At 36.8% G+C, this 72,089-nt stretch overlaps 4 protein-coding genes and 3 long non-coding RNA genes across 11 annotated transcripts; 1 reads left to right on the top strand and 6 right to left on the bottom strand.

Moving 5' to 3' along the window:
• Positions 1–16,248: 16,248 nt before the first annotated feature.
• On the bottom strand, positions 16,249–18,019 carry LOC108211361 (UDP-glycosyltransferase 73C11-like). Its single transcript, XM_017382939.2, has one exon. The coding sequence runs from the start codon at positions 17,877–17,879 to the stop codon at positions 16,404–16,406; it is 1,476 nt and encodes a 491-aa protein (XP_017238428.1). The 5' UTR covers positions 17,880–18,019; the 3' UTR covers positions 16,249–16,403.
• A 729-nt stretch (positions 18,020–18,748) lies between these two features.
• LOC108211433 (casein kinase 1-like protein 1) lies at positions 18,749–24,736 on the bottom strand. Of its 2 annotated transcripts, none has more exons than XM_017383036.2 (14): positions 24,435–24,736; positions 24,303–24,343; positions 22,152–22,221; positions 21,903–22,051; positions 21,700–21,795; positions 21,534–21,604; positions 20,533–20,594; positions 20,355–20,418; positions 20,196–20,280; positions 19,979–20,105; positions 19,780–19,862; positions 19,641–19,704; positions 19,272–19,408; positions 18,749–19,120 (listed from the first exon to the last, which is right to left on the bottom strand). In XM_017383036.2, exons 1-14 carry the CDS (start codon positions 24,508–24,510, stop codon positions 18,845–18,847), a joined length of 1,401 nt encoding a protein of 466 aa, XP_017238525.1. In that variant the 5' UTR covers positions 24,511–24,736; the 3' UTR covers positions 18,749–18,844. The 2 variants fall into 2 exon arrangements, with proteins under 2 accessions (XP_017238525.1, XP_017238524.1); XM_017383035.2 differs by having other exon boundaries at positions 19,611–19,704; positions 24,435–24,654.
• Positions 24,737–30,161: 5,425 nt separating this feature from the next.
• Positions 30,162–47,393, bottom strand: LOC108211150 (THO complex subunit 6). Of its 3 annotated transcripts, none has more exons than XM_064088765.1 (13): positions 47,062–47,393; positions 46,888–46,989; positions 46,581–46,654; positions 45,422–45,467; positions 43,164–43,228; positions 37,436–37,496; positions 36,614–36,683; positions 36,284–36,364; positions 35,544–35,583; positions 35,277–35,389; positions 32,787–32,897; positions 32,387–32,503; positions 30,162–30,622 (listed from the first exon to the last, which is right to left on the bottom strand). In XM_064088765.1, the coding sequence occupies exons 1-13, from the start codon at positions 47,292–47,294 to the stop codon at positions 30,533–30,535; spliced, it is 1,203 nt and encodes a 400-aa protein (XP_063944835.1). In that variant the 5' UTR covers positions 47,295–47,393; the 3' UTR covers positions 30,162–30,532. The 3 variants fall into 3 exon arrangements, with proteins under 3 accessions (XP_063944835.1, XP_017238164.1, XP_063944836.1); XM_064088766.1 differs by having other exon boundaries at positions 30,340–30,622; positions 47,065–47,393; XM_017382675.2 differs by lacking the exon at positions 43,164–43,228 and having other exon boundaries at positions 36,630–36,683.
• A 1,358-nt stretch (positions 47,394–48,751) lies between these two features.
• On the bottom strand, positions 48,752–53,390 carry LOC108210878 (single myb histone 4). The gene is made up of 6 exons (XM_017382331.2): positions 53,177–53,390; positions 52,803–53,092; positions 52,607–52,691; positions 51,974–52,057; positions 49,237–49,510; positions 48,752–49,118 (listed from the first exon to the last, which is right to left on the bottom strand). Exons 1-6 carry the CDS (start codon positions 53,324–53,326, stop codon positions 49,087–49,089), a joined length of 915 nt encoding a protein of 304 aa, XP_017237820.1. The 5' UTR covers positions 53,327–53,390; the 3' UTR covers positions 48,752–49,086.
• A 2,009-nt stretch (positions 53,391–55,399) lies between these two features.
• On the top strand, positions 55,400–57,960 carry LOC135151152 (uncharacterized). 2 transcript variants are annotated; one of them, XR_010289692.1, is made up of 5 exons: positions 55,400–55,497; positions 55,590–55,758; positions 56,608–56,750; positions 57,377–57,465; positions 57,821–57,960. It is a non-coding gene; the product is annotated as an uncharacterized LOC135151152 (long non-coding RNA). The 2 variants fall into 2 exon arrangements; XR_010289691.1 differs by having other exon boundaries at positions 57,377–57,946.
• Positions 57,961–59,371: 1,411 nt separating this feature from the next.
• Positions 59,372–63,684, bottom strand: LOC135151151 (uncharacterized). The gene is made up of 2 exons (XR_010289690.1): positions 62,626–63,684; positions 59,372–60,835 (listed from the first exon to the last, which is right to left on the bottom strand). It is a non-coding gene; the product is annotated as an uncharacterized LOC135151151 (long non-coding RNA).
• Positions 63,685–65,779: 2,095 nt separating this feature from the next.
• Positions 65,780–69,212, bottom strand: LOC135151150 (uncharacterized). Its single transcript, XR_010289689.1, has 2 exons — positions 69,034–69,212; positions 65,780–67,243 (listed from the first exon to the last, which is right to left on the bottom strand). It is a non-coding gene; the product is annotated as an uncharacterized LOC135151150 (long non-coding RNA).
• Between the last annotated feature and the right edge of the window lie 2,877 nt (positions 69,213–72,089).

The following is a 72,089-nucleotide window of genomic DNA, read 5'->3' as shown; positions in this document are numbered from 1 at the left end:
ACGAATCTGCTCTCCTTTATTGGAATTCGAAACGTCTAGACCGTTGCAACCCTTCAAGAAATAAAAATCAAAAATAAAAAAGGGACAGCTGTCCTCCGTACACCTTCACCTATAAATACCCCTTCCCATTCTTACTTCATCTTTTTCATCTCTTTTCGGCATCTCTCTCTCACCACCGGCGACCGAAGTTTCCCGAGCACAGTACAGCACTTTCCGGCCTCCATTTGCAGAGCTTATCCGCTCATTCCCTTCACCATCTTCAAAGGTACATTCTTCGTCCACTTTTATCAAGTTTCGTTTGGTAAATCAGTAGATCTGAACATGTGTCCCTTTAACTACCCCTATGTTCATCATTTCTTCAAGTCATATATACGTATATATATGTGTATATATTGCTGTTTGATCCTCATTTTTAAACCACTACACCATAGATGCACTTACGCAACCCCAAAATTGTGTGTTGCACTGAAAAAATGTTGTAAGAGTTCATAAAGTGTTGCAACTAAAATGTTGCCATACATATGGGCCCACCAGTGGGGCCCACCAGTGGGCCCATGGCCCACCAGTGGGCCCATGGCCCACCAGTAGGCCCACAGCCCACGGCCCACCAGCGGGGCCCACATGTGGGGCCCACCAGTGGGCCCCACATGTGGCCCCACTGGTGGGCCCATATTTCACAGATTTCCAAACACTATAGCAACACTATTGAATGTTGCCATAGGTGTAACAAACTGATGCCCTTTGTGAATATTGCAACTGCAATCCTAGTGTTGCAAAAGTGTTGCTACATCTCACTACGGCAGCGGTGCTGAAGGCAACTCCGGGAAAGTGTTGCGGTTTCTGTTTTCAGGGTTACAGCAACATTTTTTTGGCTTTTTGCAACCTTTTTTTTGCGTTGCGTAAGTGCATCTATGGTGTAGTGAACGTAACTGAACTGGAATATGTTTGCGCATTTTGTATTTTACTATCCATTCGCGTTAGGACGCGCCTTCCCCGTGTGGCGCGCCTCTACACACGCCACACGTTCCCGTTTAAGCTGCTTAGATATCATCCACACATCACCCCTTTCTTAACAGGGCGCGCCCCTTCTTAATGAAAGGGCGCGCCTTGCAATACTTCTCTTCCCCTTATTTCTTCACTTTAATAACCCCTACCGTTTCTCACACACCCATCCTATTTCACATGCGTACACTCTCTGGTATCCCTAGGGCGCGCCCTCATAGCTACTTTTTTTTTCCTTTCAGCTGGCAGGCGAGGGCGCGTCCCCACCTTTCCATCCATTCAGAAATTTCTTAAAAGGGCGAGGCATCTCCCTTTCTCCTCCAGAGGTGTTTTCTCCATCACCGCCGCGTCCTTCCTATACTCTTTCTGAAGACGAGAAGGAAAGAATCCTTCACAACTTGGCACGAGACATGGAATCCTCACACTCTTCAACCCCTCATACACCAATTCCACCTCCAGTTGAGGAAGCCATCAGCACTCCCATCATGACCGGCCGCCCCATGGACTATGATTCAGAATTCGAAAACTGGCTAGAGGATTCCGGGGGCGCGTCTGCCCCTATCCGTAAGGGTAAGGGTAAGATGTATCAGATTATTTCCTCCTCCTCAGAACATAACACCTCCTCTCCATCCAGCAACAGGGATGACTCTGATTACGAAATTTCAGACAAGGGAGAGGAGGGCGCGTCCTCTCCTCAAGCTAGTGAGGACGATGTAGACGAGGAAACCTCCCAGGGCGCGTCTCAAAATAGAACACGCAGGATCCCTCCATCTCCTCCACCTTCTCCCGAACCATACTCACACCCAAAGGTGGAAGAATGGGAAGAGGATGTAGATTGGACCGAATATGAGGACATGGAACTCTCCTCCAAGATGGTTGAGGAAATAAAAAAGAACAAGGGGAAGTTGAGCTGCGTAGACCAATCCTCTACCCTCTCTTGGGAGGAGTTAGAATGGACAATGGATTACTACGAACAACAGGGAACAGCTGTGGTGCCCCTCGAAGAAATGAGGGCACATCGCTTTGACATAGGGAACTATAGGATTCCCCGCCTGGTCTTGACTCCCAGGCATGTAAGCCTTGGAGTGGGCGCGCCCCTCCACAATTATTGGGAACAAATCTGCGAATGGTTCGATATCGCTCCCATCCAATTATCGCCCAACTCATACAAACTGGCAGCAGGACTATTCATCCTGTACAAGGAGGAAGGGTACGGCGCGCCTTCTATGGAAGAATTGAGCTATTTCTTCCGTCTAACAAGGAGCTCTTTGGGTTATTTTTTTCTCGTAGTCAGAAAGCAGCATAACAACAAGGGGTTCAGCGAAGGGCGCGCCTCTCATGTTAAAAAATGGAAGGAGCCCTTCTTCTACGTGTATGACGTGAAGAGAGTTAGGACTCAATTCAATATTTCACCAGGTTAGGATACCACCATTGGGGAGGCGCGTCTTCCCCTTTTCTAAGTTGTTTAATTCACTTGTCCATTTATTCATAAGTTGCTGACAAATAACCCTTTTCATAGTGGAGCGAGGTATGTCGTCCCTTGATGGTGAGGCATATGAGAGGGCGCAGCATATCCTAAATCTCCCCCACGAGAGGAAAAACATGTCCCTTCTCGTCACTACCTCTTCTTTACAAGAAGCAGGTTTCCTTTCTCCCAATATTGGGTCCAAGGTCGAATTCAAAGTCTTCAGGGATGGCCGCCCCCTAGTTGACAGAAAACACAGATATTCGAATAAACGGCCCAGGGAGCAAAGCCCTGACCATCTATCTGATGAAGGTATCAATAGGCGCGCCCTTCCCATTTATTCGGAGGGCGCGTCCTGTTCTTATACATATGCATGATTATACATGTTTTCTTTTTGAAGCGCATCTTACCTTTTCTGCATATGAAATTTACCATGCTTGTCTTTCGGTTTATTGTAGATTACTGACGCATTATTCTTCATTATTGTGATGCAGATATGGCCAACATTCCCACTTTCCTTCAGAGGACCAAGTTTGTCGCTGGGGAGGGCGCGTCTTCCCAACCCGTGGGAACAAAGCGCGGCGCGTCTGTCCTTGACGCCTCAAAACAAGGGGACAAGTCCGCTCCTGCTTCAGAAAAACTGAAGAAGCTTCGGGCCAGCAAAAAACATCTCTCGCAATCCACCGATCTCTCCTCCCGTGCTCTGGGTCAGATAGGCGCGTCCATCGCCTCTGATGAAGAGCTAAAGGCATGGCGCGCCAAGTCTGAGTTAGAAAAGGATGAATGGATTTTTAAAGCGAGCTGCGAGATGCTTGTTCATAACATGGACCGGGAGAATGCCAAGACCGCCCAGGGGACGCGCCTTGCTACTCTTGAGAAGGAAATCTCCAGTCTTAAGAAGGACGCCAAAAAGAACGAGAAAGCCCTCCAATCAGCTGAGAATGCCAAGAAAACAGCCGAGGAGGAGCTAGTGAAAGAGAAGGCGCGCCTCGAGAAGGAGATTTCGGAACTCAAAAAAGAGAACTCCACCCTTGCAGCGGCGAACAAAGACTTGGCTGAGGAAAGAGAGGCAGCGGAGGGCGCGTCCTTCTTCGAAGGTGTGTGCAGTTACGTCGCTACCTTCCTCTCTGGAGAGCCTGACTATGACTGGCTGCCTAAGTTTGGGAGGACTGCGGCTAACTTTATGGCCGAGTTCCCCTCTAAGCATCCTGCACTCTTAGCAGCCAAAAAAGCTGAATTGGCTGCTACCCTCGCCAAGGAGGCCGAAGAGGATAGGGCGCGCCAGGAGGGCGAGAACCAAGCCAAACACGCAGAGGACGCGTCCCGTGATTAGTTGGACTTTGTTTATTCTGTCGAAAAGCTCTAAACTTTTTTTTATTGACGGTTTAATTTTACACATTTTGAGGTGCGGGTCCTCTGTAAAACCCTGCAAATTGTACAATAATTACCATCTTGTTGGCCGGCGCGCCTAACGATTTGATTTATGCACCTATCTTTTTATCATTGTCTTTCACACTTCTCTTTTACTTGTTGCAAGCAATAGCTTGTTATTGTCGTATTTTGGAAGGCGCGCCTTCCCTCAATCACTACTCTTGGGATGGCGCGTTCTCCTCCGTTAGGGGATTGTCTATATGTGTCAAGTTTTTATTCATCTTTCTGTATCTCAGATAAGTAACACAATCTTTAGATCAAGATGGATGAAAGATCCCCCACAACATGAGCGGAGGGCGCCTCCTCTCGCCGGGGACATTAGATAAAAAATTCCCAACATGAGTGGAGGGCGCGTCCTCGCACCAGGGATATCTCTTAATTAGACTTAGGGAGGGTCGCCCTACTCCCCGAGTTATTCTTTCTGACGGGAATAGTGTCTAGTCGAGTTCTCGTGTTATCAGTGAGGTATAAGTACCCTTTAATCGATGGGGACAGGCGCGTCCTTCCTCGTCTCGTCTCTCTTTACTGTATTTTCATGTTTATAAGTCACTATCCTTAATAAATAAATGATGTGATGGCCTTGTTTGTGAGGGGAGGGCGCGCCCAAGGCGCGGCTGCCATCTCTTGCCTAAGCGTTAAGAAACATTTTGCTTATATTTGTCTATAGACACATACTGCACGCATTGCACACGTTTCTTTGTGGGAAAGGAGTGGCTCTTGGCCTTTATTAAGGAAAACTGAAATACATCCCGGCCTCTGGCCCATAGTAAATCTGATAACTAAATCGAACTATATCGTGGCCTTCGGCCCATAGTAAATCTGATAACTAATGCGCTCGAGTACGAAACCGCACCCGTCCCAAGGAGCTGTCAACTCCGAGGGGACATAAAAAGACTAGCAAGGACCTTAGTCTAAAGAAGGGCGTATATATACTACTCCCCTAGACTAGGTATGATGATTATTCATTGCTAGTCTACGTAGCCTGTGGCTACTGATAATACTTCTTTAGATGCTCCGCGTTCCAAGGTCGCGGAACGGGCTTTCCATCTAGGTCTTCTAATCTGTAAGTGCCCTTCCATAATATGACCTTGACTCTGTAAGGGCCTTCCCAGTTGGCTCCAAAGACTCCATGTTGGGGATTTTTGTTGTTCAGTACAACCTTTCTAAGGACAAGGTCCCCAACTTGGAAGGGGTGAGCCTTTACCTTGTTGTTATAGTACTTAGCCGCCCTGCGTTGATACGCGGCCAGGCGTAGTTGTGATGTAGCTCTGATTTCTTCAATCATATCCAAATATAATCTCTGACTTGCATCATTACCCAGTTGGTCGAAGTAGTCTCTCCTGAACGATCCTGCTCCAATCTCGATTGGGACCATGGCCTCGCACCCATAAGACAGGACGAAGGGCGACTCCCCGGTTGTTGTCCTAGGGGTTGTGTTGTAAGACCATAGGACCATGGGGAGTTCTTCCGGCCAATTCCCTTTGCTATCTTCCAATTTTGTCTTCAGAGTATGCTTGATGATTTTGTTGACCGCCTCTGTCTGCCCGTTGCTTTGGGGGTGGTATACTGCCGCGAAGTCTTTTTTGATGCCAAGGTTGTCACATAGGCCTCTTAACTCCTTGCTGTCGAACTGCTTTCCGTTATCCGAGATCAGCTTGTAGGGGACTCCAAACCTGCAAACAATAGAGTTAAAAACAAAATCTGTTATTTTCTTGGCTGTGATGGTGGCTAGGGGTGCGGCCTCTGCCCATTTGGTGAAGTAGTCTACGGCCACCACTGCGTATTTCACTCCTCCCTTGGCCTTAGGGAGTTCTCCGATCAGGTCTATCCCCCACATAGCAAAAGGCCAAGGACTTGTCATAGTGGTGAGGGACGTGGCTGGGCTGTTGCTGAAGTTGGCGAATCGTTGGCATTTGTCACATGCTCTGGCGAAATTGAAAGCATCACTCCTCAGGGTTGGCCAGTAGTACCCTTGCCTCAAAATCTTCATGGCCAATGAGTTACCTCCCGAATGGTTCCCACATATGCCTTCGTGGACCTCCCTCATCACATAGGTGCACTCCTTCCCGTCTATGCATTTGAGGAGGGGTTGATTGAAACCTCTTTTATACAACTTCCCATCGTATTCCACATATCTGGCAGCCTTGTATTTTAACTTTCGGGCTTCAGCTTTATCTTCGGGCAGCGTACCCTCCTTGATGTATTTCCAGATTGGGGTCATCCATGTTAAATTTTCACTCTTGTCTTGTATTTCTATTACCTCAAGCTCGGGGATGCTAGGTAGCTCCTGTATTTCTAGGCGGATAACCCCCAATAGGGCCGGATCTTTCTGAGATGCTAACTTCGCGAGAGCGTCGGCATCCCCGTTAAATTCTCTGGGTACTCTGCTTAGCTGCACCTCTTCGAACTGATCTAGTAATCCCTGAACACACCTGAGATATATCGCCGTCTTAGGCCCCTTTGCTTGGTATCCTCCTTTGATGTGTTCGACCACCAGCATGGAGTCGACCTTTATAACAAGCTTCCTTACCTTCATTTCCAGAGCCAGCTTCAGCCCTCCGATTAGGGCTTCATACTCTGCATCATTGTTAGAGAGCTGGAAGGTAAAGTGAGTTGCGTTCAAGAGTCTATGTCCTTCCGGGCTTATGAGTACTATCCCCGCTCCTGCCCCTTCATTATTTACCGCTCCATCTGTATGCAATATCCACCAGAGTTCGGGTATACTTTCCTTGGGGTACGCCTGTTGCGGGGGTAGGTCGGGATCATATTTGATCAGGAGACCGGACTCCTCTCCATCTTCCGGGAACTCCAAGATGAAATCTGCTAGGGCCTGTCCTTTGATGGCGGTCCTCGGTTTGTAGTCTAGGTCAAATTGCCCCAACTCGACTGCCCACTTCATCATTCTGCCGGTTACCTCTGGTTTATGCATAATTTGTCGGAGGGGGTACGCCGTCCTAACTTCCACCTTATGGGCCTGGAAGTATGGTCGCAGTTTCCTAGTTGCATGTACCAAGGCATATACCAGCTTTTCCATACTCGTGTAGCGAGTCTCGGCATCTAGCAACCTCTTGCTTACGTAGTAGATTGGGGACTGCCCCTCCTCATCTTCCTTCACCAATACAGCACTTATGGAGTAGTCTGAAACGGCTAAGTAGAGGACAAGCGTCTCTCCTTCCTGAGGTTTGGCCAAGAGGGGTGGTTCGCCCAAGTGCTTCTTGATTTTTACGAAGGCATCCTCACATTCCTCTGTCCACTCGAAATCTTTAGACGCGCCCTTTATGGCCTTAAAAAATTCCTTGCACTTTTCCGACGACTTTGATACGAACCTGTTCAAGGCGGCTATCCTTCCTGTCAGACTTTGCACTTGCTTGACGTTGGCTGGAGACTTCATGTCTAATAATGCCTTGATCTTTGCTGGGTTGGCCTCTATGCCTCGGTGGTTAACCATAAAACCAAGGAATTTCCCTGACTCCACCCCGAACACACATTTCTGCGGGTTGAGCTTCATCCTGTATTTCCTCAAGATCCCGAACATCTCTGACAAGTGGGCAACATGGTCAGTATCCTTCTTGGATTTAACCAGCATGTCGTCCACGTATACTTCCATTGTCTTTCCAATCTGATCCTTAAACATCATGTTCACCAATCGCTGATAAGTTGCTCCTGCGTTAATAAGCCCAAATGGCATACCAATGTAGCAATATAGACCCCTGTCCGTGATGAAGGAGGTGTGCTCCTGGTCGGGCTTATACATGGGAATCTGGTTGTATCCTGAGTAGGCATCCATAAAGCTGAGGAGGGCGTGTCCTGCCGTTGAATCTACTAGTTGGTCAATGCGAGGGAGCGGGAAACTGTCTTTAGGACACGCCTTGTTGAGATCTGTGAAATCTATGCACGTGCGCCACTTCCCGTTGGGTTTCTTAACAAGTACGGGGTTTGCCAGCCATTTCGGGTAGAACGATTCCTTTACCAATCCTGCTTTCAAGAGGCGATCGACTTCCTCCTGCAGGGCCTCGGCTCTTTCTCCGCTGATGGGTCTTCTCTTTTGTCTAGCACCTTTTTTAGAGGGGTCGACATTCAGGTGATGGCACATAACTGCCGGGTCTATCCCCACCATATCTTCGTGGCTCCAAGCAAATACGTCAAGGCTATTTGTAAGGAATTCTATCAGCTTGCCCCTTATCTCTGGACCTAGTTTGGATCCTATCTTCAGGATCTTGCCATCACTCCCCGGTGTAACTTGTACGTCGACCGTATCCTCAGCTGGCCCTGTGTTCTGCACTTGCATGGGTAATCTCGGGTCTAAGTCGAAGTCGAATTGGTGCGGGGTTTCCCTTGGTTCCGAAGGCGCGTCCGTAGAAACTTTTTTGGGAGGAGAGGGCTCCTCTAATTCCATGATGACCTCCCGTGGATCCATCCTTCTGACTTTTTTTAGAGGTGCCTCTTCCACTTCGATAACCAGTTCTTCACATTCTTCAGGCGCCGAGTCCTCGACAAGAGTGGGCTCGCCCATGTGAGGGACGCGTCCTCCGGGTAGTGGGATGTTGGGCGTGTCTTCACTGTCGCTCTCTGGATATTGAACGAGGTAGAGAGCATGGACTGAGTGGAGTTCTTCATGGGGCGGCACTCCCCTTTTGTCTCGAAAATTCTTAAGTGACCGGCCATAGCAATCGCGAGATTCATATTGGGATCCCTTCACACAACCAACTCCTCCAGGAGTGGGGAACTTCAAAGTAAGATGATAAATGGAGGTGATTATCCTCATGTCTTTCAAGAGGGGACGTCCCATAAGTGCATTATGTGCCGAGGGATGGTCGATGATCATAAACTCGGCAATCTGAGTGGCTGCTCGTGGAGCCTCTCCTAGGGTGACTGGCAAGCGTATGGTTCCTTTGGCTTTAATGGCCTCCCCTCCGAAACCATATATGTAGAGATTCTCCACAGTCATGTCCTTGTCTGGTAATCCCATTTTCTTGTAAGTGTCGTAGTAAAGGATGTTGACCGAACTCCCATTGTCGACAAATACTCGGTGAATGTTTAAGGCGGCGATACGCATGGCGACTACTAAAGCATCGTTATGGGGATCGTGTACCCACTTCGCATCTTCCTCGGTGAAAATGATGTCCATTGTTTCTCCTTTGAACACTCTCGGGGCCCTAGCTGATAGGTGGTTCACATTGGTCAGGGGGTAGTCTCTTGCTTCTTTGGCATATCTCTCCATTGCCTTTCGACTGCCTCCCCCTATGTAAGGTCCCCCAAATATGCTCCTGATGCTGCCTTCTCTTACAAACTGGGTATCGTTCTGCTTTTCATCAGCTCTGTCATTCTGCGAAGCACCAAGGCCGCGTCTTTCCGGAGGGTGGTCTGTCCTGTACTTTTTTACCCATTCCGTTAGGTATCCTTCTTTGAGTAAATATTCGATTTCCTCTTTCAGATGCCGACACTCGGAGGTGCTATGTCCTGCTGATTCGTGGAAGTCGCAATACTTCTTTTTGTCTCTGGCTATATGTTGGGGAATAGGTTGAGGTTTCTGGAACGGCACCTTATCCTTGGTCATCGCATAGACGTGTTCAGCTGAGGCTGTTAGCGGGGTATACGCTCCTGACTGCCTCGGAGGACTCCAAGTTCTTTTGCTTGAAGTCATATTTACCCTACCCGGAGAGCGGGCGCGTCCTCTTGGTTCTGGACTGGGAGTGCGATCTTTTCTTTTGTATTTAGATTTGGCGATCTCCTTTTGATTCTCGGCCAACGACTGTTCTACCTTTTTGAAGGATTCGGCTGCGGAATATAGCTCGGACAGAGAGGCCGGGTCTTTCCCTTGGAGGTGCTTCCAGAAGTCGGTACCAACCTTGAGTCCAGCGATAAGGAAGTTCTTCAGGGTTTCGTCTGAGGCTCCCTTCACTCCCATGGATTCCTGGTTAAACCTCTTGAAATATGCGGTCAAAGTTTCACTGTCGCGCTGCTTGACATTGGCAAGCGTAGTGACGGGTGGAGCGTATTTGGTTGCGGCTTGGAATTGCGTCATGAACATCTGCTGCATACCCTCCCAAGAGGAGATGACTCCCCCTCCCAACTTTTGAAACCATTGTTGAGCACTGTCCCTCAGGGTTGCTGCTAGGAACCTACATCTGACCAGGTCGGGGATCTGATATAAATCCATTTCAATGTTAAATCTGATCAAGAATTCGCGAGGGTCGGCGTTCCCGTGATAGCGGAGATCTGCATTCAAGTTTCTGAAACCGGTTGGTAGCTGGGCGTCGCGGACTGCTGCGGTAAATGGTGACGAGATCTGTGGTGCCGTTGTGGCAGCACTGGCTTGCAGAAGGGCTAGTAACTTCTTCAGGTCTTCGGGGTTGATCGTTCCGACTCCTGGGATGGTCTGGGTGTTTACCGGAGGGGTAGCAGTTGCTAGGTTTGTGTTGGCCACCGTGGTCTGAAGCACGTTGTTGGCTAGAGTCTGGGTAGCGGTTGGTTGGACGATTTTGGTGAGCGTTTGTGTTGGGGGAGTAGGTGTGGTGGACACAGGAATAGTTTGCTGCAGAGTGGGAATGGGTGGAGTTGACGTGGCTTGTTGATTAGCGGTAGTCATGATTGGGGGTGACGTGGTCTGCTGATTGACAGTAGTTATGATTGGAGGTGACGTGGTTTGTTGATTCGCAGTAGGCGGTCCTTGGGGAGGCGCGTCTCCTTGATTGCCAAGGGGGCGCGTCCTTCCCGTGGTTCTTGGGTGCGGAGTGTGTTGGCTCGAGTCACTTTGCGAAGGTAGGTATTCTATCAAGGGTCCCCCTCGACGCCTTCCCTTTGAGTTCGGTATGAGGCCTCCTCCTCTTCCTCGCACTCCTCGGTAGGTCCTGCCCGTTCCTGTTTCACGTCTTGCCTCAGGGGGCGCGTCGTTCCCTTGAGGACGTAGGGGCGCGCCGTTTCCCTGGGAGGGTCTCCTCTGCTCCTGCTCTGCCATTCGCACAATTATAGCCAGGCTGTCCGGGGTGATTCCTAATCTTTCAGCCAGGGGTCGGGCGTCTGCGTTTTGGTTGACCGTCTCTTGTTCCGTCCCTCCTGTTTGTGCGGGAGGCGTGGTCTCGTCCAGGGGCGCGCCGTTTACGTCATAGACTCCCTGGCTTATTATGGCTCCTGGTGGGAGGTTAGCGTTGGGAGGCGCATCTCCGTATTCCAACATTCGGGGGGTTGGTCGTCTGAAGCGTCTACGTCCTCTCCTACCATGGCTTTTGGAATGACGCGAGTGTCTGGGGACGAGTTCTTCGAGTACAGACTCCATGGTATCCAACCTTGCATCGTACCTCGCTTGACTTTGTTCCATCCGGTGGAGGGCACTAAGGAGCTCCGTGTTACTGACTACAACCGGGGGTGGGTTGTTCGGCAAAGTGCGGGGGTCCTGAATGTGCACCGGTGAGTATGGTTCTACTGGTTCATCTTCAACATAATAATCTCCTTCATACGGGTCATCATCGTGATTGGCCATCTCTTCCTCTTCGAGATTTCACCTAGTCCCCTCCTTCTAGCGCCAATTTGTTGATAGAGGAATTTGGTGAATCAACAAACGTGAGGTTCGTTGCCGGAATAAGGTGTTTCACGGTGATTATATGACGGAAATCCGCCGTGGGCGGTAGATTTTGGTGTTTGAGGGTGGCTGAGATCAAGGGAATATATTTCTGCTCTCGTTCTCACAACTCTCGATATATCCCCCTGATGTGCCTACGTACCCCGTTATATAGGGGATCAAGCCATACGTAGTTCTATGGAACCAGGAGTCCTAGTTTGATCAGGACTAGGCCTCTTGGCGATAAGGTCGGAGATAGGCCGAAGGCCCATCTTGGAGAGTCCTACTCCTGTTAGAATTAGTCTTGAGTATGACCACCTCAGACTCCTAATCCAAATAGATCACGGATTCAACGATATCTCCACTACGAGAGATAGCATCTACCACGACTCTTATGGAGAAGTTATCTGGGCAAGCCATGCCCAACCCCTCGAGGTGCAGGGACATGTCCTCACCTCCCGGTGAGGTCTTCATCTTCAAACAAGGTAGACAAGGAGCCAACTTACACGATCGTCTCAATCCCCCAATGAGGGCTAACTCACCAGAATACAGGATTCAGACATACGATCGGCCTTCACATTACCCCGGAGGGCCTTCAAGAACCATGATCACCTCAAGCCCCCACACGAGGGTTAACTCGGCAGATAGCAGGATTGAGGATTGTAGATCATGCCCGGATGAGCCCGGGAACTATCAGATGAGCCTGATAACTACCAAATGAGCTTGGTAACTGGTCTTCATATCCCTCGGAAGGGTTGTCACGGAGACTCACTCATCCTCCCTCTCTCATACTTATTTCATAATTATGTCATTCTTTAAGTCAAAGGGCGCGCCCTTCACGGGTGGACGCGTCCTTCCCCTTCCTTGTCTTCATATTCTTCTTACTGGACAAGAGACCGCACCTCCCGGACCATGTCCGGGGAGGGCGCGTCCTCCCCTTCACATAGTGTACAAAAAACGCCCATAACAATACCCTACACAAATTCTCAGCCCAAATTCAGAAGCCTCATATTCGCATTTGCAGGATGCGAGAAAGCGCATACGCATATGCCCTATGCGTCTTCTTTTAATTATGCAATCCAGAATTAAGATATTCGCATATGGATAATGCGAGTGTCGACATACGCATATGTCTAATGCGTTTTCAGTTAATGTTATTAATCAAATTTGACCACAGTAGTGCCAGTAATTACGTCACCATCTATGCGTAAACCAAGTAGAACAGCAACATCCTGCAAGGTAATGGTGGACTCTCCAAATGGTAAATGAAATGTGTGTGTTTCAGGTCTCCAACGTTCCACCAGTGCAGTAATTAAGCTCCAGTAAATATTTACACAGGAAAGCTTAGAAACCCCATCAAATCTTAAGTCCTCTAGAATAGGAATCATGCTCTCATGTAAAGGAGGAAATATAGCTTGTGTAGGATTACGCCGTCTAGATCTATGAGCATCACCACCGTAAACATCCCAAACAGTAGATGATCTATGGCTTGATTGTAAGTGCAGCACAGAAGGAATCTTAGGCCCAGGATGCATGCTTAATTCATCGTTAGGATCCATAAGCTGCAGTGACAACCAATACAAACATGATATTAGATATAAAAGCTGTAAAACAAACGAAACAACCTTAAATTAGTTAAAATAATTACAACTGAAGCAACTTCATAGTTGTATTTTAAGTAGGTTCAGACGTAGTTATAGAGTTAAGCTGCATTTTTTATGTTCTAAAATTGTATTTCACAACGATATAAACACTATAGAATTGCTACAACAACACATATAAACTAATAGCAATGAAACATACCAGAATACACAACTCTGATAAATTGGCATCAAAATCCCATGCACTTATTATGCATATTTAACTAAATAAGAGATAATACTGAAAATCAACATACATATAAACATGAATTGATCCAATTGAGTTGGAAACATGAATTTCTAGTGATAATTGCCATAACGAGACCTAAGTTTTACTCAACAAAACAATATCATCACTAAAATCAACACAAGCATCTGCATCAACACTAAAATCACTAAATCTGCATCAAAAAATGATTTAAAGACCGAATCAATATAACAAGTATCAACTAAAATTCAACAAAAAAGCCTATAAATGTCACTATATCACAATATATTCAAGCCAATTCAATATGAAAAGCCCCAAAAGTGATATTAAAACTTACATATAGTCGAAGTTGATCTCTCAAGTTGATATAGTCTTCATTGACAGTAAAAAATCTTCGAAAAACACCGGCAACAGAGAAGATATAAGAAGGCACTTTGTTGAATTGGGCGTGAATTGTGTGTATATGTTGGGTCTGTGTGCATATGTTGGGTTTGTAGGATAGCAAATAGAAGGGGAGTAGAAGCAGCTGGGGTTTTATTTCACATCATACTCGCATTTCTTGGATGCGAGGTTGTGTGGATAAATTGGGCCCTTACAGCGACCTTGGTTATTTCGGGCATCGGATATATAAAATTAGGTTATATAGGGCAATGTCTCCTCCGGTAATCAGCGTTTTAGTTAGAAAATCTAAAACGATAATGTGTTTTAGTTAAAAAAAGGTAATTGATATGTTACTCAATGTTAATTTAGAAGATTGAGTCGTTTTAGTTAGAAAATATAGAAAAGATAATATGTTTGGGTTAAAAAGGATAATTGATTGTATAGATAGGCCCAAGTACCGACCGACCAAACTTTTAATGTTTCATCTTTAATAGTGTATATATATACTACTCCCTCCGTCCCAAAGAATTGTATACAGTTTCCTTTTTGGGACGTCCCATCTTTATATACATTCCAAAAGTAGTAAACTTTTATAATATAAAATATTATTACACCAACTACAATTTTCCACTATCTCCATTCTATAATAATATAAGCACTGTTACACCCACTACTTTCCTCCACTATCTCAAATCTATTATTAAATATAAATGGGTCCCGCCACTATACCCGCTTTTCATCTAACTTTACTCATTTCTTATACAATTTCTTGGTCTCCGTGTCTCAACCATTTGTATACAAATGGCTGGGACGGAGGGAGTGACTTATAGCCCGTGTAAGGCACGAGAGCCTTTAATTATTTATAATTTTTTAAATATATTTTAAATGGTGTGAAAAAATTGAATTTATAAATAATAAATCAAAATTTTCAATAAAATAAAGTTTGAAATTATGATTTGTTTGTGAGTTAGAACTGTTGTAAATACACCATCACAATCATTAATGACTTCAAATAAACTATTGTAATCAAGCCATTCATTTTCTCGTATGTATCATGCCAAAGTATTAAATTCTTTCTATCAAATTTTAATAAAATTTTGAGTTGAATATGTGAGGTCAACTTCTATTAGATTATATTTATAAATGTATTTTATATTAAAATTATTATAATGTGATTTAAATATTTTTCTAAATTATGGTTATAGATTAAATTTGATAAACATAATTTGTTTAGAATTAAAAAAAAAAAGAATCATAAACATGCAATAAGAAGGTAGAATCTGTTTTGGATTAAGGAAAAAAAAATTGTATTCGTTCCTCATATAAATTTGGCTTATTAATTTTAAAATATATTATATAAAAATTGTGACGATGCGATTTATATATATATATATATATATATATATATATATATATATATATATATATATTGAAATAGATGGTGCGATTTATATGATTTTACAAATAAAACTGATAGGAACTATTTATTTTACAAAAATCATAAATACATGAAAGACAAAATTTGTTTTAGATTCAGAAAAAGAATCATAAACATGCAAATAACTATCAGTTGCCTTATAGAACAAAAGTTAATTTTGTTTTAATCTAACGGTGCTTATTTGTTCAATATTCGATCCAACGGATGATAGGCTTTTGGACCATAGAACCATGCGACCAAATTATCTCCCTTACGCTTATTATATATAAGTATATATAATTATAGATGTCTAAGATTCAGTTTCTACCAATTTTTTTTTAAATTTTAATTTCACAATATACTTCTATATATTAAATTATAATCAAGAACAAAATTAGCCAAAAGATAATTTCCAACAGAGTTATAGGTTTCGATAATTCAACCGACAATACTAGTACTGCTTCATCATCCACAGATTCTCAAGAATCCAAAAATAAAGTGTTAATCAAGTTGTGCAACAAATCAGAACCGTGTTCGTTTGTGCAAAGGATATATGAACGGAATCCGAGTCCAGTGCGTAACTGTCTCCTTAAAGCGTATTTTGCTCTCACCATATGTGATGAACGATAGGAGACGGAATCCGAGTCCAGTGCGTAACTGTCTCCTTAAAGTGTATTTCGCTCTCACCATATGTGATGAACGATAGCCTCCCAGGAAAAAACAGATTGACGATGCAAGAAGCATCTTCGACGAACCAGAACAAAGACCGAAACTATCACCAATGACTAGGGTTGTGAGATGCAAGAGGCTGTGTATTTGCGTATGTCTAAAAACCCTAATCTATAATGAATATATATAGGCGATTGATTAACACATTTAGACACTACCAAAGTGTCTTGCTATATAAAATCTTCAAAAGCTCTTTATCAAACCAACGTGGGACTTAAGGTTTTTTCCAAATTTTCCACTACCAAGGAAACAACTTTGGATCATCACAACTCATCCATTTCTTAGTCGTTTTGAGTGAATAAACATGCATTAGAAAGCTCTCTCGGAGGAGAACATAATCCAAGCATAACCCGCCACGAACATGTAGCCGACTCTCACTCAATTTGATGCTCGAAATGACAATATTCAAACATAATGTGCAGCTCAAGGAGGATTGTTAATTACTTGAAAATCAAATTTTTAACACAAATGGGCGTACACAAATGCTAAGCAACCCTAACATATCCGTGATGAAATACCACGATTACATAAATTAATTACCCGGGGTGTGCCTTTGCTCTTTATTTATTAGATCACTTAGTTTGTTTCATAATGTCCTCAATTAGCAGGGTTATATTGTAATAAGAAGAGCCTCCTTCTTCTACAGCCTTAGCTGCCTTCTCCGCGTACTCCCTTGCTTTTCTTCTTCTAACTTCCCCTTCTTCTCCCCCATTCATTATGCACTTTATAGCCCTTTCAACATCTTCTCTTTTCACATGCACTCCGGTCTTCTCTTCCTCACCCAACTGCACAACCATCTTACTCCCGACACTCACACCAGTCTCTACAACTTGCACTAATAACTTCTCGTTAAAAAACTGCTCTGCAAACATTGGCCATGTGATTAGGGGAACTCCAGCACAAATTCCTTCAATCGTCGAATTCCAACCACAATGGCTCAAGAACCCTCCAATTGCAAAGTGTGACAAAATCAGAACTTGGGGAGCCCAACCACGAATTAAAAGGCCTCGTCCTTTTACTCTTTCCTCAAATCCATCTTCTACTATCCATTTCTCAATCTCTTCTTGTTTAGTTCCAGCCCTTAATGCCCACACGAATGGATGTTCAGATGCCTCCAAGCCTAATGCAAGCTCTATCAGCTGTCCACGTGTAACTGCAAGACTGCTCAGGCTTCCGAGACATACATAGATAACAGAGGCAGGTTTCTGAAGGTCAAGCCAATTCAAGCATTTGTGATGATCATTGATAACATTGTTTCCTCTTTGAGCCTTATCTAAGTTATCTTTGTTGCATAAAGATAGAGGGCCAACACACCAAACTTTATCTCGTTTCAACTTTTTAAACTCATCAACATAATTTTTTTCCAACTCTTCAAAGCTGTTAATCACAACCCCATAGGCTCCTACTTCAGTTTCTCTTATCTGTTTGCGTATAACGTTCACAGAATCGGAAGCAGAACCAGGATTGAATAAACCAGGCAACTGGGGTTTGGTAAATTCAATGGGATCAGGTAAACCAGGAACTAAAAAGGGCTCCGAGTTAGAGACTTTCTCGTGCACTTTTGAAGTTGACAGCATTTCTGTGCATAGCTGTGTGAAACAACTCATTCCATCAAAAATAATCCAAGGAATCAGAAACTTCTCTGCAGTTTTTGCGGTCCAGAACACGTGTTTATCAGACAATATGCAGCTTGGAGGAGGCCTTACCTCTCCAAGAAGTTTTTCCACAGGCTCTTGTAACATACTTTTTGCAGAAAAAAAGTTGATGGTCAAACTATAAGAGGGCAGTTCATCAAAGCTTTCACATCCCTCGGGTAAACCAGATTCAACAGATGGAAATTGGACTTCAAGAAGACGGATGGGGAGCCCGGAATCAATGGCCCGATTAATGACTGCACCAAAGCGGACTGAATTGCGAGGCGTTGTGACAATTGTTACAATGACATGGCGTTGGGCCAGCAGCTTGGCAATATCAATCATTGGAAGAAGGTGGCCTGGACTCAGGAAGGGGATCATAACAAAGTGAAGCTGCTGTGACTGTGAACCCATTAGTACACAACAGAAGTTTGATAGTGATAAATACTAGTACTGCACAAAGAAGATGAAAGAAATTCAATTGTTCAATGCTTTGACAACAATGACCTATGTGATATAAGCTGTGGACTTGGAAGTATAAAAGTTGATCACTCTATGTATAAATCAACTGAGGTAGAGATTTGGATAAGTTTGTTAAACTGACATAAGAGCCTGCGTCAGCAATTCAGACCATTGGTAGACCAAGTTACCTGGATTCGGGTACGGGCTTCGGGTACAAATGCGGATTCAAGTGTTGGATTCTTAACTACTCCCTCCGTCCCAATTCTTTTGTCTTGTTTGACTTTTTGTGGTCAAATTGACCCAATTTTGACTGAAATTTACGTATATTAAATAATTGAAAAAAATTACAAAAAATATATCATTAGAATCTACATTTAATCCACTTTAAGATGTCTTTTTCACTTTTTAAAAATCATGTTAAAATAATTACTTATTATCGGTCAAAGTTTGGTCAATTTGACCACAAAAAGTCAAACAAGACAAAAGAAGTGGGACGGAGGGAGTATTAAAAATCAGGATTTGTGGATATAGATTCATAATTGGACAAGGATGTGGCGAACAGACATATAACCTTCACATAAGTGAAATTATATTTTCTTATACTACACATTTCTAACTTAGTTTCCTGTTACAATATAGATAATAACAAATAGATAATTGTTTATGTTATATTTATAGCATAGATTAAAAGGACAACATGAGTAATCTTGGACATTCTTATTTAGAAGAAAGTTGTCGTAAGATCTTGTAAATCATTTTGGACTAAATTTGTTTTGAAGTCATGTTCGGTGAACATTTCCATTCCATTTAAAGGATTCAAGTCAGATCCAATACTCACGTCCATTTAACTATATCATTTTAACTGATAGCTGGAGATATCACAAAAGGCTTAAATTACAAGGATTAGCTGGTGATATTTAATATTGCCCCCTCTTTGTCTCACCAAAGTGTAGACTATCTATGCCCCTCAGGGTTGTTTCATAATTCATCAGGTTTGAATGACCTTTTCCGGATGAAGCATGCCTAGGATTGAATGAACCTCTTTGCTCGCCGGAGATTTTGTGCAGCTTCCCAGGGCTGGCTTCAGTGATGCAAGAATAGGGATTATCAAGCTCATTTCCCCCTGGAAATGCCTCACCGGTAAAGATTCCAGATTGCCTTGTTAACCTTTCTGAAAAAGTCGTGCCTGGCAACTGCAAAGAAATACCAGAATAAAACAAACAAGAGAACAAACGTTTAGTTGTAGACACTGAGCATGAATGTAATTAATTCCTGGAATCTTTAAGCTAATCACAAATATATCCCCCAAAATATACAAGTATCAACATACAGTTAAGGGCTTACTATAGCATCTCTGTTAGGTATTGAATGATTTTCAACTGGAGCTTTCTGCTTAGTTAAACTGTCGATAGGTTTATCCTGTGCACAGATTCTATCGGAAACATCAGTGGAAGACAAACCTACTTGCTTCACTGGAACAGCTGCAATGAAATGACGAGGTAATCCAAAATTAAATTAAGTTAAGGCTTTGTGGACAATGTCACTCACGGAAAATATTATCACAACCAAGAAAAGAAAGGGGTGTTTAAGCCCAAGTATGAATGACTAATATTTCAAGTCTAAAATATTATCATATTGACAAGCAGCACGGACCACCACTGTTTAAGACAAATAGATACATACTTGTGTCAAAGTCTTGCTGCAGTATTCTACCTGTCTGTCGGTTAATATAGGGAGTAGCAGGGGGTATTGCAGAACTTGGTCCAGCAGTTCGCCCCTGATGAATAAGCCATGCTTAACCACATTACATACTAGAATCAACAGATGGACGATAATATTTTATAACACTTACGAGGCCCCGGGATGGAGGAACAGATATTTCTGCCTGCTGGTACTTCAGAATGGTCCAGTCAAAAACATAATCAAACTGAAACCCTGCAACCAAATCAAAAAATGACCTCACTGTTATACTTTTCTTCCAACTCTTAGAAAGCAAGGATACAGACAAATTCTCCATTATCTAGCAATTACTTAAAGCAACTAGGCACAACCTTCTCGTATAAAGAGGTCACGGAATATTCCCTTCAAATAAGCATAATCTGGCTTGTCATCAAAACGCAAAGAACGACAGTAATGGAAGTAGGAAGAAAATTCTGCCGGATAACCGCCACACAATGCCTAAAAGGAGCAACCCACCATCAGTCACACTCGGAAGGAGAAAATTGCAGAAACATATCCATTAAATAGGTATGCGAAGTCAGTCGTCACCTCAATAGATGTCGAAACTTTTTTTTCACTAATCCTCTCATACTTCTTTTTTTTATTTCCTGCTTTTAAACCCTGCCAAGGAAGACTACAGAATGAAGAGATATATGAGTATCACATTATCAACAAAGAGATTCATGAAAGCATGTGCAAATTCATCACCTTCCTCTAAGAAAGTACATGAGAAGATAGCCAAGAGATTCAAGGTCATCTCTCCTGCTCTGTTCTAGAAAATCCAAATACATAAAGAAAGTAAAAACGGAAACTATAAGGTGAGACTCATCATTAACTTACATATAAGGAAATTAAATTATACAAGAAGAAATAGAGCAATACATACCAATACCAAGGTGAGTATTGATACTAGCATATCTCGCTGTCCCAGTCAAGTTTTTATTCTCTCTACATTTCCATGACCATACGTAAGTATAATGTTTTCCACAATTAAAAATAATAATATTAACAAAACACTACAATTATTATAGAACAATAAGAAGAATAAAACAATAAGAAGTTGGTACACTGGGGTAGTTGGGTCTTAATATAAGTGCTTGTTTGGTCACCAATAGGAAGTTGATTCCTATGTAACTTGAAACCACCGTGGAAATTATAATAAATGGGAAGTTAAAATTTGTGTTTAGTTGATAGATAGGTTTTAACTTCCTACAGGAAGTGCAAGTTACCAAGGGGGGTCTACATGAGTAACTTCCCATGATTTGTAGGTGCTAGAAGTTCCAAGGAACTTATACTTCCCCAACTAATGTCAACCAAACAATTTCATCAATTCCTGGGAATTTCTACTTCCTAAGTATCTAGATGTCAACCAAACAAGCACTAAGTACACAGAATATGAGAGCAGTGTAAACCCTTTCATTTCAAATGTCATACCCCATATCTTCAATAAATCATTTTGGCTTGAATGTCATTCCTTTTCTGTATTTTGTAATCATAATATTTGATTTTCTTCAAATTTCTATGATATTTCGGATTCCCCGTCATGGGGTACAATAAAATAGACGTTACGAATAAATAGTATAGTAGTTTATGCAAATAACGGGCGTTTTAAAATAGGTTAACAGTACAAAGGAAATGTGTTGCTAAAACACCATCACAAGTACCATCAATGGAACCAAGAAAGAAATACGGGCGTACTAGAAAATACACAAAACCAGAAAGTGTAAATGAGGTATAACTGTTTAAAGCACACAAGTCCACTGCATGTTGCGCAGGTTGGTCAAATAAATATGTGACTAAAATTACAGATAAAGTCCACCAAGTGTCAGAAATAATTCAAAACTAATTATAAAGAGAGTATAAAGCATATATAATCACTCATCCCACCTGTAAGGTATGTGTTGGTGCGTTGAAGTGTCTCTATACTTTTTTGCCAGACCAAAGTCTATCATGTAAACCTGCACCCAGAGGAGAGGGGATCCTGACTTTTAAGAACGAATATTGAGGCTAATTTTGACAACCAACAAAGAAAGTGTAAGGTATAAACCAGAACCTGATTTGCTCGCCGTTGTAATCCCATAAGAAAGTTGTCTGGCTTAATATCACGGTGTAGAAACGATTTAGAATGAAGAAACTCTATACGATTGATCTGGAAAATATAAAGGTGAAATAATTGATCCATGCAACAATAATAGACATGCAGTTTATAATTATGAATTGGAAAGACAAATGTTAAACCGATTTGAAGAAACTTACCATTTGATCTGCAAGCATAAGAACAGATTTCAGGGAAAGCTTTCTGCTGCAAAAATTGAATAGATCTTCAAGACTGGGTCCAAGAAGATCTATCACTAGAATGTTATAATTACCCTCCACTCCAAACCACCTTAAATTTGGAATTCCAGCTGCAATAGAGAGAACTTCAGTTATAATACCGACGAGTAGATGATAAAACAAGGAGCAGAAGACAGATAACATAATGTAAAAAGACAGAGTAAGCATTACTTCCTCCTTGCAGAATTCTATATAGTTTTGACTCATACAACAATTGAGGATGCTTTGTCTTGATATTTTCCTGGAAAGAAAAATAAATATCAGGTTCATCCACTCTGTTTTAACGATTGATTACTACTTGTGATCACTAAAAATGATACACAGTAAATAAAGAAATAATAAACAGAACACATAATCAATATCGAAACTTTACATGAATATAATGACTTGGATCACTTGATTTATAACAATATATATATGATGTGGTGTGGTGGTAGAGCTCTTGTACCCCCTTGCGGGAGGTCGGGAGTTCGACTCCCCACGTGTGCGTGTGTAATCAACTAGCAAAAAAAAAAAATACAGTACTTTACAAATCAAATTAAATATAAAAAAAAGACTATCATAATCTTTGCATCTCTACAGTTAGATCATGAAACAAAAACACAGGCCACATTTTTAAAGATTTTTTTTGACTGATCCTTAAACCCTTACACCCTTTCAAACACCTATCTTATATCTATTTTGAACATCATCATGATATTTGCACATCAGCCACCTCAAGATGATATAACCACGCTAAAAAGAAATAAAAGACTCGTAAAATTGACCGAGATCCTATGCCAGTTACCTGATAGTCATATGTTACTACTTAATCTGTATGACAACTCTAATACAGATCCTAAATCCCAAGAGCTCTTATCACAATGTGTACAAATTACAGAGAAACATATACATATAGCATAAAAATTTAGAAAACTGTCCATCAATTTATTTTTTTTTACCAAATCTCCAAAGTTTGTCATGCATACAATTAGGTCCAATTAGGTCCCTGTTGGGTAAGAAGCAGAAGTGTAAAGCCTGCTACGTTACCTGGCATAGCAGGGAGAGAGATTTACAAGAGATTGGGCCCTCTGTGACAACAAAATTACTGTCCCTAATATTGCTGAATGATATAAAACACATCTAGGAAAAGGCAAATCATTCTTCGTGGTTTTGGTACGATCCATTGTAATTTTAGAGACATACGCTGTCTCATTTGAAAGTAAACTAAGTCAGTCTAATTTGATAATTGCTCCCCTCATATAGACAATCTGAGTCAACTCATAAGTCCACATCTAAAATCCAGGTCGAACTCCAATTCACAATATAAAATAAGCGTCATCTAATGGCCTAAGTGCAGTAAATTTGGGTAAACCAATGATAAATCCACAGGCCCCAAAAATATCAGCTTCTGAATGCAGGAAATAGTTTGACCTTAAACAAAAAAGGCTAACTCATTCAGGCAAAAAGTACATGTTCCAGAGCCACAAGTATTGTGGCATCCGTTGAACAATGGTCAATTATCAATTAGGTCACTTGTTTAGTTTCTTCACAAGGCAACGTGATGATAATAAAATGAAAAATTTTGATTAAATTTAAAAAATAAATGTTGAATTCAATTGAAAAAGGAAGATGAGTACATGTTTAGTTAGAAAAACTGAAGTAGTCGGAATGATGGGTACATGCTTATTAAGAAAAACTTTAATAGTCAATTTTTTTTCAGTTTTGAAGATTTTAAAATTATGTGAATGTAGCTTTATTTTAACGGTTTTTCTATGGTGTGCCCATGGGCACACAATAAGCACAAATTTTGATAAATATCTCAAGTTTTGATTAGCTTATACTCTTTAATAAAAATGGAGCCCCCTCTGCATTTACAACAACCACACCAATTAAAAGCATCCAATCCATAAATTTTAGTGCTTAGCATGTGCCCATGGGCACACACTAGACAAACCTTTATTCTAAATAGATGCAAAAGAGACCAAAAATTTGTCGATGACTCACTTGATATGCTAGAACAAGAAAAATGATTATTTTGATATATTAATAAAAAAAAATGATCGTTGAATAATAGAAAGATCAATACTTCTCCACGACGAAAGACCAACTGCTCAACTCAGTAATTTGGCATTCTAAAGACAAGTATAACTCACCAAGTCAAATAATTAACTCATCCCATCAGTTCAACCCCCACAAAAACAAAAGAAACGTAACTAATCACATATGAGATATTAAGTTAAAAGAAAGAATGCAAGTCCACATGAGCAACTATTAAAGCAATTACAACAAAATTACTATAAAAAAGTGTCATGAAGAATTAAAGATGAGGAGGGCACTCACCAGCTTAATTGCAACTTCCTCCTTGGTCTGATTAATAGTACCTGCATATACATGCATACACACATAAGACTCAATCAAATTAAAAACCCATGAAACGTGAACACAGGGGAGAGAGACGGGGGTGGAGTTTACCCAGATAGATCTCTCCGAAGGATCCACTGCCAATCTTCCTGCCCAATCGGAACTTATTGCCAACACGAGGTTCCATAACAACCTTACGAAACTATTATATATTACTGTGTATGTCTAAAGCAAGCGTTGTGCATACAAACAGAGATATGCGATGACATTGAAAGCAAATAGAGCTGATGATGACAAATTAGTCTATTCCAACTTGAAATGGGGGTGTTGTTTGATCATAGAAAGGGATACAAAGGTAACTAGGGGTACAGTTGTGACTTGTTGTGAGCATTTACGAGTACTCCCTCCGTCCCGCCGAGTGTCATGGATTTTAGTCCGCGGTAAAAATATAGTTTTGAAACTTATTTTTAAGATTTTTTTTATTTTATTTAAAAATATAATATTTATATTTTTATATTGGAAAAAATTAAAAATGTGTTATATAATTATATTTTATACTTTCAAAAAAAAACTATATTTTATAAGAATTTAAAATGCATGCCAAGTAGTGAAAAAAAACATATTAAATTGAATAGGATGGGGGAGTATTATATTATCAGTTATATTATTGGTTTTAAAGAGTGATTTAGAAGTCTTTATCAGGCTTGGGCTATATTCAACTCAGATTTTTTTCTTTGACGTTAATTCAGATTTAAAAAATGTATCAAATTTTAGGGTATTTAATTGAGATTTTAAATTATAATACAAAATCTGGTGGTAATTCAATTAAGATTTTAAATTATACTTAAAAATGTGATTGTATTCAAATGTTGATAGATTTTTGGGAAAATTAATTCTAAAGTCCCTGAATTTTTTCTAGGTCCCTGAACTATAAATGTCAATTAATAAGTATTTCAACTCTTGATTTTTTCCTATTCGGTCCTTCCGTTAGATCTGGTTTGACGCTGTTAGTTATTCTTAAGTTCATGAGAATGGTTTGACGCCGTTAGTTATTCTTAAGTTCATGAGAATCAAAGATAACTTTGAAGGTGATTCTGGTATCCAAATTTGAAACTTGAGTAATCAAATTGCTCGTTTTTCAATCCCCTATCCATCTATACCATCAAAATTTAGTTTGGTAATTTCCGAATTTTGAGTTGAATATTAGTTTTCATTTTAATAGCTTTTATTCGAATTATAATGATGTAAATTGATAGATCGTGGGATTATGAGCATTTTCATATAATTTTCGTTATTTTTAATGTTCAAATTAGCCTCGTCGGAAAATCCGAGCTCACCGGATCTGAGCTTTTCCGACCAAGTTTGCCGGAAAAACTAACGACGTCAAATCAGATCTAACGGAAGGACCCAGGTAGGAAAAAATCAAGAGTTGAATTACTTATGAACAGTGTTGTAAAAAGCGCATTAAGCGGCCGCTTAAGCGGAATCGGCCCTAAAGCGCTTCGATTTTTTACTAAGCGGGAGATTAAGCGTTTTTGAAAATTAAGCGGATTAAGCGGTCGTTAAGCGGATTAAGCGGTAGTTAAGCGGTCAAAATGATGTTGACTTGCTAATTTTTTCTAAAAATTAATTTGAAAAATTAATTTTTTAATAATATAACTATAATTATATTATAAAATTAAAAAATATATAATTTATCAAAAATATTAAAAATGCATATTCTTAACAGAACATAATATTATTTTTAAATATATTAATATTATAACTAAATATTTTATTATATTTAATTAATCCGCTTAAAATTCCGCTTAAGCGTCCGCTTTACCGCTTAAGCGCTAGAAGGTGCCCCTACCGCTTAGAACCGATTTGCGCTTTTCACAACACTGCTTATGAATTGACATTTATAATTCAGGGACCCAGAAAAAAAAGTGCCTATAATCTAGGGACTTTAGAATTAATTTTCCCTAGATTTTTTTGGACTTCATAAAATAATGGATTTTGTGGGATTGTTTAGTATATTTAAGTTTTTCTAAAACCCACCAAAATCCATGAGATTTTGAAGTAATGTGCTCAAATTCTAAAGAATATATGTATCAACTTTGTGACATTTTATCAAGAATCCGCACAAAATCAAAATCGGATACAATTTATTAAAATTGAAAGAATAAAAATAATTCATTACAAACTCAATTACTAGAAAATTTCACCACCGTGTTCAGAATACTAGAAAAGAGAAGTCTTAGGAGAAGTACCACTTACTAAGAGTAGGTCCTCTTTTTTTTTTCGAGGCGAGTCATGGCTTGCATTCTTGTGACATATTTACTTTTTTGCTCACATATGTATTGCATCCTTGCATCTTTTATATTCCACAGTTATGTCCCCAATAATCTCTCTTTAAATTTCAGGCATGTCAAAATTTGGGAATAGATTTCCTCCCAACACTAAGGATGAGGATGTGATAGTTATTAGGACCAAGGATGGGGTCCTCAAAAGGTTTGTGGACATTGCCCGCTAGAGAGCCAAACAGCAAACTAGGAAGCTAGTCCCTAAGAGGGAAAAAACTGGGGTGACCACCTGCAGTTCTTCCCAAAATCGTTGTTTCCATATTTGTCAAGTTTGGCATGGCTCATGTGAGCGAGCCCGGAGTTGTATCTTGGACCTCCTTGTCTCTTGAGGAGAAAAACATAGCAAGGACCAAGCTTCTGAATGAGGTATGGCTTCGACAAGTGTGGCATCATTGCGAGGTCAAGAATGTTGCTTCCAAAAAGAGAAGTTGGAGAAAGGCAACAGGGTCCTCATGACCAAAACTCTTGAACAAGCCAATCAAATGACCCAGCTCAAGAACTCTTAGAAGGATGTTATAGATAACAGTACCACCGCTTCGCAATGAGTTGGTGGAGATAAAAAAGAGACTTGAAGAGAGTGAGAAAGCGAGGGCTGAGTTCCAAAAATCTAGGGATGAACATCTTGTTGAGTTGGACAAACTTAAAGGCGAGCGGCCAACTATAATTAAGGACGCTAGGATTGAGGGGCAGGTAATATTTATGAAGTCCTTTATATATAGCTTCTTGACTTCGATTCATCGCTGTTGGGGGTCGCTACAGTGAAGTATACGAGGACATCAAGTAGGAGACGGTCGAGGAGGCCCAAAAGCAGGCCGATGAGGAAGCCCTCACTCAAAACAAGAACCCCCAAGACCCTCCAGCTATAGCTTAAGCCTGCTAATTGTTGTCTCTTTACAATTTAAATACTTCTCTCTTTATGTATTTTGAACAAGGGAGGTGAGCACCCTTTAATGCTCCGTAATGTATATCATAATGTTTTCAGATTTTCCACAACTATTGTTAGGTCACATTTTACGGTCCTATTTAATATTTACTTCCTTTTTTATTTAATTACTTTTGTAGCTTCTTCCATATTTGTACTTCGTTCCAAGTAGCTAGGTACCATGACTAAGAATGGAGCGACCTCGAATGGGGTCGTTTGTTAATGAGCCACCCGTTTAAAGTAACCCTTTGAGGGGATGGGCGTTTCTTAGGGAGCCCAACTTAAAGCATTTAAAGAGGGAAACCCTACAACTTTAGATCCTACTGTCTTATCTCATAAGTTCGTTCACGCTCCAATTTAAGCCCACATTTAAATGACTTTTACCAATCAGCAAACCCATATTTGATAAATACCCTCAGATGCGCCTATTGATAAGAAATTTACAAGTTTCTTGGACTCACGGTTATGATATTACATGATTGGGCACCAAGCCTAGAACAAGATCTAGCCCTCGTCCTTGAAAGGGCTCACTAGCCTCAGGCTCATTCATCTTGTGCTTGCTAGTCACGGGATCACTGGTCATGGCATCGCCAGGCCTAGGGGTCGCCATATAAAGGGGGGCTGCATGTTCCCTGACTCACTCTACATGGACCTGAAGCTTCTCCCCAAAACTTTTTTAATTTCCTCCTTGCATCATAACGAATTAGGGGATAGTAGTTACGCCCAAATTGGCATGGGCCTCGGCAGACCCACATTTGAATATGGACCACCAAGACGGGCTCGTCTAGTTACTTTGATGAAGACTATATGTACCAATGCCTCACAACAATATTAAGCTAAGTACATTGAACTCATGAATATGCTAGACCAAGTCCCACGAGCCTATGATTTTACTAGGCTACCCCACTGACCATGATGATGAAACAAAAAGGCCCCCAGGGTCATCATCCTTAGGATCATCATCCTCGGGGTCATCCTCAGGCTCATCATTCTTGGGATCATCATCCTCGCGGTCATCACCCGGGGTCGTTGCACCCAGGACGCAATATCGAGGTCGTTCTGACTCGGGGTAGCTAACCTAGGGGTCACACCCCTCGGGCTCATTCTCCAGCAAGTCCATCAGGCCTCATCATTTCTACTCCAAGATGGCTTCAATTGAGAGGTCATCAGCTGGATATATCAAGTCCTTTGTGGGCTCTCTCTAGGGCTACTCTCGTGGTCTTGGGTTCCCTCACCCCATCAGAGGAAGATTAAGGCATGAAGGCTCATGATCAGTCCCGTCTTGGGCCGTATGAGTATATATTTCGAGGTCTCTACCTCCGCTCTCCTAGGTTCTCTACCTCTACTTTCTCGAGGTCTCAACCTCCGCTTACTAGATTGCTACCCGCTCCATAATAACCTTTTTAGACATCTGGGCTTGGACCAAGCGAGTTACGGGCCTTCTTGATGGCGGTTTACACGGTCCAACAAACCTAGGCTCTAATGGACCGGAACAAATCCTAGCCCACCTAGATTATTTGTTCCAAAAAAATTACGTGGTAATTGAAACCCCTAGAAATAGGACATATAGGCCTCTTGTGTCACCAACTTAATTCTTGTTGAGAACGTGAGAGAACACTTGCTCTCATTTGCTCAAGAATCGGATACAAAATATCACTCTGTGTCCCGTGTTCTTCGCACCGTTCTTCCTATATTCAAGTAAGTTCCCATATTTGCTGGTAACTACTTTCTCCCGTTAACAATTACTTCTGCAAATCTTGCCTACTTCCATTTTTTTTCCTGGGACATTATTGTCCAACTTTGTTATAACGAATCTATATATTGCAGCTGATAGTCCATTTCAATATGTTTTCCTTGTATAAACTTTCATTTCATTTTCAACCTCTCCCACACACATACACAAATTGTTTCCTCAAAGAAGATGTTCTTGATTATTGAATGAGCTTGAAAAGACTTGTTAAAAGGGACATGGAGTGTGCTAAGGATGAATATGTGTTTTATAAGTAAATTGACGCACAACTTGGTAATTAAGGAGCTTCAAAAGTGAAAAATTGAGACCCATCAAAAGTTCTGTCACGTGAAGAGTAAGATGATTGAAGGCACGAAGCAGAGCTTAATAATGTGAAGAAGCAGAAAATGACAATAATTACATTGTTCGTGTTCAATGTCGTGACTAATAACGTAAACAAAGCTACAAAACTAAAATTGATGCGCAAGCTCAAGACTATGATGTTGAAGACTCTATTTAGGTTAATGTGTATGTATTTCCTTGTCGGTGCTAGGTTGATGTTATTTATGTTGTCCTGTTTCCTAAGTTGAAGTTGATGTTTGTTAAGGTTGGTGCCAACCTTTGATCTCCCTTAATTTGCATTGCATATTATTTGTCGTAAATATAAGAAATAGAATTGCCAAGTAATTTTACATAAAATCTCAAGCAATCTAAGTACATAATACCATTACTTCCATCCGTCATATGTACAACGAAAGTTGTCAAAAATATGGTTCTTCCAGAATGCATACATATTATATGACTCTACAAATGCATTCAACAAAAGTTCAATCACACTACTATTGAAGAAAGTTCAAACGTGTTGGACTTTGGTCAAATTAAATATTAAGCATGAAATTTATGGTACCCGAACTCGAGCTTGAGAGTTCAACCCAGCTTCGCACCATTACATGCCTGGTGCCTGTCGCAAGTTCCAATTGTATCCATTGTATACTTGCAGAACTATGAAATGTAAAAAAATTAAAAAGAAAAAAAAGTTAACTATTCTCTATCTTTTAAACCGGGCTACTTCTTTAAATTCTCAGAAACGGTGGAATCAAATTCCTATCTAATTCTACACATCCATGTCCAAATAAACAACATTACTAATTAAACATCACAAGACATTTCTCCTAGGATGGGCTCTTCCCTGACATCAGCCAGCCACCTCTATTCACTGGGATCTGCACTGAAATGTGCAAGAGTGGCTTCCGAACTGTGAAAGAACATCAACAATGCCTCCATAACCGGCGACAGCAGTAACCTATGAGAAGAGCAAATTGTATGATGCCGTTATTTGCAAAATGCAATAAGTATAACAATTTAAATCACTTTCATAAATTAGAACAAAACATAGCAAAATAGTCTACACCATATTCATCTGACGTGTTATCTTGTAGGCACAGAACTCAGATAAAATATTAAATGCTATAATCAGGATTCTCCCACAGAATAAGGGAGGCTTCTGCTAAAAATTAATACTATTGCCTAATAATTAGTGATAGAATACAAAGTTTTACATATGATTAACAAATATATTTGATATGATTATTATCCAATTTATTTGCTAATACAAACAATATCAAACTTTTAGATTTTAAAACAGCAAAAAAGTACAAATTTTAGAGATCACTCAATGATTGAAGGAATTCTAATTTCTAAGTCTTAAGTTTGAATCCATCTGGTAAATTAACGGTTCAAGATTTGACTAAAATCCCAGAATAGATAAAATCATAGTTGAGAAAAAGAATAAAATTAAGTGTCTAAACGATGAGAATAAATTAATTGAAAGTGGTTATCTAACAGAGACAGAGTGGAAAACATGACAGTAAAATTAAGGGACAACTGCAACTGGCACACGCGCACACGGCACACCCCTGGGACGGTATAAAATATAATTTAACATCCCACGACCTTTTATTTGCTACCTTTTACTAATTAAAAAAATTATGTACCGTCCTACAAGGATTTTGTTTAGACCTATAAAGTTTGAAGCCAGATATTGTTTTAACTGTAGACTGTAAGTAATGCTATTAGTTAGTGCTGGGTAGAATCATGCATAAGCATCATTAAGACCACTGAGTCATCATGACTATTCAAAACTTAGGGACCAAATATTACTGTATGTGTAAAAAAGATCACGTGCTCTTCTTGCACTGGTGCAGCAGAGGTAACATATACATGCATTATCAAACATAATTTTCTGTACAACGTGTGTTCAACATGCTTATAGCTTCAGTTCAACATCAGCAGTTGAACACTAGTTTTTACTATGTTTAGCACATTTTATTTATGTATAAACTACCGTTCTGGGTTTCACCAATACCCAAATAGGGCATAGAAATATCGAAAGTCTATTATTTAATTTATTTTACTTAATTATCATCGAAAAAATAGTTATATACTTGATTCAACACAAATATAATTATAGTTCAAATAAGATGCTTAACTCAAGTTATATATGTGTTGGACACCATTACAAAAAGATACAATATATCACAGAAAATATCGAAAAACATAAATTAAAATTTAAAAAGTTTGTTAGTTTTTACCGGAACCCTCCGCGTTGTGTGTCTGTGTGTGTGTGTGTGTGTGTGATAACAGTTCACTTCCCTTTTTTCTATAACCTATAACTTATAACTCTAATGTACTTGTATATTCCGAGAAGGTATCAGAGGGGTAATGAACTTGTTAGAGAAATAAGTAAGTTATCGTGGACTCTTAGTAAAACGTAAGTTTCTCAAGGGGAAATTAAATCCAGTTCATTTCAGGTCCCGTATAGCCTATCAAATGGAATCCAATTTTAATCAAATTTTCCAGGTCAACAGAATCTCAACCATGCACTATACTGAAATCCCTCTTACATATGCAGATTGTTTTATATATCCTGAGTTGGAAATCCCATCTTATTTTAGTGTCAAAATTATATGCCGGACATCAGAAAAAAGCTGAAAGGACCAGCATCACTAGAGCTAATTATAAGTCAATAGAATTTAATGTGTTACTGTAGTAATTAGAGCAGACATACCCCTGATGGATGCAAGGAAGCAGAAAATACTGACTGAGGAAAGCATTGAATCTGTGAAAGAATAGCTCCATTCATGTCATATCTGCTGACTAATGGTTCTGCTCCAACAGCTAAAATCTAAGAATGAAGAATAAGCAACATTAATGGAAGAGATAACCTGTTTCCTGTGTAATATTAGCAAGTTGCAAACATATAAGATCATATTCATAGAGGGACAAGTAGTCAAACTTTCAAGTTTCAACCATCACAGATTTAAATTAAGAGCTTTAAGTGTTAGATTCCGTAAGATTTCCATTTGACGATGTCCACAACAATTGGAATAAATATCAGTCCAATTAAGAAAACACGGAGAGGGGATTCTATACAAGCATAGAACTGTCAATAGAATAGATGGACCTACTTGATTATCATCAAATAATATATCTTGGATAGCGGCATTCATTCTGGCCTTTGAAATGTGCTCACAAGCAGGTAGATTCCACACCGATAGAGTTTGTCCACGGCCACAAGCCTAGGAATACGATTCAGATTGAGATTTCATTCAGAATGTATCTTGTTGATAGTAATACATGCTTCAGGATATATAAAAAACCATAAAGACATCACCTAACTTTCTACAACTATACTTTTCGAGGTAAGCATAAGGCATGCATACCTATAAACCATACCCCAACTAGACTTATTTGTTATAATAAGAGAATATAATTTTAATACAGAGAATAGCAACATATTGACATAAAAAACCATATGATAGAAACTACGACAGAGCGAACTACACATAGCAAAGAGTCATTGAAGTAACAAGTAAGCTAAGTGTCAAAAACAATAGTCAGGGCTGGCTCATCCTATTATAGGCAGATGAGGAAGTTGCTTTGGGCCTCAAATTTTCAAATTCCTACACAGACAAATTCATTTACAAATATGATTTATAAACTATTACTAATTTTTAAAATTCTAAATAACATAATGAATGTTCGTAAATTTTAAGATTATCAAATGATTGGTGTAAAGATATAAGTGATCAGGATGGCAAGTTGGCAATGGGTCTGGTTGGATCGAGTTTTGCAAAATCCAAATACTTAAGGTTTAAAAAGAATCAAACCCAAATCCAAAACTCAATATCCAAAACCATCAGATTTTGAATTGGATCAGGTTCTTTCAGGTATCCAGAAATTAAAAAAGAAAAATAGTCAAGACTCAAGTTCAATATTACCAGTATGAGCAAACAATATTAGTCACCTATATACAATAAAAGAAGTTATATATAATTTAGTCAAGTAAGTAGCCATATGTGATAGATTACAAGAATAAGAATCGTAAGTCATCCCGAATATATGATTAACAACTAAATGAGTATTGACCGCTGAGTAATAATGAAATATAAAAACAAACGAATATTTGTTATTTCTCTCATAATCAAAATATTTTATGTAAGAACTTATTATATTATATTACCATAGTATGTACATACACATTAGGTTTCAGGTCTGAATTGGGTCTGAATTGGCTTTTGGATACTGGATCTGATCTTGGTTCGGTACACATGAAATCCAAACCCGAACTCTTTTGAATTTAGAAATTAAATACATATCCAATCCCGAAATTTTGGATTCAGTAAAACCCAAGAATCGAGTTGGTACCCAGCAGTTCGGATTATTTTGTCATCCCTAATATATGATCTATTATTTAGAGATTAAATAGTTCACAATTCTTAAATATTTTCCCTGTGTATTTGTTGTAGTGGGTATCTATATTTTATATTAGGGTTGTTAGTTCCCCCTGTTATTTAATAAATAAATATGTTTTAATAATATTTTATAAATTTATGATTATGTTTTAATAATATTTTCCTTACTTACCTTGCTTAGAAAAATATGTTTTCCAAAATTTAGTAAATAACTTGACAACCTGTATATGTTTACAAAACAGTACTATGTATTTCTAATTTCTAATATCATAACAAGACTTATACATTAATATATCTTCAGCTATTAAAGAACCGTAATAATATTATTTTCACATAAAAACCAGCTTATATCCATAAATTTTTATTTTATATTTTAGTTAAATAGGCCTCAGCCTTAGGCCACAAATTGCATTAGCCAGCCATGAAAATAATCCTAAATCCCAATGTCTAGACAACGAAGTGATACAGCTTGACTAAATGTGACACAATCTCTACAAGTGAAGATGAGGTTACAAAAGTTCTAAATAGTAGTTCATATTAATGTTTGCAACAACACTTCTTGAAGATTACATTTAGTCACTTAGATATTTGATATACATGAAGCACCAATACCAGAAATGGATCCGTAACCATTAGGGAAGAGTTAGCATGTCACAAACATAAGAGCTTCTATAATAGGAGTTGCCAAAAAGATTGCCAACCATTGAAAAATCATCAAATATATTTAATTTCTGTTTTCTCTCATCCATGTACTTCTTGGTAACTTTTGCTCAAATTAACACCAGCGCCACCTACAATAGATGGGCAACTAAGAGTGCCATGCCACGTCAATATTGGCAATGTCTACTGGGATGCTCCAAGTTATGTGATGACAAAAGCAAAGCAGCTACTGTTGAAAAATAGTGTTTGCTCAATTAAGTAGCAAACGATGATGTTCCATCATAGTCACATTAATATTATGAGTTGGCCTGATCATTTATCTACTATCAGTATAACATCAGATCCTAAAATGTCCATAACATTAAGTGACAACCCATAATTAAAGCAGACTGATATATATGTTTTAATATTTGTTGCTCAACTAATGAGAAACAGGTGAGAGAAGAAAAAGTCTAAGAAATGAAAATTTACGATTCTAGAAGACAATGCCAGAATGAAAGATAGAAGATTAGAAATGAAACATCCTTCTGCATGAAGTCTTACCAACCAGCTTTCGCTCCTATCAAGAGCAATACAGCTGACACGTGAGTGGACCTCTTTCAGCTTCTTATCCTTCTCTTGATTAATCACCCGAACACATTTTCCAGATTTGCAGTCTATATTAAACCACGTAGCATGCCACAATTAATAATATAGTGCCAGTTTGGTAGGTAATTGTGAAGAAACAAACAACGGTGCGAACAATAAGGCAGGACAACAAAAATATATTTGTTTCCTGCCTAATTGTTTTGAACTCAAAATTTTACATACCCCATAATCTTGCAGTACCATCCTCTGACCCAGTTATGATCTGAATTACACGTAGGAAAGACAACAAGAACACAAAAATAAGAATTACAGGTTTCAAGTTATCGAAGTTTCTATTTAAGCATAAAATTTTATCCCCGCATTCCAAAATAGATTATCCCTTGGATTAGTATAATACGAAGAAGAAGTATGGTGAAGTTGGGAAATAAAGAGAAACCTGACATTCTAAAGCTAATATCTGGAAATGCATATATTTACGAGTTCAGATTATTTTTCATAAATCCAATATTTGTTACACAGGTTCTCATTGTCAATCCCTAACAGTAAATCTTAAAGACTTCCTGTATATCTTCATGGGCAATATAAATCAAGAATCTTTACGAGTAGCCTATTCAGCAGAGGTAAACAGTATAACAAGTTTCTCGTTTAGACGATTAATATTAATTAACACATGGACTATTATAAGACATGGCAACACCAACATGGTCGAGTTGCCAACTAGTAGGAGATTAAAAAATCGAGGAAAATTGAAAGCTTTTAAAACCAAAGTGCAATGCAGAGTTCTTGGCAGTTTTGTAATTGTCATTTTTCAACCATAAAACAGATGTAATCAGATTAGTATTGGCGTTGCACAGTGCAGGGGTTTGGGTAGCTGTGGAGCCGAAGGATGTAAATTAGTCCTTGGCTTAACTACAACTCAGAACAGCAAAATAAACTTCAAATTGGACTATATGAAACTTCACCTGATTGCCAGAGTTGCGGGTGATAACACAATGCAAGTAGTCTGCATGGCCCTTAAAAACTGTCTTGATCTTACCTTCCTCCTAAAATTGGATAATACATATATCATCAGCCTGGAAGCACAATGATAGTGTGAAGGTTGCTTGGATGTACAGCTTTCTTGTACAAAAGTAAGATGTTATAGAAATAGTGGATGGGGCAAAGATTGACAAGGTAAGATCGTAATAGCAAAGACGTGTATACAAAAGTAACTCAAAAATTTTGGTTTATTTGTTACAAAAAAAAATTGAAAACAGATGTACCCAGCACATTGAATATGCAAACATATTCACCTTCGAACATACATACCAAGTCCCAGCAATATGCAGAAGAGTCACCAGCAGCAACATAAATACATCCTCCCTATTGTTGTGAGAGAAAAGATGTTTCTAGTAAAAAATTAGAAGGAAGATAGAAGTACTTAAACAACACTGACAAATAAATCTACATGCTAATGCCAGCCCTACAGTTCCGGATCTATACATCGTTGCATTCTATTGAAAAATAACTTGCACTACATATGTATCCATTTTTTTCGCAGTAACAGGATGTAAAGAAATTCTACAAAGAACATTAAAAACTTTTGACAGTAAAGGTGGCTGGTTTGCCAATATATTAAGCCCCAGTCTCCTAGCGATAGGAATATGCTATCATCTGGTTCTGGGTTACAGAATTTTTCCCAAAAGAGAAAGATTTCATGACACTCCAGTGTATGACTTCATCCATACAGAAGTATGATTATCCATTGTCATTACTTTAAAGTTAATTTACTAAATCACCTGTATTACCGACGTCTAAAAAAAGACTCAAAATTTTGCATTTTTATTTGATGTGCTATAAGATGTAAAAATGCATTAGGTTGATATTGTCTCCATAAGCAATTTCTATAACTGAACATATAAGAAAACTCTGACAAGGGTGCCATCATTTATATGCATAATATAAGTCGAAGAGATATCTGTCAAATTAAAATATACTAGCAGCAGCCATAATAACCCTCCATGATTGAAATAAATAAGATTCTCCTTTTGGCAATTTGGAAGTACATCCCACTTACAAAAAAATACAGAAATAAAGAAAAGCAATTGATTGTAACCATAAATGAGTAAAATTACCTGTTCATCAACAGCAATGGCATTGTTTTCTGGTATAGGGGAGAGAGCATTCCAAGGACCTCTGAGAGAAAGGAAAACACATACATTAGGTGCAAGATCATTACAGCAAACTATGACAGACAAAATCAAGCTTTATAAGTGCACAGAGACCAGAAACTAGAGTTAAAATATCATTATATGACTCCTAAAGGTTGCTGAGGCCCATAGCCCAATATTATAATTGCAGCTATGTTATTAGGGTCCAGTCTTTTTGGTCCAGTTATGATCACTGTTAGCTGTACCACATGATCCCAAACTGATTCATGGAAATTTTGATGTCAATGTCCTTCTCCAGTACGGTGCTTATTTGATTTTTGTCTTCACCTAGTAGCATGCCCGACAGACTATATGCCAGGGTCTAGTATGCTATTGGTCCGGTTATAATTTTTTGTTCTGTGCACATTATCCTAGACTGATTCATGTCATGGTAATGTTGTTGTCACTGTCCTTTTCCAGGATGGTGGTTCTTCGTTTTATATCTTTACTTACTACTATGCATCCAAGTTTCTAATAGAGTGATATTGAAAGGGAGAGGACCTCCTTGAATGAAATGAAATCAAGGCAGCTAGTCCAAATTACAAGAACAATAAGCATACAATTGTTTGTAAAAGTTATTGCTTTTGATGTATTCAATAAATTTATCCAGGTCTGTGATGCTCGGACTCTCCAGAAAAGCCAGCCATACCCGTCCACAGGACACGACACTGACACTGGGATCCGGATCAAAACGTCATCTAGAAATTAGACTGAGCTTAGACAACCAATCTTTAATTTCAGTGACCTATCTTCAATTTCAATAACCTATCTCTAAGATGAAGAGATGGATAAAACAAATATATGAAGAAACAGAGGCGATGTTGATGTTAAAGAGATAAGAAGCAACTCTTGCCTTGACTTGTGCAATTGTTTGTGATGCATTATAATAGAATGTGATAGGTATTTATTTATAAGAGGTTCAGTCAGGTAAATAACAGGGTATAACATCCGCTATGTAATAATGATGATACAAGATGATTGGGCATAGCCAAACAATATTCATGAGGTAAGACCACAAGCTATCTTTGTTGGTTTGAGGGAATGATTGGCTACTTACATACTGGTAATATGGTGTTATGTTAGGTAAATAACAGGGGTATAAGATCTGTTATGTAAGATAATTGGGCATATCCAATCAATATGCATGAGATAAGACCACAAGCTGTCAATTGTGTGGTTTGTTGGATTGAGGGGATGGTTGTTGGGTTTTAACCCAAGTCCCGCATCAGAAGCTCATAGATCCATTAGTAGGAAGAACTATACCAAAAGCGAACAAATTCATACTAATGTGGGGTTGAGACGCCTTTCTGGTGCAAAAATTACAGCATAAGCAATCAAAACATTCAACCTTTTGCTAACTTCTCATTATCTAAGCAGAATATCTTTGCTGTATAGTAAAGACTACATGGTATGAGTACAGGAGAATGCCTTGTTTTTTAAGTTTCACCACTACCCACATAGTATTCACATACATGATGTGTGTATGTATACGCAAAAGTTAACACAATAGTATCCATAGCACCAAAACATGCTACCCTTCTCCGAAAGAACAAAAGAGACGCCCTTTTAATTGTTTAAGAATTATGTAATTTATATTAGAGATGAGTGCACTTTGTACCCTTGGACCTTAGGTCATTAGCAAATGAGAGTACCCCACTTTGAAACATGGTAGTTCGTACCCCAAAGTTTGTAGTAGCTTTCAGTTTGTAACCCTGACCCACCATTCCATCAAAAACCAACATTAACGTTAAGTATTTGAGGGGTAACGGTGTGTATATTAGTTTCTAACAACTACTTTAAAATATTGTATTATCATATTAATAATTTCACACTTGATAAGTTCTAAATACCAATAATTTTTTCCAAACGGATAAATTAAAAGTTACTTTTTTCTCAAAAGTAATTGACTAACAGATTTATTTAACTCTTTAGAATGAAATCGTTTGGTAAATACTTGTTAAAATTAGCCTTTTAAACGTTTGGTAGACACATGACAATTGTCTCTTCAAAATCAGTTTATTAAATCCAAACCACTTTTTAATCCACTCACTACCAAACATCAATAATAAGTGATTCATCCGGGCATACCTTCAATTTGGCCCAAACCTCTAATAGAGTTTTCTCTTGATTTTTATTTAAGTGGTTTATATTTGATCATTAGCACATATAAACTCTAATAGAAAAAAGTAAAATAGAAACCAAATCGATACCAAGAGAATAGGAAGGGTTCTGGGGCCTGGGAATGGACCCCCAAGTGGGTCTTGGTGGGGATCGGGTGGGGCCTCGTGGAATCCAGATGGGTCTAGTGGGAACGAAAAAAGGCCTAGTGCGGGCTCATGGGCACGCCTGGAGCCTGTTTGAGGCCAGTTTGTAGCCTTGGTGAAACTCTAGTGGGCTCAGGGTGGATAGAGTGCGGTCAAGATGGGTATGGGTAGGTGATGTCATACTGGGGTATGTGATGACATATAAGGGGTAGGTGATGTCATATGGGGGTGTTTCTCTTGATTTCTATTTGATCTTTTGCACATATAAATACACACACACACACACACATATATACATACATACATACATATATGTTGATGAAAGAATTTGATAATAAACAAAGATGAGGTTCGTTGCCAGAACTAAAATCTATCACGGTGGTTAATCGACGGGAACTTCGTCGGAGTGGAGTGCTTGTGTGTAAACTGGTGGTTATGATCAAGGGGATTGTAGATTGCTTTCTTGCTCTCAACATTCGATCCCTTTAATGAATCTACGTACCCTGTATTTATAAGGATCAATCTATACGTAGTTTTGGAGGCCAAAAAACCTTAACCTATTAGAAGTGGGTTTCTTGTGGATGGCCCATGGCCAAGGCGGTGGCCCATAGCCCAGGCGTGGCTTCTAGAATCTTCAAAAGTCTTTCATGGAGGCGGTTCCGAGAAATTCAGAAAAGAGCTTAGTGCATCAGGACTTGGCCATTGAGCCCAATACAGCACTCCAATCTAGACAACTTCACAAGTACGATCGGAGGTAACACTGACAGCTCTAAGTATGCCTCGGATTGAGAGACACATGGTTTAGCAACGACTAGAGTGAGCATTCGTCGGTTCAGTCCGAGAATAGACCGAAAACCAAAATACCACTTATTTCCCGAACCGAACCCAAATTCTATTATAGACCGTATCCGACCAAACCGAAAAAATTCAGTTTGGTCCAGTCCGGCCCAAAAGAACTGAATTTTTTAAAAATTAAATGAATAATATTATAAATAAAGCTAAAAATCATAATTTACCAAAAAAATAATATCAATTAATCACCACCACTTCACCAAGATTGGTATAACATAATTTACTAATTAGATATTATAATTCTAGCATATAATATATATATAAATAGATATTTTAAATTTATATTATCTGTACTATACTAATATTATAAATAAAGCTAAAAATCATAATTTACCAAAGAAATAATATCAATTAATCACCACCACTTCACCAAGATTGATATAACTAAATTTAGAAATCAGATATTATAATTCTAGCTTATAATATATAATGTAATTTAAAATTTAAAATTTATATTATTCATACTATTCAATTTGGACCAAAATATTTTAAAAATCAGACCAAACCGATTTGTATTTTGATATATTCAATCTGAACCGAATAAACCGAATTTTCATAAAATTAGAACCAAACCGAACCAAATTTGCACAGTTCAGTTTGGTTTTTCGACACCAATTCGGTTATGCTCAGCCTTAGCCGCGAACGATCCTTAATGTGCATGGACGAGTCTTTACCCTTCAGTGAGGGTAATCCACTATAATGCAGGGCAAGGTCTCCCCTAGACAACCAGGACATATGATCATCCCAATCTCCCGATGAGTAAAGGCCATAAGAATGCAAGATCAAAACACGCGATCATCTTCAGATAACCGCGGAGGGCCTTCAATGAATGATAAGATCAGCTCAAGCCCCGAATGAGGATAAACCGACAAATGACAGGATTGCAAATCATAGTCGAATGGAAGACATAGGCTTCCTACTTCAAGGAGACTTTCAAAATCTTCTTTGAACTTCACTTGAACACACCCTTCCCGAAGGAAAGAGCTATTCTATACTCTCATCCACTATACAATTCACACAAGTCATCTTCTTCAAGCATCACGGCCCCAGAGGGTGTGCATGTTCCTTCATCGGCTCAACTAGGCTAGTCAATGGATCGGGTTCGAATCGGATTGACCTAAATCCGTATCCATATCCAATTATTTTATCTAATTCAGATTGAATCAGCGTCGAATTTTCTATAGGTAGATTTAAATCCTGATCTTGGTCTTTTAGGATCACGAGTGTCGGATAAGATATCCCTTCCATTTAAATTATTTTAGCTTTACAAAAAATTGACTTGTTACAAAATCACAAAAGTCTATCTATCTTTGGTAATTCTGCAATATCTAGGAATACAAGTACAATAACAAAATCCAAACCACAAAAGTAAATTTATTAGCCCTTCAGCGGAAGCCCATGTAATGAGGAGATTTAGGTAAAATATTTTTATTATAATATAATATATATATATAGGGTCCTACTGTACTGCAAACCATTCTTAGAATGAAGACTACAAACAGAAATAAAAAATCTCTAAATCATATCGAAATATAGCATATATGGTATGTAAATTGACCGTTGGGAGATGAATAAAAATACAGTGAGGTCAGATTTCAAAAAAAGTTAACCGGTTGATGGGAAAATTCAAATTAAAAACATAGGGGATTCTGTGGGATGTAGGAACAAGTGTGGGAAGGTGTATGTTAATTGTATGTGATGACTTTTGGGGGGCCTTTAGATTACATTCCTCCAAGGGATCATATTAGTTTGTAGTTTGTATTTGAACAGTTGATATATATATAGGCAATTGTTCAAATACAAACTCCTTATAGTACAAAGGTACAAACAATCACTAAATGTTTTGAACAGAATCAATAAATGTTTGAACAGAATCACTAAACCCCTTATTGGTGCACTGATAATCTTCCATTTACATCTATCCAAGTTCCACCCACGGTTGCCTCACCTTCCCCGTCACCGCCCGTCCCGTCGCTGCCAATCCCCGACGCCACCCCCTTCGTCACACCCACCCCAACACCGTCACTGCTCCACCTTATATAATTTTGAATAAATCAATTATTGCCCCCTCTACTGTATTCCATTAGTGAAATCGATGGTTGCCAAAACCAGTGACGATAGCGGGAATGAATGGTTGTGGTGATTAAAGGTGATTGTGGTGGCGGTGGTGATCGGATGTATATATATATATTTGTTGAATTAAAACCTAATAATTACTAAATATTATTGTCATAATTACTGGTTTGTATGTTTGTACCATAAGGAGTTTAGACTGGAGCGGGACCCTATATATATGTAACATTCAATATAAAGTTTAATATATATATATATAGTCCTATTCAACTACAAACCACCTAAATCTGAAAACTAAAAACCTGTGACCCAGCCTACTTTTCTAACCAGCCCAGCCCACTTTCCTAGCTACAGATGCTCAACTAACGTGCCGCTTCTATACAAAACTGATATACACCGTATATACATACAAAACTATAAACAACATATACATACAAAACAATAATCAATTAACACAAACTCACCCTCTCCAATCTTCATCTTCCTCGATCTGTAATTTTTATGTCTGAGAATTAACGTGGCAGACAATCTGAGATATAGTCATGGAGAAGACATAGAAATCACTGATTTCAGCAACACAAATCACTATTTTCTAAAGCGAATATCACTAATTTGTAAAACAAATATCACTAATTTATAAACCGAATATCACTAATTTGTATAGCGGAAATCATCGATTTTTATAACTATATCAACAACTATATCAAGCTTTAACAACACTAAAATCCACGACTGAGCTCTAGTCATCCAAGAGATTAAGAGAGAGGTCGTCGAAAAAAGATTGGGGGAGGGGAAGGGAAAAGTCGGAGGTAGTGATGATGGAGAATGGACGGAGGTAGTGATGGCGGGGAACAAACGATGATGTGATGACGGGGGAGATGAAGGGTGGATCTGGTGAAATGATGTATTGTGTGTATATGTGTGTGTATGTGCAGCATAAAACAAGCTCGTCTTCTTCCTTTATTTCTTGGCGAGAACGTCGGGAATGTACCATACCAACGGGGTCGGGAAATCTGGGCTGGGGGTGTTGGGTGGAGAAGCTCCGATCACGAAAGATGGGGGAGCTGTGAAAGTTGGTCGGGGAGAGATGTAGGTGGGTGGGAGTAGTTCTATTCTGAGTTTTACTAATTACAAGTGGGTGGGGCAGACATATGATTTGTTTTAGCTGGGTGCATATAGTAATTACAAGAGTTTCAATAGTAGTTTTTAGTTTTTATTTTAAGATTGGTTTGTATTTGATCAATTGCCTATATATATATATATATATATATGTATAAACCGGATTGGATATTAAACGGATCAAATTATCCTAAATCCCTATCTGATCCATATATTATCAAAAAAAAATTCATCAGATCAAAATAAAACTCGGATTTTTTTTAGTTCAATCCCTATATGCTAAAATGACCTCGAATCAAATCCAGTTGGATCAGAGTTGATCCATTGACAGGCTTAGGCTCAGCCCATAAAAGAGGCACACCCTTCCATTAATGAAGGGCTCTTCCCTACCTTATTTCCATTAGCGAATGTTTATTTTTGCTCATAACAATATATATATATATATATATATATATATATATATATATATATATATATATATATAAACTCCATAGAGTACTCTCTTATATAGAGTTTCGTAGTATACTATTAGAAAATATACATAAAACATATCTTTATTATATGTTTATGGAATAAATTACAAATTTTAATCAGTAAATCAAAAACGAAATTATGACCTTTTTTATTTTAAGAATCATTGAAAATTATGCAATATTCCAACATTATTCAGATAACAGAATAATAATTATTCTACTACAAAACCAATTTTGAAAATCAACCTTTTAATTCAAAATTGAAGTGTTAAATTAGTTATAAAATATATATCATTGTATTATACATTGGGATCACATTTTATATATATTCTACAAAATAATTGTAATCAAACTAATGATTTGTGATGGTATACTACAGGGCTCTATATATAAGAAGGATCTCTCTCGAATGTAAGAAAAATCTCTTTCGAATGTTGTCGAGATATATATATATATATATATATATATATATATAGATAGATAGATAGATATGCGCGCGCGCGCGCACACACACACATATATATATATATGTATTGATTAATGGGTCCTGTTCCCTGACAACCGCGTGTCTGGGAAGGGTTATCTAAGACACTGTACGGGGGCCGTTAGATTTATATTTCAAGGGCTCAGATCCAATCTGAGATTTTAATGTATCCGCTATAAATATCCGCGGATAGGGAAAACTCCCTTCCGCGGAATATATCCGCGGATAAGGAGTTTTCCCTTCCGCAGAAAATATCCGCGGATACATTAAAAACCCAAGATTGGATCTGAGCCCTTGAAATATAGATCTAACGGCCCCCGTACAGTGTGTTAGATAACCCTTACCTGACACGCGGTTGTCAGGTAACAGGACCCTTGATTAATAACATATATAAAAATACTCTACTATGTCCATTGTTGTTCCACATCAAAGTGCTCAAGTTTGATGGCATTAACCATACGTTTCTCCGCAAGGTTTTTAAACAATTAGATGATCAATTGTCTTAGGTAAATAATCTACTTTTAATTGTCCACTTCATATATAGCAAGATCTGACCAAAAACACTTAAAAGTACAAAGTAACAAATTCAAGAATCCATTCATAACCATTAAAATGAAAAAAAATTAAGATATTTAAGATAACTAACTTGTGCTGGGGGTTCACTAATTCAAGAACTGGTCTCAAATCACATCCTGCCAAAAGAAAACCATTCAAAACAGTATATTAATGCTGAGAAAAGAATATTCATTATTTACACCATATATTCTTTTGCAACTGCAAATAATATATATATCGATATTTCACAAAAAAGAGAAATTGTCAAACTAAGTAAATGTTTAATCATAGAAGCAACTACATTTTCTCATTTTACAGTATCTTTGATTGTCCTTAATTATATAACCTTTTTTCATCGAAAAGAACAAGATCTTTAGCTCGTACAGTAATTTGAAGATGTATCTAGAGTAAAATGGAGACACTTGTGAGACAATCTAGTTGTATATTGCGATGCTCGGACTCTCCACAAAACCCAGCCATACCCATGTCCACAGGACACAAAACTGACACTGGGATCTAGATCAAAACGTCATCCAGAAATCAGACGTTCCATCTTAGACAACCCATTCAGTTACCTATCTTTAATTTCAATAAGATATCTCTAAAAGGAAGAGAAGAAGAAGAAAATATATGAAGAAACATGGATGTATAAGAAAATATATGAAGAAACATAGGTGAAATTTATGTAAAAGAAGATAAACAAGCAACTCTTGCCTTGATTTGTGAGATTCTTTGTTATGCATTATAGTAGAAAGATAGGTATTTATTTATAAGAACTATCATATTAGTTAAAAATAATAATTGCAGTAGCTAAATCCAAGTGTCGGATCCTTCTAAAACGTGTCCCTTAGTCTTTGATATTGTTGTTCAAGAGATCTGACACCCTGATACATGTCTGTGTCGGATCCTTATAAGAGAGTCTGAGCATCATAGGTTGTATATTATTTATTAAGCCATGATATTTCAAATGAATCAGAGGATTAATGAATGGGACTAGAACATATCTTTTCTAATTATTATACTAAAGCTACGAGACAAATTTTGAAAAGACACTGTTAAACAAGCAGAATCGCCAAAGGGCTTCCAGTTTGGAATATGCAATAAATGAAACATTGACATGAATTCAAACACAACCTTCTAACTGGCAACTGACATATAACCTTAGCCATCTACTCTGATTCTAATCTGCTTGAACCTTTGATTAGCAACGAATACAATATATAACAATATATCTCAGCTATGTTAATTACCTTGTGAACAATCGTCCTCAGGTATTAACATATCCTTCCATTTCCACCCACGAACATGACCATCATCTCCACAACTACACAATATATATAAAGAAAGCAAAGATTATATCAAGAAAGGAAAGATTGGAATTGAACATATGAGGTGTATTTCATGTATCACACGCATAAATTTATACACATACAAATAGGTGTCTGGAACGAAAATTGGTAAATTGAGAAGTTAAAACGCGTGAAGATTAAAAAAAACCAAATTTCATTTGTAAGTGGTTATTATTCAAGTACATTTATAATATACGGATAGCAGTACCTCAACAACAAGGCCTCATCTTGAGCAGAGGCATAGAATTTGACATCGTAAGCAGGACCGTGATGAGCTTTGAGGAAGCAATTCGGTTGTGCTACTACGAAACTAGGGAATGTAAACATAACATTAGCAAATAATTAGAGAATGCGAATATAAAAGCTGATGGAGACGACTGACTTCTTTTGATGCCGAGCAGCATTTCCGGAACTGAGATCGTAGGAGGCGATGGAGCCGTCACTGGAGGCGGCGACGATGAGGTGAGGATTGAGAGACGTGTTTGGGGGAAAGGCGGTTCTGAAGATAGTAAGAGTGGGGTTTAATCTGTCTTGGAGAATTGAGGTCTTGTACAAATCTTCGTCCCACTTCCTGCAATCTAATTCATTCACTTTTACTTGGCTTCTTCCCACCATCTCACACGGGCTACAACAATCACCACTGTTTCAGATTAGTGTGAGGAGGAGGTTGCCACTGTTTGAATTGAAATGCTCCCAATCAGTGAACTAATGCAATTGAATTGACGAGGGATTAATCGGAAATTTAATTAAAGCGGATTTGATTAAACACTGATTATTTTTTTTTTCCCGGATTAAACATCGACTTTTAAAACAGAGAATAAAACTATTAAAATTTCAAAATTACCATTAAGTATTTTTAATTTGCATGATTATTATGTATATAAAATTGTTCAAAAATCTTATTAAATACTAACTATATATTTACTTTTGGTTTATATTCAAAATTTTATTTATTTCAAAAAATGTTGGAGAACATAGAATAAAATTTTTGTAGGATTTTAGATAACAACTTTTAATTGATTTCAACTCACAAATAGTAATGAGACCTCCGTGCATGCATGTTAATTTTCTAACTAGAATTAGCCAATTTGATATTTATGATAATGTTATGATTCATTTATACTCAGATAATATCTTAGATTCAATTATAAAGGTTTATGTCCTCATAGCAAGCAACAACCTCCGACTATTAATTTTCAAAAATTATATCAAAAATATATTAATAATATGTTACAAACTTTTCATTTTCCTCATTTTCTGACATATTTTGTTATATATACAATACCCATTATTATGGTGAAAGTGTGAGTTTGAAACCTCATCTAAATATATATATATATATATATATATATATATATATATATATATATATATATATATATATATATATATATATATATATATATACATATTCTTTCATGATATTACAGCCTAAAAACTTCAACGTCATCTGAAAATCTCTTCATTTTTCCATTTTATGGCAGGAACTTCACAGCTCCCAGATTTTCTGGCTTTTTTCCGATGGAATTTGATCGAACTTATAGTTGCCTCAAATCAACCCTGTTGAAGAAAACTTACAAGTTTTATCTATGGTACCAATATATGTCCACCCCAATTCAAGGTACACGCAGCTAGCAACAAAACAACAAAGAATAATCCTGAGTATGATGCGTGGATTGAGAAATATCAGATGATACCAGGCTGGATTACTTAATCAGTTAATCTGTTACTCCGTCCGTTGTCCCGCTTTCAGACCTCTTATACATCATGAAAAACATTAGAAAAAATGTATGCATTTTTCTTTTTATATCAGAATCGTATTCTATAGTAACTACGTTAGAGACTCACTTGCAACATGAACAGGCACCAAAAAATCCCCTACATCCGTCCACAAGTAAACATTCCTCATACCCGTACGTACATTATAAGCCTATCTACCTCGCAAACATTTACATACACATACGTCGACAGATTACGTCTATAATAACATCTATTTTGTAAAATACGAGGCAAATTGGGCTTCACCCCAATTAATCTGGCATGACCTAAAATAAATAATGAACAAAGCAATATAGTACCACTGTACAGGAGACTGGTATTGATACGTCTAGGCCGATGTTTTAAAAATACATGGTTATAAATACTCCTAGTCAATAGTGCATTCAACAGCCAACTAAAAAACTGAAATTCCAGCATAATAAATCCAGACAAATGCAGATCGAGCACTACATGTCTAATCCAAAAAACCATCTTCAACAAACATGAAGCTGCAGAAAAATTTCTGTACATTTGCTTTGATGGCAGTATCAAACAATTTTCCAACTGATACTTTTTATCACCCAGTAATCTGTGCTTAATATAGTGCGAGGATGACTGAGTTACGCGTAATAGATCGAAAATTCCTATGCTAGGAGACCATAACAATTTCACCACGGGAACCTGCAAACGGTATGATATAAAATTAGGGTAAATATAAGAAACAATAAGCAAGAAAACAGAAAAACTGTTCAGTAAATGGAAAAAATACTGTAGCTGCAGCCAGCTAAATTAGACTTACATCGATCAAAAATATCTTCTGCAACCTTAAGCAACATTTCCGCATCCTCAGTCATTTTGTTAATCCTATCGGACTCTTTACCTGCTTCGGCTGCTACAGATTCTTTATTGTCTGCTACAGCAATCTTGAAGGCTGCATTTTTAGCAGCATCATGTACTGTATCGGGAAGATAAGAAGTCGGTTGAGGCTGTCTAGGCCGGATATCTTTTGGTTTAGGGGTAGGGCCCTTTGCTCCAGGTGCAGCATCATTCTTAGTTCTGTAGCAATTATGCACCTGCATTGGAATAATGCAACAACTCGTAACAATTTATTATCAATCCTGTCATATGATAAACCTTATCGAGTAAAAACTAATGATCAAATCTTGCAATCCCCACATTCAAAAGACCATATCAGTTTCAGAAAGGATGACATTACATGAGGTAGCAACTACATATAATAATACACTCCTAATATCTAATAAATGTAACTACTTAGCATGTGCAATCTTCATGTCGAATTCTACGGAAAAAGACATCCTATAACATATTCTTCATCTTAAAGACCAGAAGCATCAGAAACAGGAAAGTTAACTGCAATTGCGCATGTTTCCAACATTAATGATGACAAATAATAGATTTCTTGCTAAGGTCAATTTATTGAATTTCTCATCCAAGGTCTGACTCTGTCAATCAGAATAATAGAAATTGCAAGGAGTAAATGAGAAAACCAAAAAAAAACATATAAATATATTATATATCATGCGGTTTTACAATTTGAGGGTTTGATTGAGAAAAATTATAGAATAGGATGTGACCAAGGGATAGGAAGAAATGGAGGATATTAGGACAACATGAAGTTAATTAATCAATTATTACTTAATCGAGGTTCAATTGTACAAGAACGCACATACAACCATGTTGTATATTGTAATATATACATTCTACTAATTAATCCTCACACCCAACTAAAATACTCTCGCCGGGTTTCTGATTGCAAGCAGCAAATATGACTAACAATAATATATGTGGATAGCAATTGGCCAGTATTTTACGTACTAACCTGTGCCACTTTAACAAGGCAACTTTAACAAACTCACTAGAAGTACAATGAAAAATATCATATAGTGAAAGGTACCTCCTTATTTGTATGCCTCAATGTATGTACTGAAACCTCCTTAAAAGCCATATTAGATTATAATAAACTGGACAATGAACATTTGTACAATTTTTTAAAAATCAAAATTTATATTTAAATCCATTAAATTATATTTGTTACTTCGAATGCGTTGTCAGCATGACTGATTCCATTAGCCAACATCCATGTGTGCAAATAGGAGTTTTCAGCTACAATGGTCTACTTTAACATAATGACCACTTCTAAGTAAGTTTATGGTCTAACCAATTTATAGTAATCTTCCCTAAGGTTCAAGTAATTCAATCTTAATCAATTTTATTAATCCATCATACTCCACTCCAAGACAAGGAAAAACAATGCAAAGAAGAAATAATTACTTGTTAATAATGTTATGTTATTGTTTAGGTAAATCGTAAAATTGCATAGAAAATTTCATGTTGCCATTATCTATTACGTCTGACAATTACATATAAGGTAATATACATCAACAAAATAAAAATTTAGATTAATTATTTATCATGCCAAATACAGAGACCTACGCATCTTATAGCTAATCAGGAATTTAATTATATGATTGATTTATAAATTTTACAAAAACAAATGTGGAATTATTGGACATTCTGCTTCTGTGTGGGAATATGTTTTATCTTCTGTTCATCCCTTCTCAGCCTATTTTCTAGCCTTTTAGCCGTTGTACTAAACCACACATATTCTACTTCATTGAGTGTACATTCATTATACGGTTAAGATTTCTAGTTTCCATCATCGACACTTGTATAAGTAGCAACACAACTACACAAAATAGAATTTATGTTATTCTTTTCCATTCAGCAGTCAACACATGATCATGGACGCACATATTGTGAACACAGAAGGAAGCAGCTAGTCGAAATCCAACAAGTAAATAGTGTGTGATTTCCTTTCTCTTGATGCCATCCGAACATATGTTTTTAGCTAGGAAGCATGAGTGCGGGTGCGGGTACGGGGTTGCGCGGTACGGGGATACGAGAATTCGGCAAATCTAAAATTATGGGGATTCGGGTGCCGGGGGATTCGGCATATATTAATATATTAACAATATATTTTATACATGTATTTGAAGAGTTATATTTATATTTAAATCAAATAATTGAATAAATAAGTTCAATATCCTTAACAATATACAATATAATTATTTAATAACACAATTATCACATTATAAGGTAGTTAAGTGATAGATTATTTAACTAATCACAGAATTAATTATATAAAAAGAATCCCCAAGAATCCCCGAGTATCGAAGAATCTCCAAGAATTCAGTGCGCGGTGCGGCGGGTGAGTGAAGTATCCCTGCTTTCTAGGTTTTTAGTTTATAATGCTGAAAATTTCGGCCAAGCAACCAGGCTTTGGCAAGTACCTGCTCTTTAGGCAATCACCCTGGCCACAAGCAATAACGCTTATTGTGGCAATAACTGCTACATATGGACATGCAAAATTTTAGGCACCAAACTTATTGCCTAGGTCTCAAATGAAATCGTGAATCATACAGCTAGATGCATCTCAGGCATAAGGGTTATGCAAAAATAAGCAACATTAAATGTTCATCAGAAGAAAAGGGAAACAGGCTAACATAAAGGGTTACCTTCTCAAGTTTTTCTTGTGTAACAAGCCTCCGTAGCCTAGAGACCAGTAACCGCCTGAAATTTTGGGGCACCTCTTGCTTTTGCTGTATAATTTATCAAATTATAAATACCTTGATCAGCTTCAGTACTTGCAGATATAACTACATGTCTTGTAACTACTAACTAGAGAGTTGTACAATATTACATATAAATGCAAACCAAAAACTCCCCATCGCACCCTCCCATGCACCTCTTTTCTTAACAAAATTGTACTGGAGTAACGTAATTATCACTTCAGTGAAGGAGACATAGTGCACGTTTTACAAGCAGTTTTCACAATGCCCTCTTATCTGAAGGTAGCATATTTGGCTTAGAAGTTTTATGGATGGAAAATTTTGGATATACGACAGGAAATGTAATAAGCTTAAAATGGCAACATAACCCAGGCATGGTACATTTTAACTATGTCCATTAAACAAAAGCTTGGAATTGTTTTGCACAACAAAAACTTTGTTGATTTGACGACAATTCTTAAGAATAATTTGTTTCATGTATGTCTTGAATTAATATTACTATATACATAAAACCGAAAAAAGATAGAATCGGATAGTATATGAAATATAGAAACTAAGAGGTAATACTGAATTCCAAACCTCAATAAAGCTGACGATTGCGGTAGCATCAGAACCATTTGGGTCATTTAGATTCTTAAGTGCATCATAGATCATATTGTCATACCTGGAAATCAAAAGTAGATAATTGGTAAACGAAAATAAAAAATACGAAAAACACAAGAAACGAGTAGCAACTATGTATGTACGTATGTAAATTGAGGGGGTGGGGACAGACTTCGAAGCAGTCTTGACATCGAGAGAGCATTTGGAAGCATCATTAGCGGGAGCGGGCAAAGCATCATGGGTGGGTGAAATGGAAGACGCGGGTGCGGGAGCGGTGGAAGAAGCCGTGACAGGTGGGGTGGAAGAGGCAGCAGGAGTGTGTATGTTGGTAAGAAGAAGCGGAGTGGGAGCAGTATACGAGGCATCCGCAGCATCCGACTCCGACTTGGGTTTGATTAGCCTTGATGACTTGTCCCTAGGGCCTTGCCCCCCAGCACTCACACTCATGTTTCTCCATTTGTCCTACACAGGACAAGACGGCTTAATTAACACAATCAAAATCAATCAAAAGAAACAAAGGAAGAAAGAGGGGTTTAGAAATCAGACCTTAAGATCGATATTGGAGCGAGTGTAGAGATGGTGATTGAATTCGGGATCTTTCTGAATGTTCTTCCACTTGCCAGTGCCGTGCTTTGCGACGCCGGCTCGGAGGGCTTCTTCTTCTTCCGCCGTCCACTTCTGCTTCGGGTTTCCCATTTCACTCGTCCAATCCTTAAACCCCACCCCCTTCGATTTTTCTTATATCCAGATCACCACTTTACGACGTCGTTACCTACTCTCTCTCAACTATAGTCTTTACTGGATTTAGCTCGGGCAATGCACGGGACGTTTTTAAATTACTTTATAAAATTTTATTTTTAATTCTTAATCTATGCTAATACTAACCTATAATAATACAATACAATACTATAATAAGCCAACATGGGTATAATTTGTAGTCCAAGGTTTTAGTTATATTTTTTGGTTTGATACTCTCCTTTTGGTACTACAAGTCTACAAATGTGGAGTCTATTAGTATTATATTGTTAAACAGTTTCAAATACTAAAAACACTTATAGCAATCCATTATAAAAAAATTATAATAATGTTATAAATAAAATTATAAATATACAATTTTGAATATATTCTTTTAACAAGAAGCTTTATATAACTTTTTTTTTAATTTTAACGTGTTTTATTTCAATATAAACACGAACCATTACATAACCCTTTCTAACTCTAATCTTAAAAGTTATTGTTGTCAAAAAAACCAAAATTACAAAATTACATTGAAATTCGATTGGTTAGATTACTGAATCTTTCAAAGGTATTACACGATCGGTTATGTTTGGAAAATATTTGAATTTTCTGATATTTTTTATTTTTAAATTTACGTGTGCTAAATTCGGATTAAATGTACTAAAATCCTGATATATATATATATATATATATATATATATATATATATATATATATATATATATATATATATATATATATATATACAAATTAGGGTTTTTCCATTTTTAAGTAATCGGGAGAAAATATAGTCAGTTGAATAATATAATTTAATTAAAATTCAATCCACTAATACTAAAATACTAATAAAATAATGTTAAAATTTTAATTATAATAATAAATTACAAACTATATACCCGCCCGTGCTTCGCACGGGTTAAAGGCTAGTATGGATATAATTGGTAAAATTTGTAGCCGTACGAATTTTTGGTTTGGTCATGTTCTTTTTGGTTTAGTACTCTTTTTATGCAACTAAAGTCTACAACATATGTAGGTCTATTACTGTTTTTTATTAAACAATTTCAAATACTAAAAACACTCATCATTTACAAGACAAAAACCTTATCAATATCCTCTTAAATATAATTAGTTGAAAAAAATATAACTATTATTAATAACATATATTAATACTAAAAATACTTATAAATTGATGTTCCAATTATACTAAAATACTAAGATAATTTTAAAATTCAACTTATAAATAATAAATTATGAATTATATACTCGCCCGTACTTCGCACGGGTTAAAATCTAGTATATTTAAAATGATAAAAAAATATTTATCGATAATAAATCTAATTTTAAATTAAATAAAAATAAAATTAGAAGTTATATTATTTTTTTAAGGCAGAACTATTTGTGCATTAGTAATCTCTTGTCTCGTCCTTTTGGTCATGTCTTAATTTTAACCTTTGTCATTGTGCTTGTTTAGTAGCATTATTATATTATTCGCAACATTATTTATTATGATCAGCCTTTTGTTAATCTTTTATGTATTTTTGAAATATATTTCATGATATCATATGCTCGTTATATATCTCTCAGATGTATTCATATTTTGAATAACAAAATTTTACAAAATGATTTTTACAAAGATGAGAGGAGAAATTAGTGAGCCTGATATAGAGTGATTTATGTTCAAGATCCTGGCCAGTTTAAATTTTAAAGATTCTGGTACTGTCCCTGATGTTGAAGATTCTGCAATGTATAATATTTTTGGTTAATTTGTATTTGTATGCGAGAGTTTTTTTTTTAGAGAAATTTATAAGAATACATATACTTTTAACTTATGTTTACAAATTTACTATTACTTATTTATTCTTTTAGTTTTATATTATCATCTATCTATCTATATTATAAAGCCTGTTGCCAAAATACCATTGAAATGACTACTTTACCCAGCCGTATCTACCGTATTATCAAATCTTCCACTGAGCTATACTTCTACCCATACGTTTATCACATCCAAGCCGCTCATTCCATCTGTATACTCCCACGTGTTGGTCATCCCTCTCCCGTATTTTTCCTCACCTCAAATTGTGTATCGCACTTGAAAATCTTCATTCAAAATCAGGGCTTAGGTTTTGGGGGTAAACTTTCATTCTTGCATCTTCACATTTTTCAGCTTATTATCTACAATCTATATGTACTGATTTCTTGCATCATTCTTTGATTTCTGCAGCTTCTCAGCTGTAGTTGTCTGTGCTTTAATTGATGGAACCCGGTGATGGGTCTGATTTAAATGCTGGTGATGGGGTAAAGTTTCCGTCCCTTCTTGCTTCTTCCCGCTTTGATTGAGCTTCGATATGCGCTGCTCATTCATCCCTGGACGAGATGTCGCATTAAATCATGTAATACATCCGAACTTTTCGAAACTCATTCCGATTGTTACAGTTAAATCTTCTTCTCTCCCTTTAATTCTTGCCTGCTTTTTAGTCTAATCCGAAACGACTCCATTGATTGTATCAGTTCTTTGTTTTTGTAGTGTTTCAGATGTAGTTTTTACATAAGACTCTTATTGTTGTTTCACTATATTTGTCGATGGAGCTGATTGTTGCAAATCTTCGTTGTACTCATGGTTATGTATTTCCCACATTCTTATCTTTTTTAATAATGATCTTATCTTCTTCGATTTGTAATTGTTGGATATCATGCATATATCTGTAACATATTGGTAATAGTGGAAGGAGTACATGACACTGCTGCATTAAATAGGTCTATATCAATTGTAATTCACTTTTTTAAACTGTGTTAGTTGGATAATGCACTCTCACATCCAGGAATGGTATGCGGTCCTGTTTTGGATTTTTGAGTTTGGATATTCTTTATTATTCAAGGAACTGGCAGTAAGTAAACTTGACTTAACTATTAGTTTATAATCGGTTACCTCAAGTTGTATATACGTATTTGTCTCTCTTTAAACTCGTGAAATGTTTTACTTTGCCTTTGGAAAAGAATACTTGCTTTATGTACCTACAAGGTTGGGAAAAACTAGTAAACACAGAATGAAAGCAAGAACTAATCACATTTTTGGAGTTTCTCGAGAGGATTCGGATCAATGACAGTACTTCTTCAGTCTCTACTTTCAAGCATGCATATCTTCTGATGTGTATAAGTTGTTGTATAGAATTCTTGCATTACATGTAAGTTAGGTACTTAAGTCTGCAGTCTCACTTTTCTTTTTATAATCATTAATGCAGATACCTGGGTTACAGAAGGACATTGTTGTCCCATACTACTGTTATACTGGTGGTGGGAGCTTAGGCCGATTAATGTTTGGTTCGGTCCTGCTGGGAAGTTGACACCATTGCACCATGATCCACATCATAATATACTGGCTCAGGTGAGGATGGAATCGTCTGAAAAGTTTTGTAATTTTCTGTGACCCATCTCTGTTTTTGATACCTCTACCTGTTATAATTTTGTATGATATTTTGTTGTCTATTTGTTGTTTGCTCCTGTAATTAGTTATCTTTGCCTGTATTTTCTATTAGGTAAAGATGAGTTTGCTTTTGGCCATATTAATTCTGACCACATGACCACCCATGAAGTTGTTCCGGATTATTTCATCTATTAATTTTATTCATTTAATAGAATTATTAATTTTGTGCTGCCTCTTATAATGAATTGATTCACCTTACAACTTGAAAATATGGTGATGTGTTAAAAAAAAGAGGTTGTCTGTGAGTGTGTAGACATGTTGATTTATTCATTTTTATAATTCATTGACTGTTTCCCACCTTATTAGTCTAATCTGAAATGCCTCCTTTCGTTGTGAAAAAGCTTTGTTTCTTTGTAGAGATTTGAGCTTTTAACAGGCTATTTGGACAAATACCAGATTCAATTCAGCCGTGGGAGTCCAGACTAAACCGTTTGCTGAGATCTGTAGGAATATTGCAATGCAATTCTATAATGAAAACATGTTAAATTTTAGTGCCGGGAAGAAAATTTGAGACATGTTCTTTTCAGGTTCTGCGGCTTTGGAGATGAAAAAGAATAGTTTGCATGCGGAATATTTGCCAGCCAATCCAGATGCATCTATTCTTGAACCTAATGAGGTATGTAATAATTAAAAGATGTAAACTGCTTTGCTGTAGTCATTCACTCAGGATGATCCTTTGTCGCTGGCCTAATGAAATTTGGATAAGTTCAAAGTCAAAGAGGCTTACAAGCTTGATTTTCTCATTAGGCCGCAGAAAAAATCACTTCAAATGCATACATCCATCGTAAATGCTACATATAAAGGATTTGTAGAAATTAAGACAGTGAACAATGACACAGTAGTACAGAGCTTTCACTTGGAAGGCTATTCATTTTTCGTTGTTGGGTGTGATTCCCTATTTTGGTCTACCACTTCCATATGTGACTCAATGCCAGTAACCTCATATTCATAATTAATTCTGAACATTGTAGGATGGCTTATTGAGAGTGGACCCCGAATATTAGGAATTCTTATAATAAATATGATGCTATATTGAGCTACATTACACAGGTTGGTTTGCGGAAAAAATAATATTGATTTGGCTTCTACTCAGAATGATTACATGATGGACTATTTCGAGTTAATATCACTATATTCTTCCATCAATATTGATAGTTTAATTCAGATCTTACACTATTTCCACATTCAGGTTTATCCTTATGTAGCTCATTTATTTGTTTGTGGTTTATCATAATATTACCCTTTTTTTATTTGTGGTTTATCCTTTTTTTTTTGTATTGTGGTTGTAAAATTTTCAGCTTCTGATATTTAAAAGACCAAGAGTTTATTAATCTGGTACGCGAGATTGAATTGAAATTGTTTTAATTTTGTATGCTATTGCAGTTCCAGATTTTGTTATCATTAATTTCTTCTGGCAGCATGGCAGAGATGTGAATGCTGCAGATCATACTGGACAAATAGCATTACACTGGAGTGCGGTGCGGGGAGCTGTTCAGGTTGCAGAGATCTTGCTCCAAGAGGGTGCCAGTGTTGGTGCTCCTGATATAGTGATATGTATGGATATCACACCTTGAAAGAAAAGCTTTCAGAAGAGACTCATTGCCAATCTTTCTGAAAGATGATGGACACAGCTGAAGTTGATATGTTGCCGTTACATTGTTATAATTGTTGACATCTCCGGTTTCTTTAATTTCTGGATGGCTGCTCAAGTTGGCAAAGCCCGTAAAAAGGATTTATTTTATCTGTATACATCTCTTTCAGGGTTTTTTCTATCGTTTCAGTCGATAATGTGCATATGATATTGTGAATAAAATTTGCAGGTATAAGGTTGCTCTACCTGCAATGTATGCTTTACAATCTGAAAATGAAAATGCTAATCTCTTTAACTGTGTTCAGGTACTATTTCTCTTTTTTATGTTTTCAAATATATATTGTATTGTTTTCAACGTGAATGTTCTAAGCTTTCAAAATTTCTCATCGGGTCATTGACTGTGTTAAATGGTGAAGAGAGGTCACCAGAACTCCATGGAGTGGATGCCTTTGTTCTTGACATTCATGACGTTGGGAGGGATCAAGTACCCTGTCATCTCCTCAGTTATTGGTATTGTTTATATTGTTAGTTTTTATTTCTATTTAAAAGGATATTCCACTGGCGATCCTAAGAAGCCTCTATCTGTCGGGTAAATCTGAATGATTTCCACCTGTATAATAAGAAGATATATGCTTTGATTTGGTTATTTAAATATATGTTTTGAAATATATATACCTGCAACAGTTATTTACCTAACATGCAAAATTATACAGGTTCGATAATGTTCGTGTTAGGAATCTATGAACCTTTGACATGTGTTATATCTATCTACTTTATGTGACGGTCCATGAATCCGGGGGTCTGGATCCTGACGTCACCACTTAAAATCATTTTTAAAACACTTTAAAAACCTGTAAATTTTTTTTTCAAAAGATAATAAAATCAGAGAATTTAAAACCTGAAATTCAAACTTGAAAGCCATAATAAAAGATCTGAAAGACGTTAAATGAAAGATTTGAAAGAGAACATCTTCACCCCCAAAACAACAGGATCGCTTCCAGGTTACAGTATTGAAATTAGAATCAACCACTATTATTACCCAACATCTCTTACCAAATCAGATCATCTTCGATAAGAAGAATCACTGTCAACTATTCCAGCTATGACTTACATCTGAATCTCAATAGCACAACTCGAGCTAGCATCAACCTTATCAATCTTCCTGGACACTTCTCGACCACTGGATCCTTAACACCTCTGACTCCTCGCCTAGCCTTAACTTTACTCGCAATCATAGACTAGCCATTCATCTTTAATCCTTTCTGAAATGGTTAAAAGAGAATAGCAAGAGTGAGCAACAATGCTCAGCAAGTAATAATAACAATGAAAGTTCTGAAGTGATATAGCAGAAATTCTCGAGTTCAAGATATAAAAAGATTCAACCTGAGTTCACAAATTCAGGTATTGTATAAAAGAATCACAATACCTTGCAGCAATAGAAACCTGAGGAATTCAATCCTTCACAAGAGAATTATTGAATTGGACTATCACATTTTAATTAAAAACCAAGGTTAGGATGCTGATCAGTCATACCTAACCCCGAGCAGGCCCCGCCATGCTCTATCACTGGATCCAAGGCACTCATTGGCCTATCATGACCACTCATTTGGTCTGACCACTCATCTGGTCCACATGTTTATATAAAAACAATAATCCAATTCTCTAATTCAGTTTAACAGGTCAGTGTAAATCAACAGAACATCATCATAAATATCATCAACAACAGAATAATTTCAAATCAAACTTTGATAATAAACTTTTCATAAGTCACAGTTCATCCTTTCATAAATCATAGTTCAGGAAATCCCTAACTATTCAATATCCTCCATTATCGGCTAAGCAACTGAATTTAGCCTGCTAAACCAGCATGACAATGGCGGGTTGAATAATCAAGAAGATCCCAATTCATTCAAAGCTCTAACTATCACTGAGCAACACATGCTTCAATGACAATCTGAACTTCGAATTAATTTGTAAAACGGAAATTCTTTAGAAACTTGGAGATTAGAAAGAATGGGTCAGAATACTCGCACTTTCGAACATTGAAAAGAAAGGTATGAATACTTGAAACATATACCAAAGGAATGAATCAGAATATTTGCAATATATCCAAGAGAAAGGTTTAGGATACTTGCAACACATCAAAAGAATGAATCAGAATATTTGCAATATATCCAAAAGCAGGGTGCAGGATACTTGCCTTAAATCTGACTCCAGTCTCACATCTCTATCTCATCTTTCCACTTTCACAATCTATGCATATCATAATCTCTATACCATCTCTGGCTATACTTTATTCGTAATCTAGCTTCGCTTCCTCGATTCGTGCCTTATTCGCTTTGCAATACCACTTGACATTCTGAACATCTTCGAGCGTACACGCCTCGTCCAAATCCTTAACGAGAATAAGATAATACCATAGTCACTAAACAATATATCGCATATACATATCACGTATATCGATACCCACTTATATACCCCTTTAAACTAACCAAATATCACGTAACACATAATCATTCTTTGACTCTATCATATAGTCAAATCATATTCCACATAACATATCACAAATCAATTATCGTATAAATCCTATTGATAATTTGACAGCGTCTCGTCTACTTATAAGACTATCCACCTGTCAACCTATTCCCAACCAACAACTAATCAACCAATTCCAATTCCTATAATCCACATGTTCTTATTCAATATCAATCATACGAATCATGATACTATGTCACTCAAATCGTTTATCACATGTGTATAATATCATGAATAAACACGTATATCACGTAATCATCACTTAATAACAATTAGATCACATATTATCACATTCTACATATTTAACAACACCTCATCACATTCTTGACTCCACCATATTATCATGTCATATTGAAATAGGCTTCACGAGCTTCTATCTCTCTTTCGTTTCACTTGATTCCGACTTACGGATCAAAAGATATGTTTAAAACCGTTTTCTCACTCTTATATCGGCACATAACACATCCAACCCATAGCAGACAACACACAACACATAAGGTTTCCCATCCCAATTGATATTAAATCAAGTCTTGGGTTAAAAATGATTTTTCGGGAATTTTCCAGAATTTTTAAACAATTTTCGGAATTAAAATCGATAAAAGAATCACTTTTCGAATAAATAATCAAGTCCCAAATACTTGAAATTTGACTTGAAATCATTCATAAACAATTATCGAGCCTTGAAAATAATTTGGAAAAATATTTTAAAGCTCGAAACTATTTTTCGAAATTTTTAAATTAAAAAGGATTAATTAAATCCAATTAATTAATCAATTAAAATCAATTAACAATTAATTAAATTAATTAATCAATTAATATTTAAATTAATTGACCAATTAAAATAATTAATTACTAATTAAAATTAATTAATAAATCAAATTAGATTTATTTTTGAATAAAGAAATAATTAAAAACTATTTTTGAAATTAAAATAAATCACTAAAATGAATTTTTTTGAAATAAATTTGAGAAGGTTTAAAATGTAAACATACTGAAATTGTCTGGCAGGGTGCCAGGTGTAAACTTTCAAAAGTTCGAGAGCTAGAATGTCAATAATCAAACTCCAGTGTGAAACCTTCATCATCTTCACAACTAGGGGGACCTAATTGCAATTTTCGCAGCGGCACCCCCCAGCCGCCGTTGATTCGCCGGAAACGGCGCTACAGCGCTTCAACACGCACCAAAACCTCCAGATCACAAGATTTTACTGCCAGGAATCGATCTATACCATCAGAATTAGCAAAGGATGCGTAATTTGTCCGGAAAATCTCGGAGAAATCTCGCCGCCGGCGAGTCTTCTCCAGATTCCGGCGTTTGATTCCGACCTCCTTTGCTAGTTTTGAAGACACCTACAAGCTCCTTGTAACTAGACCTTTCTAATGGTATAACCAAGAACAACCCAGAATCAATAACAAAGAAACGCCCAAATTCGATTAAGAACATTCATAACCTCCAAGAACACAACTCCAAGAATCAAACCCCTTTTTATAGGTGTTATGGAACTCAAAAATCAACATATAATATACCAAAACGACGAGAAAAACACGTTCTACAACATGGAATCATCAAAACAATCAAACAACCACGTTTGCAAAAATTCATATTTCAAATCAATATAACTCGAATTTTCAACAATTAATAGTAATTTACCTGTTGAATCTGCACACAAACGAATGATTAAACTATAATCTACACGTCGATAGCTTCGTTTTGACTATTCATACGCCTCCATCGGATTCCAATAACACCTCCAAATCTGCGTTTGATTATGAAGAACACGAAGAACACCGCTCGTTTTCTCTCGGTATTCATGGAAAGAAACTGGTGAAATGATTTTTACGGGTGAAAATAAGCTCTAGAAAGGTCTATTTATATTTACAAATAATTGGTACCCCTTTGGATCGTTTATGACATGAAAATACGATATTTAATAGCTTTATATTAATAAAGCGGGGTCCAATCGGTACCGGTTTACGAGATAATCATCAAAACGGGGCTTTTTAACTCAATCATTAGTATGCAGGTCCCACTGCAATTATTACAAGATAAGGATGAATCAAAATATCTAGTTTCACGTTTATCGAGACAATCTGGATAATTATCAACAATTAAAATACCCGAAAAACTCCGCCGGACCGACTCCGGGGAAAACCGTACTCCGGATCGAAAAAGTCAAAACACGAAAAGTGTCCGGAATATTCCAATTAGGCTAAAGGTGAGTTTTGTTGAAACTTCCGGGAAGAAAATTTGCTACCTCGTTACGAGTGGACGGTTTTACGGAAGTCAAATAATTAATCAATAAATATAAATATACGCAATTAAATCCGTAAATCGATTATAAAATCATCTAACATTCCATAAATCGATATGAAAATATCCAAATAAACTATATTTTCTCCTGAGCATATAGAAATTGAAATTTCTCAAATACGAACACATATGAGCAGTTAACGCAATAAACCAGATAATATAAAATTCACAAAAATTCATATATTAATCATATAATACTCATAATTAACCGTAACTAATTAACCAACAAATCCACCAATACCACTTACTCACACCACACATATATTCACATAATAATCATCTAAAATTTTCGAAACAATATATGAAAATCAGTTTTAAAAATATAATCATTTATCAATAACACAATAACCCGGGGTTTAAATATAAAACTTTGAAAACTCATTAAACTGGAATAAAATATTAAATCTTATTCCCTACTTTAAAGAAAATCACTTTTAATACTAATAAAAATATTTTTTTTTTTTTTTAAAATCCGGGTCATTACAATCTACCCTCCTTATAGGGATTCCGTCCTCGGAATCAGAGAAAGAAGGAGGACGCATAATTTGTAAAATCCATATCAATCCACAAAACAAGTATAATCACATACAACTATTCACATAATCACATCAATATTCAACTAGAGACAACAATAATATCTAGACAAATAGATTTATAATAATCAAATTTGAATTTAATAATATGGGATATTACATTCTACCCCCCTTATAAGGATTCCGTCCTCGGAATCCTCCGAAGAAACTAAAACGTACACACTTCGTAATATCGTATCGTCATCCACCTTTTGATCAACCTTGGCATACCTTTAGCTTTAAAGAAATAGGAGAATCAACTTTCACAATTGCAAAATTCATTTTTCAGGCATCAATCTTTGGGAATTTAAAATGGAACAAAATGCTTTCAGGATAAGTCACATTTGAATAAAGGAGTGATTGAGAGATCTATATGATCGACGAACTTGGTGTTGCGTGTCCACATTAGACACTACTAAAGGTTGTTAACCTTCTTGTAATCACAACACACACAAGTGATGGCGTCCCATCCAACTCCTATCACACAGACAGGTATACCTTGTGTCCCCTATAAATAGGGTTGTTCATCCCAATCAAATTGAAGAAATGTTAAGGAATATCAGAGAATATCAAGGAATGTCAACAATATCAAAGAACACTAAGGGATATCAAGGAAGATGAAAGGGTATCAAGGAATGTCAAGAAATGTCAAACAATATCAAGGAACATCACTGTCTCTTCACAACAGCCTTTATCACACATCTTTGCCTTCCAACTCATACCAATAATCAATACCAATATCATATTAGAATTTGAGAAATTGAAGATCTCATTTATCAAAACTTTTGTAGAAAAGATATCATGATAATATCTCACTGATGAGAAAACAATCAAAAGAATCTTTAGTTGAAGAGAGGTATTGCCAAGGTCTTCTCAGATTCCGACTCTACTTCAATAAATCATTGTACAATATATGTCTTCTTTTCAACGTTCTTAAATATCAAACGATTTGACTCGTATTAGCCTCGTAAGATGTCATCGTAGACGTTATCATCCGTAATAACTCTGGCCCATGTAGTTTACATTCTTCTACTGTATCCCAATTGCCTTTGAAATCCATAGCACAAACACGTAACGTATCTTCGATTGTCTGGATCATCAACCTGTGGGTTATGGGCCCACCTTGTCCCGCTTACTTAAAGCGTTGTCGTCGAGGACTAACGTTCTAACTTACTCGTAGATATCATTTCTAATAACTTGACTCAACTCCACCTACTCTCTATCATGCACTCCTCATCTATCAACCTTTATCTACCAATCTCTCCTTCTAATTCAGCACAACTCGTATTCTACACTAACTCTTCATATCTCACTAAAATCATATACATCTTCCAAATATCTGACATAGTCAACATACTATGAACCATGCATCTTTATCATTCTCAAATCAATACAGTAGACCATTTTCAACTATGCAGTATAGTCAGAATACTCTGAACTCTGCATTTTTACCATTCTCAACTCAATCATTCACTATCAAAATTCTCTTATCTAGGTCTAATACTGACCTTTCTCACGATTCACAATTCTAAATAAGCCAACATACTAGAAATGAAATGTTTAAACTTAGGAATCAAAATCTCTCTAAACCTATACACTCAGCTTAATCGTCTAACTAGACTCTATTCATATCACCTCTCTAGACTATTACCAATTAGTCTCACAATACCTCTATATATGGTCACACAACGTCTATTTTCTATAAAACTTAAAACTATAATCTATATTCAAATTTCAATAACTTGTAACCTGTTGCTCTGATACCAACTGTGACGGTCCATGAATCCGGGGGTCTGGATCCTGACGTCACCACTTAAAATCATTTTTAAAACACTTTAAAAACCTGTAATTTTTTTTTCAAAAGATAATAAAATCAGAGAATTTAAAACCTGAAATTCAAACTTGAAAGCCATAATAAAAGATCTGAAAGACGTTAAATGAAAGATTTGAAAGAGAACATCTTCACCCCCAAAACAACAGGATCGCTTCCAGGTTACAGTATTGAAATTAGAATCAACCACTATTATTACCCAACATCTCTTACCAAATCAGATCATCTTCGATAAGAAGAATCACTGTCAACTATTCCAGCTATGACTTACATCTGAATCTCAATAGCACAACTCGAGCTAGCATCAACCTTATCAATCTTCCTGGACACTTCTCGACCACTGGATCCTTAACACCTCTGACTCCTCGCCTAGCCTTAACTTTACTCGCAATCATAGACTAGCCATTCATCTTTAATCCTTTCTGAAATGGTTAAAAGAGAATAGCAAGAGTGAGCAACAATGCTCAGCAAGTAATAATAACAATGAAAGTTCTGAAGTGATATAGCAGAAATTCTCGAGTTCAAGATATAAAAAGATTCAACCTGAGTTCACAAATTCAGGTATTGTATAAAAGAATCACAATACCTTGCAGCAATAGAAACCTGAGGAATTCAATCCTTCACAAGAGAATTATTGAATTGGACTATCACATTTTAATTAAAAACCAAGGTTAGGATGCTGATCAGTCATACCTAACCCCGAGCAGGCCCCGCCATGCTCTATCACTGGATCCAAGGCACTCATTGGCCTATCATGACCACTCATTTGGTCTGACCACTCATCTGGTCCACATGTTTATATAAAAACAATAATCCAATTCTCTAATTCAGTTTAACAGGTCAGTGTAAATCAACAGAACATCATCATAAATATCATCAACAACAGAATAATTTCAAATCAAACTTTGATAATAAACTTTTCATAAGTCACAGTTCATCCTTTCATAAATCATAGTTCAGGAAATCCCTAACTATTCAATATCCTCCATTATCGGCTAAGCAACTGAATTTAGCCTGCTAAACCAGCATGACAATGGCGGGTTGAATAATCAAGAAGATCCCAATTCATTCAAAGCTCTAACTATCACTGAGCAACACATGCTTCAATGACAATCTGAACTTCGAATTAATTTGTAAAACGGAAATTCTTTAGAAACTTGGAGATTAGAAAGAATGGGTCAGAATACTCGCACTTTCGAACATTGAAAAGAAAGGTATGAATACTTGAAACATATACCAAAGGAATGAATCAGAATATTTGCAATATATCCAAGAGAAAGGTTTAGGATACTTGCAACACATCAAAAGAATGAATCAGAATATTTGCAATATATCCAAAAGCAGGGTGCAGGATACTTGCCTTAAATCTGACTCCAGTCTCACATCTCTATCTCATCTTTCCACTTTCACAATCTATGCATATCATAATCTCTATACCATCTCTGGCTATACTTTATTCGTAATCTAGCTTCGCTTCCTCGATTCGTGCCTTATTCGCTTTGCAATACCACTTGACATTCTGAACATCTTCGAGCGTACACGCCTCGTCCAAATCCTTAACGAGAATAAGATAATACCATAGTCACTAAACAATATATCGCATATACATATCACGTATATCGATACCCACTTATATACCCCTTTAAACTAACCAAATATCACGTAACACATAATCATTCTTTGACTCTATCATATAGTCAAATCATATTCCACATAACATATCACAAATCAATTATCGTATAAATCCTATTGATAATTTGACAGCGTCTCGTCTACTTATAAGACTATCCACCTGTCAACCTATTCCCAACCAACAACTAATCAACCAATTCCAATTCCTATAATCCACATGTTCTTATTCAATATCAATCATACGAATCATGATACTATGTCACTCAAATCGTTTATCACATGTGTATAATATCATGAATAAACACGTATATCACGTAATCATCACTTAATAGCAATTAGATCACATATTATCACATTCTACATATTTAACAACACCTCATCACATTCTTGACTCCACCATATTATCATGTCATATTGAAATAGGCTTCACGAGCTTCTATCTCTCTTTCGTTTCACTTGATTCCGACTTACGGATCAAAAGATATGTTTAAAACCGTTTTCTCACTCTTATATCGGCACATAACACATCCAACCCATAGCAGACAACACACAACACATAAGGTTTCCCATCCCAATTGATATTAAATCAAGTCTTGGGTTAAAAATGATTTTTCGGGAATTTTCCAGAATTTTTAAACAATTTTCGGAATTAAAATCGATAAAAGAATCACTTTTCGAATAAATAATCAAGTCCCAAATACTTGAAATTTGACTTGAAATCATTCATAAACAATTATCGAGCCTTGAAAATAATTTGGAAAAATATTTTAAAGCTCGAAACTATTTTTCGAAATTTTTAAATTAAAAAGGATTAATTAAATCCAATTAATTAATCAATTAAAATCAATTAACAATTAATTAAATTAATTAATCAATTAATATTTAAATTAATTGACCAATTAAAATAATTAATTACTAATTAAAATTAATTAATAAATCAAATTAGATTTATTTTTGAATAAAGAAATAATTAAAAACTATTTTTGAAATTAAAATAAATCACTAAAATGAATTTTTTTGAAATAAATTTGAGAAGGTTTAAAATGTAAACATACTGAAATTGTCTGGCAGGGTGCCAGGTGTAAACTTTCAAAAGTTCGAGAGCTAGAATGTCAATAATCAAACTCCAGTGTCAAACCTTCATCATCTTCACAACTAGGGGGACCTAATTGCAATTTTCGCAGCGGCACCCCCCAGCCGCCGTTGATTCGCCGGAAACGGCGCTACAGCGCTTCAACACGCACCAAAACCTCCAGATCACAAGATTTTACTGCCAGGAATCGATCTATACCATCAGAATTAGCAAAGGATGCGTAATTTGTCCGGAAAATCTCGGAGAAATCTCGCCGCCGGCGAGTCTTCTCCAGATTCCGGCGTTTGATTCCGACCTCCTTTGCTAGTTTTGAAGACACCTACAAGCTCCTTGTAACTAGACCTTTCTAATGGTATAACCAAGAACAACCCAGAATCAATAACAAAGAAACGCCCAAATTCGATTAAGAACATTCATAACCTCCAAGAACACAACTCCAAGAATCAAACCCCTTTTTATAGGTGTTATGGAACTCAAAAATCAACATATAATATACCAAAACGACGAGAAAAACACGTTCTACAACATGGAATCATCAAAACAATCAAACAACCACGTTTGCAAAAATTCATATTTCAAATCAATATAACTCGAATTTTCAACAATTAATAGTAATTTACCTGTTGAATCTGCACACAAACGAATGATTAAACTATAATCTACACGTCGATAGCTTCGTTTTGACTATTCATACGCCTCCATCGGATTCCAATAACACCTCCAAATCTGCGTTTGATTATGAAGAACACGAAGAACACCGCTCGTTTTCTCTCGGTATTCATGGAAAGAAACTGGTGAAATGATTTTTACGGGTGAAAATAAGCTCTAGAAAGGTCTATTGATATTTACAAATAATTGGTACCCCTTTGGATCATTTATGACATGAAAATACGATATTTAATAGCTTTATATTAATAAAGCGGGGTCCAATCGGTACCGGTTTACGAGATAATCATCAAAACGGGGCTTTTTAACTCAATCATTAGTATGCAGGTCCCACTGCAATTATTACAAGATAAGGATGAATCAAAATATCTAGTTTCACGTTTATCGAGACAATCTGGATAATTATCAACAATTAAAATACCCGAAAAACTCCGCCGGACCGACTCCGGGGAAAACCGTACTCCGGATCGAAAAAGTCAAAACACGAAAAGTGTCCGGAATATTCCAATTAGGCTAAAGGTGAGTTTTGTTGAAACTTCCGGGAAGAAAATTTGCTACCTCGTTACGAGTGGACGGTTTTACGGAAGTCAAATAATTAATCAATAAATATAAATATACGCAATTAAATCCGTAAATCGATTATAAAATCATCTAACATTCCATAAATCGATATGAAAATATCCAAATAAACTATATTTTCTCCTGAGCATATAGAAATTGAAATTTCTCAAATACGAACACATATGAGCAGTTAACGCAATAAACCAGATAATATAAAATTCACAAAAATTCATATATTAATCATATAATACTCATAATTAACCGTAACTAATTAACCAACAAATCCACCAATACCACTTACTCACACCACACATATATTCACATAATAATCATCTAAAATTTTCGAAACAATATATGAAAATCAGTTTTAAAAATATAATCATTTATCAATAACACAATAACCCGGGGTTTAAATATAAAACTTTGAAAACTCATTAAACTGGAATAAAATATTAAATCTTATTCCCTACTTTAAAGAAAATCACTTTTAATACTAATAAAAATATTTTTTTTTTTTTTAAAAATCCGGGTCATTACACTTTACGTATCCTGTTGCCTCTTTTTGTATAAGAAGTCCATGCCAAGTTTAATGTGATCACTACTTTTTGGGGAACAACATTTTTTTTTTGTGTGTGTTCAATTTTTGTGTTATCATAGGTTCACCTTCAGTGAAAAGATTTTAACTAATGATGTAGATTTTGTTCAGATTGCAGAGTGAACCTCATTTTACAGGCCTTGACTTCAACAACATGAAAGAGAAGAAACATAAGTGCCAGACAAACAAAAACGTGTATCAAGGCTTTTATGTTTCTTGATTAAAATAACTATTTTGTTTCATTTTTGAAATTATTTTGATATGTATAAATTGATACAAAACTTTGTTACAACGTTAATCTATTTTTAACTTTTAAACTCATTTGTCATTATATATGTCCATCACTTTTTTTAATAATTTTTTTATTTTTTATAACAATTATTTATATAAAAAAAACAAATAACAACGAAATTACATAACTGTCTTAATCATTGAGTAATAACAATGAGAAAAAACAAAACAACAAAAATAATAAAATATAAGCCAAAATTGTAAAAAAAAATTATCTATTAGCAATGTTGAATTACAAATATATTTCCTTAAGTTGTATAATTGAGAAAATTCATAAAATAACTTTTCATATAAATTCTTTCACATACATAGATGATAGACCCCGTCGTCGTAGTCAAAAAATGGAATCTATGGCCGAAACAACGAAACAAAGATTAAACAAAGATTATTCGAAAAGATAGGGGATCACTCGGATCTATGGGGAATTTACTCAGATTAATCAAAAAATTGGAAATCAATTGGTGCTTAATCGTGATTAGGCCTGACAATTTGACACGTAACACGCTAACATGAAACGATACGACACCCCTCAAATGGTGCTTAATCAGATCCATTTTTTGATTAAAAAATATATTAATATTTTTATATATAATATACAAGAAAAGTACACCAAATATACACGAAACGTTTCGGATCGGATACGGGTTTTAAATTAGGTACACGAAATTAATAACGGACGGATACGGGTTTCACCTTCGAGTACACGAAACATGAAAATACACGAAACGAAAGTATACGAAACGAAACGATTGACACCCCTAATCGTGATTAATGTATCATTTTTAAGACAAGGCTATAAACATACTAATTTTTTATGAACAAAATTCAAAATTCACTTTAATATATAATGAAGATCCAGAAAAGTTCCGACTAATTTTGTCTAATTTTGTAAAAAATTATATTGATTAAATTTTATATGTCTTTCGAATAAATACTTTTCTAGCAATCTTATAATAAAAAATCTATTCGTTATTGGTTAACACTAAAAACAATATAAATATGCATGGAATGTATATTAAATTCTTAAAACAGGAATTCTAATCAAAAACAAAAACTTATCTGCAAAAATACAAAGATAAAAAGAGAAGATGAAAAAATAAAAAGCAAAATAAATAGGGCTTTTTTTTTATTAATAATCACGTTTTCAATCTTATTTTCAAAAATACTACCTTATCCAATCTTATTTTCAAAAATACTACCTTCTCTAAAATATTTTCAAAAATACTGTAGTTGCATATGCAACCATATATGCAACTACAAATCCTGATTTCAAGTTTCAGATTTCAAATGTCATTTTCGACCTCATATTTGGAATCGATATATATATATATCGATTCCAAATATGAGGTCGAAAATGACATTTGAAAACTGGAACTTGAAATCAGGAATTCAGTTGCATATATGGTTGCATATGGGTTGTATTCAGTTGATTCTATTGTAATCAAATGGCCCCGCCAGGGGCACCCATACATCAGTTGCAACTTACAGTTTTCCGTTGCATATGAGGTTGCATATGAGGTTGCACGCAACCTCATATGCAACCTCATATGCAACTAAATGCAA

This window comes from Daucus carota, chromosome 3, assembly GCF_001625215.2.
Source record: "Daucus carota subsp. sativus chromosome 3, DH1 v3.0, whole genome shotgun sequence".
Taxonomy (NCBI): domain Eukaryota; kingdom Viridiplantae; phylum Streptophyta; class Magnoliopsida; order Apiales; family Apiaceae; genus Daucus; species Daucus carota.
Note: the sequence above shows the minus strand (reverse complement) of the source record. Positions and strands in the feature narration are given on the sequence as shown.

Excerpts from the sequence above, each read along its gene's own strand:
- LOC108211361 (XM_017382939.2), bottom strand. The coding sequence starts at position 17,879 with ATGGGTTCACAGTCACAGCAGCTTCACTTTGTTATGATCCCCTTCCTG.
- LOC108211433 (XM_017383035.2), bottom strand. The coding sequence starts at position 24,510 with ATGGAACCTCGTGTTGGCAATAAGTTCCGATTGGGCAGGAAGATTGGC. Across the intron at positions 24,344-24,434 it reads CTTCGGAGAGATCTATCTGG|GTACTATTAATCAGACCAAG; the intron begins GTAAACTCCACC and ends ATGTATATGCAG. Across the intron at positions 20,419-20,532 it reads CAATACTCACCTTGGTATTG|AACAGAGCAGGAGAGATGAC; the intron begins GTATGTATTGCT and ends TGGATTTTCTAG.
- LOC108211150 (XM_064088765.1), bottom strand. The coding sequence starts at position 47,294 with ATGGTGGGAAGAAGCCAAGTAAAAGTGAATGAATTAGATTGCAGGAAG. Across the intron at positions 46,990-47,061 it reads GCTGCTCGGCATCAAAAGAA|TTTCGTAGTAGCACAACCGA; the intron begins GTCAGTCGTCTC and ends TACATTCCCTAG. Across the intron at positions 36,684-37,435 it reads CCATTGCTGTTGATGAACAG|GGAGGATGTATTTATGTTGC; the intron begins GTAATTTTACTC and ends TCACAACAATAG.
- LOC108210878 (XM_017382331.2), bottom strand. The coding sequence starts at position 53,326 with ATGGGAAACCCGAAGCAGAAGTGGACGGCGGAAGAAGAAGAAGCCCTC. Across the intron at positions 53,093-53,176 it reads GCTCCAATATCGATCTTAAG|GACAAATGGAGAAACATGAG; the intron begins GTCTGATTTCTA and ends TGTCCTGTGTAG. Across the intron at positions 52,058-52,606 it reads CAATCGTCAGCTTTATTGAG|CAAAAGCAAGAGGTGCCCCA; the intron begins GTTTGGAATTCA and ends TAAATTATACAG.